At 46.1% G+C, this 72089-nt stretch overlaps 1 protein-coding gene across 1 annotated transcript; it reads right to left on the bottom strand.

The window, feature by feature from the left end:
* Positions 1-27028: 27028 nt before the first annotated feature.
* On the bottom strand, positions 27029-52560 carry LOC130119784 (meiosis-specific coiled-coil domain-containing protein MEIOC-like). Its single transcript, XM_056288382.1, has 6 exons — positions 51995-52560; positions 43045-43149; positions 31402-33133; positions 31157-31291; positions 27279-27459; positions 27029-27156 (listed from the first exon to the last, which is right to left on the bottom strand). The coding sequence occupies exons 1-6, from the start codon at positions 52558-52560 to the stop codon at positions 27029-27031; spliced, it is 2847 nt and encodes a 948-aa protein (XP_056144357.1).
* Between the last annotated feature and the right edge of the window lie 19529 nt (positions 52561-72089).

Genomic DNA, 72089 nt, shown 5'->3' on the forward strand with positions numbered 1-72089 from the left:
CAGTATTTTTGTCTTCTAAGTTGTTCTGAGAAATCACGCGTGATTTGGTGGGAGTGTAACTGCTTCATATCAGTTGAGCACAGCATTGGTTTTTGGTTCCTACCTTACCTCACATTTAGTAGGCTTTCACCGGGGCGGAACTAATCTTCATGACATGTGTTAGCAGGGGATTGATTAATGTAAACACACAGAGAAGTGCAAAAAACGAGGTCATATTTCAAGCGCAAATAAATATTAAGATATTTATTATTTCATGATCGAATTGTAAAGAAGAAAGAATAAGATAGCTTACAAGCAAAACAAGACCTACTAGCTCTTCTAGTGTCATAGGCAGCCTACGAGGTATGTTCATTGTTTACATTTGACAGTAATGTTGACTGTGTTAACTAGCTTAATAGCTAATGGTAGCTAGCGTTCGGCTGTATACTATTGTGTATAAACCACATGCTGTAACGTTATTCATTCAATCATTCATATCTTTTATTTTGTACGCAGTTTTTACGGGTTTGTCCAACCAAGACAATAAAGCCCAGTATTCTAAACCGAGAACTCATGCCTCATCGTGTTCATTGCTAGAGGAGCTACAATGTCCATTCACAAAATGCCCTGAAACAATGTGCTCACTCTCCACCTGTTGCGGGCCCATCCCGTATGGAAATGGACAAAAGATTCATAACAAAGCAGTCACATACAGAAGACATCGTGCAACCATCATTAGGTAACTTTAACACTGAATTTAAACCAGTCGATGCTGTATAGACTAATCCGCCGACCAACTTGTGTGTTCCGCCACCTAGCGACGCCGCCATTACAGCGGTGGCAAGTTACAGTGTTTGCTACTGCCTGCTAAATGACAGCAGCATGGGTAGTTGATTGACGACGTTAGACAGTGGCCCCCAGTTACTGATGAAGGTACCTTATGGATGGCGAGCTTAACGTTATTCAAATTGTACATATTAGTTAGACATCGGTTATGTCAATAGCCAGATAGAGAGGAAAAAAATGACCACATAACCATCCGCCGCATTTCAAGTGATGAAGTAACTAACGTTTGTGTAGCTAGCTAATATGCTAACGTGACTGTACTAGATAGCTAGTAAACATTCAAGGGTTGCATTTAATCACAGACCAGTTATATTAGTAAAACGTTTTAAAAATACGAATGTGTTTTTTGTAGGTATTCAATATTATTTCATTAATCGCCTGGCTTGTGATGAGCAACAAAATGCCAACTACGGGTCTCTAGTAGAGGGTCAAAAACGTTTTTATTTTCACGATAACGCCAGTTAGATGGTTGAGTTAATTTATCATGTGCAACCACCGCAGCCCACTAACGTTAGCTAACTTAACGTAAGCTAAGCAGTGTTAGCTTAAAGACGTGTTTCACCATGTTAGGCTAGGCAGCTGCATGCTAACGTTAGTCATTGTGAGCTGAATATCGATTGTCAACTGTTAACCAAAACCTACCGTGCTGTTTTTATTGGGAACAAAGTCCTTTCTGTTGGTATTCTTAATCCATTTCTGGCGACTATCTTGGTGCTCTGCACGGCCAGAGAATCTATGTAAACTGTATGGTCTCAGACAGGGGCAATCTTCATGAAGTCAAGGCTTGTGTATTTCGCATTCAGTCTTTTTCCAAACTTGGAGTTTGCCACTACTGTTGGAGTAGCCGAGAACTGCACAGCTTCTTCCCGACTTCCTAGACATCATTGTCAAATGTAACGTTGAATAATGTTAAAAAGATAAAAGTAGACATTTGTACCCGTCTTAGCACAGCTTGCATTCAAATGCGTGCATATTTTAGGGACGTGCCACCGCAGTAATGGCGACTTAACTTCCGGTACTTCGCCGGATTAAGCAATACTTACCTTCACCAAAAAAAAAAAACAAGTCAAGGCAGAAATCCAATGGCCAGAATCCAATTCCAGCAGAAACAGTCAACCATACTTACCTCAACACATGAACAAAAACTTTCAACCATACACTCCTGAACGAATTAACGTCCACACTCAGCTCTATATCCCGAAACAAGCTTCTCTAGCCTTCCAACACCTGTAGCGGAACCCTTGGTACAGTTCTTAGCCAGACGAGATCTCACAAACTCAGGCCTGTACCAATTTGATGACAAGCCCGAAAACTACCGCGCATGGTATGCCTCATTCACCAATACAAACAGTGGCATTAATTTCAGTGCAGCCCAGTAACTCGACCTCATGACAAGGTGGCTTGGCAAGGAGTCATGTGAATATGTAAAACGCATACACTCAGTGTATGTTGGCAATCCTAACGAGGCACTACACAAAGCTTGGGAACGTCTCCACGAGTGTAACGCCGCCCCAGAGGTTATGGAGAAGTCACTTTTTCAGAGGTTGGAGAATTTCACCACCAGAGAAGTTCACCACCTGAGACCATGTCAAGCTTCGCGAGCTCAGCGACTTGCTGACTGAAATCATTGGTGCCAAGGAAGATGGCTATCTGTATTTGGACACTTCACAAGGCATCTCGCCGATTTCAGAAAAACTACCTTTTGGACTTGAGGAGAAATGGTTGTTCGCTGGCTCGAGATACAAAGAAGAGAGCAATGGCCGGTCCCCTCCCTTTTGAGTATTTCGGCAGGTTCGTGTGTTATGAAGCTAAAAAAACAGAACGATCCCAGCTTCATGCACCAAGGGAGCACTGCAACCTCTCCCAAACCGGAGAGACTAGCTTTGAAGAAATTCAACAATGACAGAACTTTCTTGGTACACAAAACAGACGTCTCCACAATAAGAATAAAAAAAACAAAACAAATGATGACCCAACCAAGACCTGCCCAGTGCACAACAAATCACACTCACTCCAGGATAGTAGAGCATTCAGAAACAAACCAATTGACAAGAGAAAGGCCTTCCTTAAGGAGAAAGGTGTACAGGTGCATCTCAAAAAATTAGAATATTGTGGAAAATTTCATTATTTTCCTTAATTTATTTCGAAAAGTTAAACTTTCATATATTCTAGATTCATTACACATGAAGTGAAATATGTCAAGCCTTTTTTGTTTTACTCTTGATGATTACGGCTTACAGCTCATGAAAATCAAATATAAAGTATCTCAAAATATTAGAATATTACAGAATACCAATCAAAAAAAAAGATTTATAATACAAAAATGTCGACCTTCTGAAAAGTATGTTCATTTATGCACTCAATACTTGGTTGGGGCTCCTTTTGCACGAATTGCTGAATCAATGCGGCGTGGCATGGAGGCAATCAGCCTGTGGCACTGCTGAGGTGTTATGGAAGCCCAGGTTGCTTTGATAGCAGCCTTCAGCTTGTCTGCATTGTTGAGTCTGGTGTCTCTCATCTTTCTCTTGACAATACCCCATAAGCCACAGAAGGCCATTGCTGAAAGGGCTGGCTGTTCCCAGAGTGCTGTATCAAAGCATATCCATGAAAAGTTGACTGGAAGGGAAAAGTGTGGTACGAAAAGGTGCACAAGCAACAGGGATGACCGCAGCCTTGAGAGGATTGTCCAGCAAGGCCGATTCCAGAACTTGGGGGAGCTTTACAAGGAGTGGACTGAGTCAGTGCATCAAGAGCCACCACGCACAGATGTGCCCAGGAACTGGACTACAAGTATCGCATTCCTAGTGTCAAGCCACTCCTGAACCAGAGACAACGTCAGAAGCATCTTACCTGGGCTAAGGAGAAAAACAACTGGACTGTTGGTCAGTGGTCCAAAGTCCTCTTTTCAGATGAAAGTAAATGTTGCATTTCACTTGGAAATCAAGGTCCCAGAGTCTGGAGGAAGAGTGGAGAGGCACAGAATCCAAGTTGCTTGAAGTCCAGTGTGAAGTTTCCACAGTCGATGATAATTTGGGGTGCTATGTCATCTGATGGTGGTGGTCCACTGTGTTTCATCAAGCCCAGAGTCAATGCAGCCGTCTACCAAGAGATTTTAGAGCACTTCATGCTTTCCGTCTGCTGACAAGCTTTATGGAGATGCTGATTTCATTTTCCAGCAGGACTGGGCACCTGCCCACAGTGCCAAAACTACCATGGTATTACTATGCTTGATTGGCCAGCCAACTCACCTGACCTGAACCCCACAGAGAATCTATGGGGTATTGTCAAGAGGAAGATGAGACACACCAGACCCAACAATGCAGACAAGCTGAAGGCCGCTATCAAAGCAACCTGGGCTTCCATAACACCTCAGCAGTGCCACGGGCTGACTGCCTCCATGCCACGCCGCATTGATGCAGTAATTCATGCAAAAGGAGCCCTGACCAAGTATTGAGTGCATAAATGAACATACTTTTCAGAAGGTCGACATTTCTGTATTATAAATCCTTTTTTTGATTGGAGTTATGTAATATTCTAATATTTTGAGATACTGGATTTTTGATTTTCATGAGCTGTAAGCCGTAATCATCAAGATTAAAACAAAAAAGCTTGACATATTTCACTTTATGTGTAATGAATCTAGTATATGTAACCCGCACTTTGCGTTCGGCCGTCGTCTCCCTACACGCCCTGGGACTCTGCGTTGTGTCTGTTGTAGTATGATGTTTGCGTGGAAAAGGAAGGAGGCGGAGGCTTGGGATCGTGGCTGAGACCTGGACACTTAACTGGCACTCGCTTACACTTCACCTCTCATCAGTCAGCTGGCCGCTGGCCTCATCATACTCACAGCTTCCGGCAGACAAACAAAAAACATTTTTCTTTCAAAATAAAATTAAAATAAAAAGTGCAAATGTGCAAATAAACACATCTCATATCAAAATGCTACCTTACGGCAAAACCAAAGCAAATGTCATCCATTATAAATTAAATAAGGCACTTAGTACCCATAAAATTAAACAAAAAACCATGGATAATCTGCTCAAATAATACTGCATCCTGCGTTATATGCTATGCTAATGCTCAACAGGCTAGCCAACACTTTTTGTCACATTTCTCTTGCCAAATACAATGTTCGACATCAAACTTTAACTAGGTTATAAGCAAACTTGTCTATTAACACCACAGAATAAACAGTTAGACAATATGTGCGATATAAATCAATATTTTTATGATAATGCAGACCGCCAGTAACACTGCTCACCTTCCGGCAGACAAACAAAAAACATTTGATCAACGTAGCCTTTTGCCCGGGACAAGAACTAGGGGTACGGTGTTGCAAGAGGGACAAACATCGCCATTTGCGGCATTCCCAGGGGAACATACAGCGTAACAGTGCCACCCTGTGGCGGATTTACATTACTACCTTACATCTACCCCTTCTTTAATTGATGGCGTCCCAGCCATCAGACCAAACAAAACAAAACAAATAAAACTTATGAGCATAAACATTAAAACAGATCACACTGAAAGTGACGTATTAATACCATGAGTTGCATATGAAATGTAGATGTGTAAATGCAATCAAAGTAAATAAACCATTGATAAAACTTGTTTGTTTTTTTTCCGTGGATTATACGTGCCTTGCTACTCTCTCTGCTATGGCCCTCTGCCACAATGTCCAGCCCCTCTCTATCTTCTGCTGTTCCTCTTTTGATCTCACCACCTGTGACTCGTAAGACAGTTTCTTTGGGGGACGTCGAGTTCTCTGTGGGTTCCTCCTCAGGCTGGGGCCATCAAGTGCGTTGGTGTCACTGACATTTAAGTCCTCTTCCCCCCCTTGACTCACTTTTTCGGCTTCCTCCCCCATTACCTCCATGCCATCCACCTCCCAGTCCCCCATGTCAGACTCAACTCCTGCACTTGTTGCTGCACCAGCCCGCTCCACCGGAAGAAACATACACTGTGTAAGAAGGTTGCGGTGAACCACTCTCTCTTTTTCACCATCCTCTGTTCGGACCACATACACAGGTATACTGGGTTGTTTCTTCACCACAATGTATGGGCGTGACTCCCATCTGTATCCCAGTTTCTGCCGTCCCTCCACATGACATATTTTGACCAAGACTCTGTCCCCTGGGCTGAAACCTTGACTCTTTGCCTTTTGATCATAGTACCTTTTCTGCTGCTCTTTTGCATGTCGTGAGGCCTGGTTAGCCTGAGTATAAGCTTCCGACAGACAGTCATGCAGTGTCTGGACATATTCACTATACTCACATGGCTCTTTGGTGGTAGAAAGCCCAAAAATCAGGTCGACTGGGAGTCGTGGATGTCTACCAAACATTAGGTAATACGGTGTGTACCCAGTAGAGTCATGTTTGGTGCAGTTATACGCATGTGTCATTGCATCCACATACTCATGCCAGTGGGGTTTCAGGTGAGGCTCTAGTGTCCCCAGCATGTCCATGAGAGTCCGGTTGAACCTTTCGGTGGTGCCGTTACCCTGGGGGTGATAGGGGGTTGTGTGTGTCTTAGTGACACCAGTACACTTACACAGCTCTTTCACCACAGCACTTTCAAAATTACGCCCCTGGTCTGCATGTAGTTTTGCTGGGAATCCAAACCGACAGAAAAAGTTCTTCCACAGTACCTTCGCCACTGTACAGGCTTTTTGGTCTTTAGTGGGATAGGCCTGGGCGTACCGGGAGAAGTGGTCAGTGACAATAAGCACATTTTCTATGCCTCCCTTTGATTTCTCCAGAGTCAGAAAGTCTACACACACAAGTTCCATAGGAGCGCTGCTGTGAATACTGACCAGGGGAGCCCTGAGGCCTGCAGTCGGAGTCTTTCTGAGGCAGCACCTTTCACACTGCTCACACCAAGCCTTGATTTCCTGGAACATCGTAGGCCAGTAAAATCTCTCCCTTATCATCTGCAGCGTTCTCTCAAACCCTAAATGCCCTGAGTCATCATGAAGTGCAGTCTTGACGGATGTGTGAAATCTCTCTGGTAGTACCAGCTGCTCTACTACTCCCCTTTGACAGTCTTGGACCTGACGATACATTGTTCCATCCCTTACTAATAACCTCCGCCACTCTTTTAAGAGAAGGCAAACCTGCCTGCCACCACCAATCCTCTCGCTGCGGCTCGGTTTTTGGTTCACACTTTTAAAGTGCAAAACGGGACCGATTACAGCATCCTCTTTTTGCCCTGCACGAATCTCCTGTTTTGTCAATGCAGGTAGAGAGTCCATCCCCACATCTTGATAGGATTCACCGAGCGTGTGTGACAGAGGTTCTTGATGCTCAGGTCCCTCTGAAGCGGAGCTTTCCAGTTGTTGGGGAGATTGTTCCTCTACACACCTTTGTACTTTGGCTGATACAAGCTGAGGGCAGGTTTGCAGGACTTGGGTGACCTCCTGGTTAGACAGCCGGGAGAGGGCATCAGCGTTCGCATTATTCTGTCCCCTTCGATACTGCACATCAAAATCAAATGCTGACAGCCGAGACACCCACCGCTGACCTGTAGCATCCAATTTTGCAGACGACATGACATACTTGAGGGGGTTATTGTCTGTCTGGACTGAGAACTTGTGCCCATATAGATGGTCATAGAACTTGTCGGTCACTGCCCATTTCAGAGCGAGGAACTCTAGTTTGTGTGCAGAAATACCTCGTCTCTGCTGGGCTCAAGCCTCTGCTGCCATAAGCTATGACTCTCTCGACTCCGTCCTGAACTTGGGCTAATACAGCACCAAGCCCCTCCCCCGAGGCGTCAGTCTGGAGCAGAAAGGGTAGGCTGTAGTCTGGATAGCCTAACACCGGAGCAGTTGTCAATCTTTCTCTCAGTGACTGAAAAGCCTCCTCACACTCATCAGTCCAGACAAAGGGCGGGTCAGGCACTAACCTCTTCTTCCCCCCTCTCCGTTTCTTTCTAGGGTCACCAGCGGTAAGGCGGTACAGGGGCGCGGCCAAGGTAGAGTAACTGCACACAAACCGCCTGTAATATCCGGTGAATCCCAGGAACTGAAGCACCTCTTTACGATTCATGGGCCTCGCCCAGTCCTTGACTCTGCTGATCTTCTCTGGGTCTGTCCTGATGCCCTCCGCAGACACCAGGTGACCCAAGTAGTGCAACTCCTTTCTCACAAGCTGACATTTGGAAGGCTTCAACTTCAAGCCATGCTCCTTCAGTCGATCAAACACCAGCTGCAGCCTCTCCGGATGCTCATCAAAGGTTTTAGAGAATATGATCAGATCATCAAGGTAGATCAGGAGATGGGTGAAGTTCAGATCGCCAAAACAGCAGGTCATGAGTCTCTGGAAGGTGGACGGAGCGTTTTGAAGGCCGAAAGGCATTCTGTTGGCTTCAAACAGCCCCATGGGAGTACTGAATGCTGTTTTGTGTTTGTCCTGCTCCGCCACCTCTACCTGCCAGTATCCAGATGTGAGATCAAGTGTTGAGAAATACTTTGCTTGACCCAGAGCCTCCAGGGCCTCCTCTATTCTGGGCAGTGGAAATGCATCTCTTGTGCTGCAGGTGTTAAGCCTTCGGTAATCGATGCATAATCTTAGTGATCCGTCTTTCTTGGTAACAATCACTACTGGCGAAGCATATGGACTCTTACTAGGCCTGATAACCCCTGCTGTTTCCATTTCTGTCAGCAACTTCCTCACATCCTGCCACTGTGAAGGGGGAATCTTGCGGTACGGGAGTCGAAAGGGCTTTGAGTCGACCAGGGGGATTTCGTGCTGCACTGTTTTTGTGTGGCCGTAGTCCATTGAGTGCTGTGAGAACACCCCCATATTCCTCTCCACAAGCTCTTTTAGGAGGGCGCACTGGCGCTCATTCTCCACTGCTGCCTCACTTATGTCCACCCCACCACTGCTCACAACTTGGTGCAGACACCGGTATGTCTCTTTGTTCTCCTCATTTTGATGACAACCCTGTTCCGTGGCTGAAAAATCCACAACACTGTCCACCAGGAAGGCGCTGGCCAGCTGTGTGTGTGGTTTGATTGTGACAGTTTGTTGGGACAGGTTCATCACTCTGACAGGAGCACAGCCTTTCTTCACATCTGCAAGAACTTTGGCGACCATAAGGTCCTGAGGAAGCCGAATGGAGGCGTGGCCTTCAATTAGCGCTGTGTATGTCTTTCTTTGTGGGCCAGTTTTGATTTTGCACATTAAGTCCATCTCTTTCCCTCCCGGGATGCGTATTTTACGGCCAGTGTACACAGCAGGGCCCACCATGTCGTCTGCTCCTGTATATTCAGTGTCGCCAGTTTCCAGTAAAGCTGTGTACCACTCTGGATGGCTTTCCTTCACCCGCTGAAGATATTGCTCCCCATAGGTTGCTTGGAGGTGCCTCCTGGCGGCACGGACGACATTATTTCCCACAAGCAGTGGGACGGAGGAGCGATACTCGGAGTCAGGGACAACAAAAGCCGGCACTCTCTGGAACTCTTTCCCCAGCACTTTCAACTTAATACGCAGGACACCAGAGTAAGGCACATCCTGACCTGCTGCACCTGCTATGGGTATTTTAGAGGGCCGTAGTTTCTGTCCATGGAGGTCAGGGTGGTTGCACCAGTATCCGTGAGTAATACTGGTTACCTGAGAGCCGGAATCGATAAGAGCCCTGCACTTTAATCCATTGACTTCCACCTCACCCTCATTCCTGGGACCCACAATAGGAATGTCCTCTACTCCATCATCAGTATCGCTCACCTGCAGTGGGGGGTCTTGCTGCTTGCCCATGGTTGCCCCAGTTACCACAGGCTCTAGGCGTTTAAATGCTGCGTTGAGTGGGGTATGGTGCTCTCTGCGGAGGTCGCAGTCTGGGGTCGGTGAGTCCAGGGCAGACTGGGATCTGGGAGCACCGCTCGACATACTCGGGCTATATGCCCTTGCTTCCCACACCGGTAGCAAACAACACTGGAGCCCTGAGTAACTGTTCTGGGAGATGGTTGGGGCCTTAGTGGGGGTGCAGGGGCTGGTGCAGGGGTAGGTGCAGCAATTCTCAACTCAAGGTGAGCCAACTTGGTCACCTGTTCTTCTTGGCTAAGAGCTAATTTCTTGACCATATCTTTAAGCTCTGTCCACTCTGAAGTGTGTTTTGACCTCTCTGACCCCATATTGGTATCACATTCTGATGTGACCTGCACCTGGGTGAGCGCTTTCTTTGTCTTGTGTTGTGACTGGAACTTCTGAGTCTCTTTTTCAAGGTTTCTAAGCTCTGCTTGCAGCTCCCGGAAACTCCAAAGCCTGGGCTTCATTGGTGCGATCCTTGCATACACCATCTCATCCATAAGCCCTCTTAGAAACTGTCGAGTGAGTTTACTATCACGATCAGGAAATTGCCTGCCCCCTCTCTGACTTTCCTCTGCCGCTCTCAGTGTTGCCTCCGGAGCAATAGCATAAGAGCAGGCAGACTCTCCGGACCTCTGGCTGCGCTCATAGAAGTCGGCTAGTGGATCAAGTGAGCCTTGTGTGTCGCTGTATTCAGCCCTGAGCTCCTCATACGCCTTCTCTGGAGTCTGGTCGTGGGGGGGTAGGTTCAGGACTAGCTTCCTGGCCTCACCGCTCAGGTGTCGCACAACAGTCGAAAAGCGGAGGTGTGTGGGGAGCTCGATTGCCTCCAGAAGGTACTGCATATCACGAACCCAGTCTTCTACAAGTATTTTGCTGTCTGGATTGCCAGTGAAGATTTGGACATTTTTTACCTGATGAGTTTGCATGAACCCACCATATGCAGCTGGTGGAAGGGTTGTGTTGGCTGCGGCTCTGACGGCAGCATTCATTGGGGGCTCATACGGACGTGGGTGCATGTGCGGGGTGGTGGATGGGTGTTGTGGGAGTGTGTTGTGGTACATGACAGCTCGAGGGTCTGAGGCAGGGGCTGTGTGGTTAGGGGCTACATGTTGCACTGCTAGTGGGGTGGTCACCTCTTGGGGGTAGAGGGCAGCAGGCTGTGACATATGCAGCTGGGGGATTGATCCATGCTGCAAACTTTGAAGGGTCTGGCCAGTAGAAGAGAGGTAGCTCATAATGTTCATCATTGGTGGCATTTGAAAGCTTGGCATGAGGGCCTGGGGCACAGGGGGATTATATGCAGGACCAGTGTAGGCCTGGGGTTTAGGCTCGGCAGCAGGGCTTTGGTAAGGAGGGGTGTCTGGGTGAGTCATGGTCGGCCGCTGTACAGTTTGCATTTCCGTGGAGGTGGGGCACGAGAGGCTGTGAATGGGCAAAGGGTGTGTGTGCTGGTTCACACTGGCTTGGGCCGGGGGATTAGGTTCCACTAATATCTGTACAGCTGGAAGGGATGCACTGGGCAGGCTGTAGTCTGGCCTGCTGTTTTGGTGGATTGGTTTGGCAGCTGGGCTTCTGTCAAAACATAGTGAGGGTGCTTGCATTGGAGCTCTAGAGACTGGCAAGGTGGGTGCATGAGCTGGAGTGGAGTAGTGAATAGGGTAAGGTGACAGTATTGGGGGTGGTGGAGTGAGTGGTGCACTTAGTCCTGGGTATGGGGGCTGCTGACTGCTGTGGTGGTCTTGACGGAGGATCAGCTGTTGGGTGGTGGTGGGGCTAGTGAAGCATAGTCCTGGGTATGGGGGCTGCTGACTGCTGTGGTGGTCTTGAGGGAGGATCAGCTGTTGGGTGGTGGTGGGGCTAGTGAAGTAGTTGTTAAGCTTTGGCCTCACTGATTGCTGTTGATTTGCAGCACTGGTGGTTGTTACGCCCTTGCTTGAAAGGTGGGGTTGTGTCTGGGCTGGAGTGTCACAGTTGTGGCTGGCTGTGGGCATCGGGGGCAGTTGGGAACCCGGTGTGGCAGCAGAGGCACCTTCTTGCTTTGACTGATAATCTGCATAGTCACTGAACATTTTGATATATTTTTTTCTAAATCACTATGACTGGTGTAACTGTTGGTGTCAAAACAGATGACTATTAATGATTCACTGTGTTCACAGAATAAGTTTAGCTGTGTATGCAAAATCTCCCCTTTTTTTCCAGTAAATATATCAAAAAACAATAATCACTATCAACTCAAAACTCACATTAAACTTGAGTCAAAATCAGATGGTCAATACACAACCCTTAACCAAAACCAAAAAATTATGAATGATATATATCAGCTTAATGTTAAACACAGTGTGCCTATAGCAGGATCTCACATAGCACACTTTTACACAACTCAAATAACAGTTAAGTTTATCGAAATATCATAAAAAGTCTTCAAATGGGTATAGCAAGCTTTCAACAGTCTTTAAAGGATATTTGAAGAGGTGAGTATCTTGCCAATGCTGCAACGCCGATGACAGTAGTTCAGTCCACCACACTGTCCAGTCACTGAAGGTAACGCAGTTCAATGCAGCAGCAAAGGCGAGGACGCGAGTCTCTGTATCTCCTTGGATCTCGAAGCACCACGATCCGGGTCACGGCACCATGATGTAACCCGCACTTTGTGTTCAGCCGTCGTCTCCCTACACGCCCTGGGACTCTGCGTTGTGTTTGTTGTAGTATGATGTTTGCGTGGAAAAGGAAGGAGGCGGAGGCTTGGGATCGTGGCTGAGACCTGGACACTTTACTGGCACTCGCTTACACTTCACCTCTCATCAATCAGCTGGCCGCTGGCCTCATCATACTCACAGCTTCCGGCAGACAAACAAAAAACATTTTTCTTTCAAAATAAAATTAAAATAAAAAGTGCAAATGTGCAAATAAACACATCTCATATCAAAATGCTACCTTACGGCAAAACCAAAGCAAATGTCATCCATTATAAATTAAATAAGGCACTTAGTACCCATAAAATTAAACAAAAAACCATGGATAATCTGCTCAAATAATACTGCATCCTGCGTTATATGCTATGCTAATGCTCAACAGGCTAGCCAACACTTTTTGTCACATTTCTCTTGCCAAATACAATGTTCGACATCAAACTTTAACTAGGTTATAAGCAAACTTGTCTATTAACACCACAGAATAAACAGTTAGACAATATGTGCGATATAAATCAATATTTTTATGATAATGCAGACCGCCAGTAACACTGCTCACCTTCCGGCAGACAAACAAAAAACATTTGATCAACGTAGCCTTTTGCCCGGGACAAGAACTAGGGGTACGGTGTTGCAAGAGGGACAAACATCGCCATTTGCGGCATTCCCAGGGGAACATACAGCGTAACAGTGCCACCCTGTGGCGGATTTACATTACTACCTTACATATATATGAAAGTTTCACTTTAAATTAAATTACGGAAAATAATGAACTTTTCCACAATATTCTAATTTTTTGAGATGCACCTGTATGTTTCAGATGCTGTGCGTTCACCTCACACCTTGCCAAAGATTGCAAGTCATCAGTGAATTGCCTGGAATGTGACTGCACCTACCACAACACAGCCATGCATCCTGGCCCGCCACCTCAAATCCCAAAGGCTCCTTCACCATCCCAAGAGAACAGCTGGGAGGGAGCAGCTAATGCTAACCCGGCTGTCATTGGCTCAAGCTGCATAAAAGTTTGCAGTGCTTGCCAATGGAGCCGGTCTTGTGCAAAGATCTGCCTCACAAAGGTATATCCAAAGGATGCTAGGAACAATGCCTACGTGATAATGGAAGACCAGCGCAATCGTTCACTGGCCAAACCAGAGTTCTTCAACCTCTTCGGTGTAGAAGACAAACCATTCCCGTACGAGCTGAGAACCTGCTCTGGTTTAGTAGAAATGTCAGGGAGACGTCCCGAAGGATTCCAAGTCGAATCTCTAGATGGCCAAGCAATCATTTCTCTCCCACCACTCATTGAGTGTAGTGAGATCCTGAATAATTGTTCAGAGATTCCGACACCAAGAGCCGTGCTACACCAACCCCATCTCCAGCATATCGCCAAACACCTCCCGGAACTAGATCCGAATGCAGAAATTCTGTTGCTTCTTGGAAGAGACATTTTGAGAGTGCAGAAGGTGAGACAGCAGATTAACAGGCCACACAATGCTCCATTCGCACAACGCCTAGACCTTGGCTGGGTGGTAGTGGGAGAAGTGTGCCTGGGAATTGTTCATGAGCCAATGGTCAACAGCTTCAAGACCAATGTGCTGGAAGGCAGTCGTCATTCAATTTTTCAACCCTGCACAAGCTACATGTATGTCAAGGGAACACAGGATAGCTTCAACCGAGTAACCAAAGCTACAGAGGAGATGCTGGGAAAAACAGTGTTTAACAGAACAGAACATGACAACAGACCTGCTCCATCGATTGAGGATATGAGCTTCCTGGACAGGATGGAGGCTAACGTCTACAGAAAAGATGAGAATAGTTGGGTTGCCCCACTCTCTTTCAGGGAACCACGCCAGCATCTTCCCAACAACAGAGAGCAGGTCGTCAGCAGGTTCACGTCTCTGCAGAGAGTACTGAAAAGAAAACTAGAAATGAAAGAACAGTACTTTGCATTCATGGGTAAGAGCTTCCAAAACAGACATGCCAAGGTGGCGCCACCATTGAAGGATGGTGAGAAATGCTGGTATCGTCCTACGTTTGGTATATCATCCTCAGAAGCCCAACCAGATCAGGGTAGTCTTTGACTCCAGCGCTCAGTACTGTGGTGTCTCCCTCAATGATGTGTTGCTAACTGGTCCGGATTGGGGTTCTTCCCCGCTTCCGGAAAGAGAAGGTAGCAGTGTTGCAGACACCCAACAGATGTTCCACTGTTTTGGGGTGACTGGAGACCGCTGCAACTTTCTCTGTTTCTTGTGCCACCAGGACAATGACATTACCAATGAGGTCATTGAGTACCTGATGAAAGTCCTCTTTTTGGGCAACAGCCCTTCGCCCGCTGTGGCAATCTATGGTTTGAGAACAGCCGTTAGAGAAGGAGCACAGTAGCATGGCACTGACACCGCTGAATTCGTAGAAAGACACTTCAATGTCGATGATGGCTTGATATCAACTGACCATGAAGCAACCAACTTAATAAGGAGACTGCAGGCCTCTCTGGGGGAATCAAACCTTCGTCTCCATAAGTTCGTCTCAAATAGCCAAACCGTCTTGAAGGCCTTTCCCCCTGAGGACTGTGCAATGATCATCAAGGACCTAGACCACCCTGGAGAAATACTGCTCAACACAGCGTAGCTTGGGTCTCCTCTGGGAGATATCCACAGATACCTTCACTTTCCTTGTGTTGACAGAACGCAATGTCATTCACTCATCGCGGGGTTCTATCCACGGTAAACAACATCTTCGATCCCCGGGGTCTGTTGGCACCCTTCACTATTCAGGGAAGGGCTTTCTTAAGAGAGCTTACCTCTGAACTCTCAGACTGGGATACTCCTCTCCTGGAAGAAAAGCTTGACAAATGGGACACTTGGCAAGAATCGCTCCAAGATCTCAGGCAGCTTCATGTACCAAGTACTTACTTGAACACACCACTTTTCAAGGCAGAGCACACCGAGCTATGTGTGTTCTCGGACACCTCGATGAAAGCAATTGGAGCTGTCGCATACCTGAAGACAGTCCAAAAAGATAAACAAACTGAAGTTGGATTTGTCATGGGTAAGGCGAGGCTAGCACCCCAATCTGAAACTACCATCCCACGATGGAAATGTAGGCAGCTGTCTTAGCCGTTGAGATGGCAGCTCTCATTCAAGATGAGCTAGATGTCAAGCTTGATGCTATAAACTTCTATAGCGACAGTCAAGTAATTCTTGGTTGCATCCATAATATGACTAAGAGATTCTACGTCTATGTCCACAACAGGGTCCAATGTATACGCCAGTCATCAAAACCAGAGCAATGGCATTACGTTCACTCCGAGGACCACACGTCTAGGTCCCTACCTGCATCTCGCCTGGCACAGACCACCTAGTTATCTGGACCATCTTTCTTGAGATCACCACCCACCGAAAAAGCACAAATAAGTGAAAAATTCAACCTAATAGAACTGGAAAATGACACGGAAATCAGACCAGAGGTAAAGACTTACAATACTTACCTGAGCGAGGAGATACTCACCCCAGACCGCTTCCAACACTTTTCCAGTCTCCGCTCACTCCTCAGAGGCGTCACCTTCTTCACCCACATCGCCAGATCCTACAAACAGACGAACATAAACAGTGAGTGCAAAGGGTGGCACAGGTGTAAACATCCTTGCACCCCAGAGGAACTGGACCAAGCAATGCATGTTGTCCTTCAAGCATCACAAAGGTCAGCCTTCGCAAAGGAACATGGAGCTCTCCACGCGCAAAAACCGATTCCCAAAAACAGCTGTCTCCGAAAGCTCAGCCTGGTCATCGAGGACAACTTGATACATGCCGGAGGCCAGCTACGAAACTCTAACCTGGAGACTGGTGAAAGGCATCCTATAATTTTGCCTAAAGACAGCCATGTAATCCCTATTGCTGACACGCCACCATCATAAACAAGTGAAGCACCAGGGTCGTCACATTACAGAGGGCGCAGTAAGGGCAGCAGGACTATGGGTCTAGGGAGGCAAAATACTGACAACTGTGTGACATGCAGGAATCTCAGAGGAAAGGTCCAGGAACAACACATGGCAGACTTACCTTCCGAACACCTTCAGGTTTGCCCTCCATTTGCCATTTACATATGTGGGATTAGACATTTTTGGTCCTAAGCCAGTTGCAGCTAGATGGACCCAAGGAGGACAGGCAGGAGGCAATGGGCCATCACGTTCAGATGTATGAGTTCAAGAGCAGTTCGTGTTGAGCTGATACAGTCCATGGAAGCATCAAGTTGCATAAATGCACTCAGGTGTTTCTTTGCCATTAGAGGCCCGGTTAAGCAGTTGAGGTCCGACTAGGGAACTAACTTCATCAGCGCAAGCAAGGAACTCGGGATTGGCAGAAGCCAGCTGGACCCAAATATTCAAGGATATCTTAGTGAGCAGGGATGTGTCTAGGAATTCAACCCACCACACGCTTCCCATATGGGGGGCTGTTGGGAGAATGGAAGGCACTGTGAGAAGAATCTTGGATTCTATGTTGCTCCAACTAAACACTTGCCTCCTCACCCATGAAGTGCTCTCTACATTAATGGCGGAAGTCACTGCCATTATGAATGCCCGACCACTTGTATCAGTATCCACAGACCCGGACAACCCCCTGATACTCTCTCCAATAATGCCCCTAACGCAAAAGACCGGAGTCCCACCCCCCCCCCCGGTAACTTCTCGGAGAAGGCTATGTACACGAAACAGTGGAGACAAGTCCTAGCTCTCCCAAACCAATTTTGGACACGCTGGCGACAAGAGTACTTACCTTGTTTACAACACAGACAGAAGTGGACAGCGCTTTGCAGAAACCTACAAGTCGGGGATGTGGTCCTGCTCAGAGACAAGCAGGCCGAACGCAACTCTTGGCCTATGGCTAGGATCACTGCCACATTTCCTGGGAAAGACGGACACGACAAAAGGTCGAGGTTAAAACAGCCGACCAAGATACTGTAAAGACATTTTTCAAATCAATTGCGGAAGTTGTCTTACTTCTCCCAGAAGACAGGTAGAAAACCTGATTTGAACTCCTTGTAAACTAGGTTTAGTGACCAGACTGAGGTCAAGTGGGGAGTGTGATGTCTACAAGACATGTTGTTATTTTGTAATGTTAATTACTGCTTTCTCATGCTTTGTATTGAATTTTACTGTCTGTTAAAAAATGTTTACAAAGTTAGTTCAAACACATCACTTCCTGTTAGCAGCACACCACTTCCTGTCAGTCAGACCAGGAAATGCTGGAAATGCAGGGAAAGCCACGTGTGTTAGTCAGTACATGGATCCATTCGTATCTACACACAAGGACTGATCAATGTTGTAAGTTGTTGTATTTCCTTATTTACACGTTAAAGTTCATACATTAAGGGTTATTTGATGAAAATATGTTTAATAAGTTAAGATTTAAAAACGTTGAATTTACAAGTGTATATAAGGTAGTTCATACCTTTGTACTACTAATTCCAGTGCAATTCTAAGTTTGTAAAAAACAGCACAAGACTGAGTGCATTTTCCTTTTCTGTATTTTTACTATCCTGCAGTTTTCACTCCGTGTCATTGTGAAGGAGTTACCAGTAAATGTTTTTGCAACTACGACGATGACTCTTTCTTCATTTTGAGTGGAGATAAGCTTCGTGTTTAGTCTGCGGTTCTTAACACCCTTACGAGAACACTAAAGTCACGACTGTCTCCATTTCATATACGAGTAACTAATCCCTTTGAGTATTTTTCACTTGCTTCCTTGACATAACCAATGAAAATGAAGAGGAAGAGATAAAAAACGGAGCTCATTTTTGCGGAGGTGAAAAATGTATCCTTTCTAAGTTATGCTCTTTAAGAAATCAAAGGCTTTTTGTAACCAGAATAAGAATCAGATACACTTCATGTCATTTCATTTCAAGCACTTGTGCACATGAAAGGAAACGAAACATAATTTCTCCCAGCCCACATCAGTGCAACACAAAGACAAAAACACATCCACAAACTACAAGAACTTCAGAACACATATATCCAAACGAACACATATAGCTAAACTAAAAAAAATTTTAAAAAAAAAACACTGTCCAGGAGAACAAACGCCAGCCAGGATGACTGTCGGAACTGCCGGTCTGCATGGGCTAGCAGTTAGCTTAGCCTGCCCCACTTCCTCATCCTGTCAGACCGCCCTCGGTGCTACGTTTTCGGGCACAGCTCCAGGCAGGGCCAAGGTCTCTGGGTCCACAGTGTAACAATAGGAACTATTGTTAGGAACCATTGTTTAGTTCCTTGTTTACACAGGGGTCGTTTAGGTTGTTGCACCTGGAATAACGGACCGAGCATGATGCATAACCTTACGTGCCGAAGTTATTATTAAAGTTTATAGCCCCGTGGGGTTGAAACGAGTTGTAACGTCTCATTAGTAGAAGGTAACAACACACTTTAACATGGTGGCAGCGGCGGACGACTCGGTTTGAAGTTTGGTGCGGAAAAGTTTCTAGGAGCGGGAGAGTGGTTAGTGTTCCTAAGCAACGTTTAGTATATGTTAGCATTAGCTGCTAGCGTGAGACTGCCGTGTGACATGGATGGGCTAAAACCACCGCAAACGTTATGTCTGGACTCAAGCAACCTTTCGAGGACATGGAAGACCTGGAGGGACGAGTTTGCTCTGTATGTGGATTTAGCCATGGCTGACGCCGATGACAAACAGAGGGTGAAACTGTTCAGCTATCTTGTCGGGGAGAGCGGCAGGGAACTTATGGACACGTTACTGGGCGACACACCGAAGGATGCATGGACGTTAGATGACGTTATCGAGAAGTTTGATGATCACTGCGACCCCAGCGTTAACGAGACTGTGGAACGTTATCGTTTTTTTACAAAAAACCAGGGCACCAGTGAAAATATAGACCATTATGTCATGGAACTGAGAGTGTTGGCAAGAACATGCAACTTTGGGACAGTGAGAGACTCGCTCATTCGGGATCGGATTGTGTGTTGAGGTAACAACACAATCGTAAGAGAAAGACTGCTCCGAGAGAAAAACTTGACACTGGACACATGTTTGCAGCTGTGCAGAGCCGCTGAGCTCTCAAAAGACAATGTGAAAACCATCTCGGGATCGATGGTGGAAGAGGTACATGCAGTGCAAGGAGCACAGTATCGGAAACAGACGAGCAACACTGTGGAGTGCAGATATTGTGGAAAAACGCATGAGAAAAGTAAACAAAAGTGCCCAGCGTTTGGGAAGAAGTGCACAAAGTGTGGAAGAGAGAACCACTTTGCAGCAAAATGCAGAGTAAAACCGGAACTAAGGAAAAAGAAATATGTGAGTAAAATAACAACTGAATCTGAGAGTGATGAATATGAAGATATTATCACCTGTGTAAAAGAAACTGAGAAAATGAAGAAAACTCAGCTTCTCTATGCTGGCATGCTTCTAGGCAAGGACATGATCAAATTCCAAATAGACTGTGGTGCCAGTTGCAATATAATCCCAATTAACCTGCTGAATCCAGATGCCAAATTAGAACACACGAAGAGTGTACTAGTAATGTACAATAAAACCAAATTAAAACCACTGGGAAAATGTAAAGTGAAAATAAGAAACCCGAGAAACAACAAGCTATATCGCTTAGAGTTCCAGGTGGTGAATGCAGCTGGTACAGTGCCTCTGCTGGGTAGGAGAGCCAGTGAGGCCAGGAAATTGATAAAAGTGCAATATGAAAACATCATGACAATAGACAGTATTGTCACAACAGAAACAACAACAGGACAGTGGATAATGGGACAATTTAAAGATGAGTATGCTGATGTGTTCATTGGCGATGGCTGCCTCGAGGGAAAATACAAAATAGAGGTGGACAGCACAGTGAAACCAGTACAGCTGCCAAAGAGGCGGGTCCCAGTCGCCATGATGAAACCACTGAAGGACGAGCTACAAGACCAATACAAAGAGGGATCATAACACCTGTGGAATGCAGTACAGATTGGATCAGTGCAATGGTGGTGGTACAGAAACCAAGTGGGAAACCAAGAGTGTGTATCGATCCCAAGCCTTTGAACAAAGCTCTAAAGCGCAGTCACTTCCCACTGCCAACCATTGAGGACATTTTACCGGACTTGTCAAAAGCAAAAGTGTTCACAGTGTGTGATGTCAAGAGTGGATTCTGGCATGTGCAGCTGGAGGAGGAGTCCAGCTATTTAACAACATTTGCCACTCCATTCGGACGTTACAGGTGGCTGAGGATGCCAATGGGGATAAGTCCGGCCCCAGAAATCTTTCAGAGAAAGCTCACACAAGCGCTGGACGGTGTACCGGGCTTGTACATTATAGCTGACGATGTACTGATCACAGGCCAAGGGGAAACACAGGAGGAAGCTGAGCGTGACCATGATGGAAAACTGAGACTGTTTCTTGAAAGATGCAGACAAAAGAACATCAAGCTGAACAAAGACAAATTCAAGCTGAGACAAAAGGAGACCACATACATTGGACACCGCCTGACGGCTGATGGACTCAGGGCGGATCCAGAGAAAGTGCTTGCCGTTGAGAAGATGCCGGCACCGACTGATGTGAAAGGAGTGCAAAGGCTGCTAGGTATGGTAAATTAACTAGCCAAGTTTTGTCCCCACCTCTCAGACCAGTGCATAGTGTTGAGAGATTTGACACACAAAAACAGGGAGTGGAACTGGACAGCACAGCATGAGGAGGCTTTCCTCAAATTGAAAGAGACTATAGCAAAGGTCCCAGTACTGAAATATTACAACCCAGATGAGGAACTCACAGTGCAGTGTGACGCTTCAGACACAGGTTTAGGCGCAGCGCTCATGCAGATGGGTAAGCCAATAGCATTTGCAAGCAAAGCACTCACTCAAACAGAGCGTGGGTATGCACAAATAGAAAAGGAGTTCTTAGCAATGGTTTTTAGCATGGAAAGATTTCACCAGTACACATACGGCCGAAAAGTGACGGTGCAAAGTGATCACAAGCCGTTGGAAACAATAGTGAGAAAACCTCTACTAAGTGCACCCAAAAGACTGCAGGGAATGATGCTGCGCATACAAAAGTATGATCTAGATGTAGTATATGTGCCAGGTAGAGACATGCTGCTAGCAGACACTCTGAGCAGAGCTTATCTTCCTGAGAGTGCACCGGATGCAGAACTAGACTGTCAACATGGCACAACACTTACCTATCGCAGCAGACAGGCTACATGATATACGATCTGCCACAAAAGAGGATGAAACACTGCAGCTTCTCATCAAAATGATGCAGCAAGGATGGCCTGACGATAAGTCAAAAACACCAAGGGAAATCAAGCCCTACTTCTCATTCCAAGAGGAGTTAAGCCACCAAGATGGAATAGTGTTCAGGAGTGAGCGCGCTGTCATCCCTGATGCATTGAGGAAAGACATCACTTGCCGCCTACACGCATCACATCTGGGTGTGGAAGGATGCCTACGGAGGGCTAGGGAGTGTGTCTATTGGCAGGGCATGAACGACCAAATAAAATCAAAGTGTGACATCTGCAGATCAATGGACATTAAACAACAAAAAGAAACACTAATGTCACATGATGTGCCAAGCAGGCCGTGGGCAAAGGTGGGCACGGATCTGTTCATGTTTGAAAACAAAGATTACCTCATAATTGTTGATTTTTTCTCAAATTTTTGGGAAATAGATTACCTGGCAGATACCAAGTCAACCACAGTGATACGGAAGCTGAAAGCTCATTTTGCCCGCCAAGGTATCCCAGATATTGTAATCTCGGACAATGGCCCACAGTATTCGTCACAAGAATTCCAGAAGTTCAGTCGACTGTGGGGATTTCAACATAAAACCTCATCACCAGGTTACCTGCAAAGCAACGGCAAAGCTGAGTCAGCTGTTAAGACAGCAAAAAGACTCTTGCTCAAAGCCAAGGCTGCTGGACGGGATCCTTATCTCGCCCTTCTGGACCACCGCAACACACCATCACAGGGTACTGATACCACACCAGCACAGCGGCTGCTCAGTCGCCGTACCAAAACACTACTGCCAACCAAGGCAAGCCTGTTACAGCCGAACGTTGTGCAGGTGAAACAGGATTTACAAAATAACCAACAACGGCAGAGGGCATACTACGACAGGTCGGCTAAAGACTTGGACACGCTTGCCCCAGGTGAATGTGTGAGAGTTCAGCCTCTCGCACCCCACACTGGCTGGAGAGTGGGCAAGGTGCTGAGGCCGGTCGATAGGAGATCCTATGAGGTCCAGCTGCACACGGGTGGTGTCATCAGGAGAAATCGCAGACACCTCAGGCATGCACCAGGGGCAATCTTCACTGACACTATGGACATGGAGATCAGCAGCCCCAGTCAGCCAGAGAGTGTTGAACCCGGACATTCAGAGAGTGTTCCTTCTCGCAGTGTCTTCGCAGGAAACAAAACCAAGGACACTGGTGACAGGGCCAACCCTGTTACCACCAGATCAGGCCGCTCTGTTGTGCAGCCGCAGCGATACAAAGACTTTGTGACCTCACATAGATGAATGGATCTGTAGCTCTAATGGACTTTGGGGGGGGGCATGAATGAAAAAGAAAAAAAAGTGAATCACAAATGTTGTGCAAATGTATTAAAGGTTCTAAAAAAAAAAAGAAGAAACTGAAAAGAGAAAGGATGTAACAATAGGAACTATTGTTAGGAACCATTGTTTAGTTCCTTGTTTACACAGGGGTCGTTTAGGTTGTTGCACCTGGAATAACGGACCGAGCATGATGCATAACCTTACGTGCCGAAGTTATTATTAAAGTTTATAGCCCCGTGGGGTTGAAACGAGTTGTAACGTCTCATTAGTAGAAGGTAACAACACACTTTAACACACAGGACACAGCAGACCAAGCTCTCCCAGCCGATCCAGCGCCAGCTCTCCCAGCCATCAAACGAAAGACAAACTCAGATGCAGACATGAACAAAGACACTGCATGGACGGAACTGGGTGAGGGTGCTGCAAACGGGAATTCGCACCGTCATCTTCCCTCCCCAGTACTGGGCGAGGTCGCTGCAAACGTGAATTTGCGCCGCCATCTTTCCACACCGGAAGCGGAAAGCCTGATGGTGGCACGATCACTGGCCAGAGGATCAGCAGCCAACAGGTGACATTTTCCTATCTGCCCGCAATCAGCCAGTATGAGTGGCACCTGCGTACTGGTTGGCCTGCGATTAGGTGTACCCGTGCCGAGGACTATTTGACTGGGTACTTTGCAGACATTCCGGGTCGAGCCTTGGAAAAGCTTCACGTTGGTCTGCGGAAGCCCGTGTCTCCTGAACCCTCGTCTGCCTCCTCTGTGTGAGAGTGTTTCCTTTGTTTGGTATTTTATGTTTACTCTGGTTGCATTTTTGCCTGCCCTGATTGACAGTGTTTTTTTGGTGTGCGTTTTGCTGAAATCCAGTAAAGCAACTTTTGTACTTAACCAACTTCCTCTGCCTCTTCTCTGCAATTGGGTCCAAACACACTGCGTTACAGATGGAAACTGTTACTTTTGTAAATAATTATTGACTGTCATATACTGTTGTTTTTACAATATAAATTACATACCCTTGGCTGGTTACATAAGAAAATAAGACTTTTTTTAATATTGGGTGCTGGTTGAATCTGTGTGCTTATCACTGACTGTCCTTGACTAAAAGTAGTAGCCTTGTTCAAGAACACGAATGTAGAGATGGTTCTCAATAGACAAAAGCAAAAGTGGGAACAGTCTTGTGAAGACGCTCAAAGAAGAGGGAGACCAACAAGATGCAGCGGGAGAAGGACAAACTAGCCAAGCAGGAGAGGAAAGACAATGAGAAGAAGCGCACACAGAAAGGTGAACATAACAGATAAATCTGAAAGAGAGGGAGAAAGGACACTGGACACGAAAGCTTTTGTTGCAGGTCAAATTAGAAAGAAACAAAAATTGATGCCTCTTTTTCCATGAATATGACTGCACCTGAGCAATTTTGTCATCCTTGGGAATCAGGAGCAATTTATGTCATTTCATCTTATGTACTATGTACACAAAAGAAACAAAATTCCGTTTCCTCCAGCCCACAGCAGTAAGACACAAAGGACAAAAACACAAACCCAAAAACACCACCAAAAACATACAAAAACAGAGAACAAAGCAAAAAAAAACAACAGCCAACAACACAGTCCACCCAGTGCAACACAGTCCAAAAACTCCACCGTCCAGAGAATAAACACCAGCCAATATCACTGTCGGAAATGCTGGTCTGGAATGGCTAGCAGTTAGCCTAGCCTGTCCAGCCTCCGCATCCTGTCAGACTGCCCTCGGTGTTTCCCCATCACGTGCAGCTCCAAGTAGGGCTGTGGTCCCTAGGCCCATTGGTTGCAGAAGACCAGGCTCCCCCAGCCGATCCAACGCCAGTTGTCCTGCCAGACACCCTCGACACACCTACCCCGCAATCCATACGACGACACAAACACAAGACGCAGACAAAAACACTGCACAGTCGACATTAGGCGAGGCCGCTGCCTGACCGCCTCAGTGTTTCCGCTCGGACAGGGCCATGGGCTAGTAGCTAGCTTAGCCTGCCCCGCTTCCTCATCCTGTCAGACCGCCCTCAGTGTTTCCTCTTCAGGCCCACAGGACACAGCAGACCAAGGTCTCTCAGCCGATCCAGCGCCAGCTCTACCAGCCAAGTGAAATCGACGATCAAAATAAATACTTCACACGATGACACAAACTTAGACGTGGACAATGACACTGCATAATTGGTACTGGGTGAGGCTGCTGCAAATGCGAGTCCGCACCGCCATCTTCCCACACCGGAAGCGGTGATCCTGGACTCGAGTATGCATAGAGAATAGCCTATCAACTGTTGTGTAGCTCTAAAGCACAGGCCACTTGTGTTCTCGTCATCTAGATTTTTAACTGAGACTGGAACGCTTTTCTACAGGGACAAAACAACCAGTCAGTACAGTACATACCCTCACCTGGAATCAGTCAAGTCTTCAGTTGCACTTGTTCAGAACTCTTTAATGTACTAGTTTCACTATGAATGAAACCAGGCCAATGTGGCGATAATCCAATTGAAATGTAGAATAACACTGCATGCTTTGCCCAAGTCTTGAAGTAAATACCCCTGAAAGGCTCAAAGTAAACTACATTTCTAAAATGAATCAATCATTGAAGGAATTACTAAACAAAATGCTCATGGGATTGTGAATTTTTCATGAAATATGTGATGCTTTTGTTGCTTTACACTGTCCATCCATCCACCCATCAATTATCCGAACCGCTTATCCTGCTCTGAAGGTCGCGGGGATGCTGGAGCCTATCCCAGCAGTCATTGGGTGGCAGGCAGGGGGACACCCTGGACAGGCCGCCAGGCCGTCAATATATTGAAAATGTCCCCTTTCTCTCATCAGCTCCACCTCTGAGTGAAGACTTATGCTCATGTCAGTTTTGTACACATACTTTGATTTAGTCCCTGTGCTTCTCCTTTTACTGTCTATGCACATTTGGATGAGACAAAGAAAAACAGTGGTCACCACATCGCTGTATAAATCAAATACACCCCAGACCATGATGGAATGTTTGAAATCAAATTTATTTCAACATCTTCAAACTAATAATTGCATTTAGAACATGAGCTTTTTTGTCTTTTTATTTATTTATTTTTTTTTATTGTGCACTGATAACAAAACTTGAAATGACAAAACAGGAACATTGAAAATACAGGGATTGGAACAACAGTACTCATTAACGAATCATACTCGTGTGTTTGGTCTAGAACCTAAAATATTAAGATTATCGGTCCTACATCTTCACTCCTAAACTTTGCTGTTTTATGAACAAAGGTCCTGGTCTTTGTTCACATATGATACCATATTTCAATACCAGTGTAAAAAAACGTCAATCCTAGATGATATTAATCTGAAAGCAATGTGATTAAGTCAGATTTTGGGTTGAAAAATCCCAACCAAAATCATAATTTTTACATAACCACTAATTTGTGTTCCAGTCAAATTTATGATCAAACAAATCATAATCCCAGACTGATTCAAGTGTTTGTTAAGAGGGAAAACCCAGGTTTAAAATGTTGATTAATTCCTGTTGAATGATTTGCCTTTGAATAAAGGTCAGTAAAAGCAAGATCCATATTAATTTCGTTCTAACACTTATTAATCAGTCATAAAATGAAGGTGGGATATGGCAGGATAAATTGAATTTAATGCCATTCCCCCTTAACAACAGCTAGCCAGCTAGCTAACTAAAGCTCTGGATGCTAAAGAACGCAACCGCCACAGAGCCTCAGAGCGCTAATGTCATGGTAATCTTGGATGTTGTTATTTAATGATTACCACATGGATAAAATTTAAAATGGACCTTCAGTAGTCCTGTAGGCCAGTAATAAACACAAATTGGGTAAATGGCTGGGCATGTTGCAGTCAGGGTCGACAGCTACAGTACAATACAATTGAACTGAGCATTCAAATAAACGACAAATTATTCGGACATTATTTGCATATTCAACACTCAATGTATAAGATTTAATTAAGGCTTTCAAATCAGTAAAAATTGAATTCAGTTTAAAAATGGATATTCATAGACTCAAGATTTGATGAAGCTGAAATATCATTATCACACATAATAGGATGTATCTGTGGACTACTAAATCACTGCAATTTTAAACTATAGGAATCATTTCTCTGAGACGCTGATTTCAAACAGCCTCACTTGTCAACGTGGTCTTCTGGCCTCCTCCTCAGTTATGGGTGTGGCCATCTGGAGGGCACACCACAGGACTGTACGGGTCTCCCTTGTGGTCACACATAAGTCCTTCAACGCAGTGGCCAGCAGAAGGATGTCTGTCAAATAAAAGGATGTAATTACTTGAGACAAAGATGCTTACTCTTAGCATTATGCTGCTGGTTACCTTTGTTCTTCCTGAAATGAGCCGCTCCACTGTAAGCATTACGCTGCTGGTTACCTTTGTTCTTCTTGAAATGAGCCGCTCCTTGCCTCTGGCGGTTAGACATAGTGACAAACTCCCTCTCACACCTGGCCTGGGCAACACGGATAGCCTCATTATGCCTGTCAAGAGCTGACTTGATATTGGCATGGAGAGTAAAGCTGAACAGAGTCTCCATTCTAACCAGAAGGCTCACCACCTGCGTCACATGAACACAATACACAATCAAACCTGACAATTCTCTCTTTGCCTTATTTGGAATAAATTATTTGAAGCAATATTCCACTTTACTAGAACATTAGCACTTTTAGCACATACATGTGATACACTTGCACGTACACACAGTATTCGCACATATGTCTTGTCTTATGCTAATGGGCAAATGTGCATGTTTGTCTGTGTGTGAGCCATGGCAATTTTCAGTGCACCCGGAAATTCATGTAAGGACCTGTAAAATATGATTAATGCACACTATATATGTATTTTTTCTCCTGTATGTCCATGCACTATGCCTGCCATTACACCCATAGTCAGTTTTTGAGTACTAGACTATGTTTGTTGTTTTGTTTGTTTGATTTTGTTTCATTGGTTTGTTTCATCTTATTACGTATGTGACCCAGCATGGGGCATGCTGTATATTTGGGGGGGGGGGGTGTAAGGACCTGTAAAATATGATTAATGCACACTATATATGTATTTTTCTCCTGTATGTCCTGTATTTTTTTTCTCCAGTTACTATATTTACCAGGATGCTTTGTAGTGTAAAGATTCCCGCTGATTTAACGTGTTCTTATTTATATTTTGTAAAGAGCCAATCATAATTTCAAAATGCACTGTAGCTGCGAAATCACGGAGAAATCTGGGAGTCCAGGTTGACAGTTTTTTTTTTTTTTTTTTTGGAGACCAAGTAAAACGTATCTTTGTGTACATAGGCCCAAAAGTGTAAAACACATGTGAGCCTATGTACACAAAGATCATCCTTCCTCCTCATGCGTTTTTCTTGTTCTGTGATTTTGAGTTTCGCAGTGTTTATTCAAGTAACGCTATTTAGCTAGCTATTGGTGTTAGCTAACTGGCTAGCAGACACTACAAGTTAGCACTGTGGGACACTGACAAGCTTGCTAACTGCTGTTTCCCTTTAGAGGGATCTTCTGAGTTCGTGAGGAGGAGCGGACTGTGGCGGGCTTGATCGCCTCCTTGGTGGCGGTGCTCACTGGACTTGCTTCGACTGCTAGCCAGGAGGCAGCTGGAGGGTGACGGTTCCCAGGTTCGTGGACTGAATGGAGGCGCTTGTGAGTGGCCTACACTTGCACTGACGGACGCACACACGGTTTGCACCCTAAGCTATGGGAATTGAGGTAAAACCATCAGCTCAGGGAGCTGGCATCAGTAGCAAGCGAGCGGTTGAAGTTGCCTCAGTGCACCAACGGGCCCTAACGGCAAGCGCTTGGTTTATAATATTGACAGTACTTTGTGGTTTTGCTGAAAGGAGTTGTTTGTTTTCCTTTGTTTTATTTCGGTTTATTTTATATCACTTTAAGATAGAGAGAGCCACTTTGCCACCTGGGGGTGAACTTTGGTTTCACCCTCTGCTCTCAAATATATATCATGGTTTGATTTACAAACCTCAATTCCAATGAAGTTGGGGCGTTGTAGAAAACGTGATTAAAAACAGAATACAATGATTTGCAAATCCTTTTCCACCTATATTCAATTGAATACACTACAAAGACAAGATATTTAATGTTCAAACTGATAAACTTTATTGTTTTTTGCAAATATTCACTCATTTTGAATTTGATGCCTGCAACACGTTCCAAGGAAGCTGGGACAGAGGCAACAAAAGACTGGGAAAGTTGAGGAATGCTCAAAAAACACCTGTTTGGAACATTCCACAGGTGAACACGTTAATTGGAAACAGGTGAGTGTCATGATTGGGTATAAAAGGAGAATCCCCGAAAAGCTCAGTCGTTCACAGCAAGGATGGGGCAAGGGTCACCATTTGTGAACAACTGCGTGAGCAAATAGTCCAACAGTTTAAGAACAATGTTTCTCAATGTACAATTGCAAGGAATTTAGGGATTTCATCATCTACAGTCCATAATATCATCAAAAGACTCAGAGAATCCGGAGAAATCTCTGCACGTAAGCGGCAAGGCCGAAAACCAATACTGAATGTCCGTGACCTTCGAGCTCTCAGGCGGCACTGCATTAAAAATCGACGTCATTCTGTAAAGGATATTACCACGTGGGCTCAGGAACACTTCGGAAAACAATTGTCAGTTAACATAGTTCGTCATTACATCTACAAGTGCAAGTGAAAACTCTACCATGCAAAGCGAAAGCCATATATCAACAACACTCAGAAATGCAGCTGGCTTCTCTGGGCCCGAGCTCATCTGAGATGGACTGACGCAAAGTGGAAAAGTGTGCTGTGGTCTGACGAGTCCACATTTCAAATTGTTTTTGGAAATCATGGACGTCGTATCCTCTGGGCTAAAGAGGAAAAGGACCATCCAGATTGTTATCAGCGCAAAGTCCAAAAGCCAGCATCTGTGATGGTATGGGGGTGTGTTAGTGCCCATGGCATTGGTAGCTTGCACATCTGTGAAGGCACCATTAATGCCGAAAGGTACATACAGGTTTTGGAGCAACATATGCTGCCATCCAAGCGACGTCTTTTTCAGGGAAGTCCCTGCTTATTTCACCAAGACAATGCCAAGCCACATTCTGCACATGTTATAACAGTGTGGCTTCGTAGTGAAAGAGTGCAGGTACTAGACTGGCCTGCCTGCAGTCCAGACCTGTCTCCTATTGAAAATGTGTGGCCCATTATGAAGCGCAAAATACGACAACGGAGACCCCAGACTGTTGAGCAACTGAAGTCGTACATCAAGCAAGAATGGGAAAGAATTCCACCTACAAAGCTTCAACAATTAGTGTCCTCAGTTCCCAAACGCTTATTGAGTGTTGTTAAAAGGAAAAGTGATGTAACACAGGGGTAAACATGCCCGTCCCAGCTTTTTTAGAACATGTTGCAGGCATCAAATTCAAAATGAGTGAATATTTGCAAAAAAAAAAAAAAAACAATAAAGTTTATCAGTTTGAACATTAAATATCTTGTCTTTGTAGTGTATTCAATTAAATATAGGTCGAAAAGGATTTGCAAATCATTGTATTCTATTTTTATTTACATTTTACACAATGTCCCAACTTCATTGGAATTGGGGTTTATATTTTGTTTATTTCATTTTATTTTATTATTATCAATTAATAAATAATCTACTATTCTCTTTAATTATATCTTGGGTGTATTGGCTGCTCGTTTTAACTGGGTAAGTGCTGGGTCAATGTGTTCAGTAATATAGAACACCACTGGTGCATTACACCTTTTATTACATGCATCACAGGCTTGATCAGAAATTGCACACACACCTATAGGATAATAGGTATCCATTACCGGTGTTAGAATATTTCTAACTTAAATTCTGGGGAAATACATAATATACTACCTTAATTGTGGGTTTTGAATTTTTGCAGTGGGGTCACCGCGCTACTAAATGTGTTATATTTCCATTCAAGTTTTTCTTGTTATACTTTTCAGTTACATGTAGTAGTTACCTATTTTAAAAATAACACTAACCAAGTGACATTCAGGGGTAGGCAGGAATTTCAGCCATTTCCCCATCGACCGCTGAAAACCTAGGATTCTGTTTTTTGTTTAATATAAGAGTGTGACTCCTGTGTGCATTACAACACCAGGTAAAAAGGGGTTACATTCAGTACAATGAGGAAGGCAGTTTTGGAAATGTGCATTTCAGATGTATGCGCAAGCACATTGTTCATGCACAAGTGTTTCAATGTTTACATCCTAGGCAGCCACCTATAAGTCTCACCTTTGCTTGCTCACATATCTGGTCAACAACGAGACAGTCGACCGTCGTTGGGTTTGGTGGCATTTTGGGCAGGGCACTATTGTTTACTAATCGAAGCAATGTCCCAGGAAATAACATGGAGACAGTGACTTCCATCTACAATAAAACACATGCAATTATTTACCAACAAGAGAACATGACAAATGGAATTACAACAAGTAATTGAAAAAATCTGTCATTTATTCAACTCAAACCTAAATTTGTACCTTTTTTCTCTCTTTCTTCAAGCATCTCAACTGCTCATAGCACTTCTCCAGGTAAAAGTGAAGCTGGTTCTTGGATTCTTCCTCAATCTTCGTTTTCAAGACAGAACCCATGCCCGGATCAATGTTCTTTCTGCTGCACCCACTCAGATCACTAAAGTAGGGACTTGAAGTTGTCAAATTAGCTGGCAACATGTCACCACAGTCCATAGGAGGAGTACTGTTTCCACTAGCCAGAGAGGATCTGGAGATAGCGGAGTTACAAGAGACCTGCCAAGAATTTTGCCTGGGTTCACGTGGAGGACACATGTAAGGTAGGAACTGTGGGGTCTTCCCTACATTGACTGCTGCATTTTGTCCCTCAAATCTCTCAGAGTTGTACATGCTCCCCATGAAATCACATAGGGGGCTTTGTGGGGGATCCTCATTCTTGGCTACATTGCTAATGACAGTTCTCTTCTGGGGTGTCGTGTTGCAATCCAAGTGCCGTATGGACCTTTCCTCCAAAAAGTCTCCCATATAGGCGCTGCTCCTTTCCAGCTGCATTGAGTCACCACGGCCCTTCCTAATACTGTTTACATCGGTTCTCACCTGGGCCTGTCCTGGCCAACAGTTGATATGTGTCCCATCCAAAAGACTGTAGTCTTGAGGGCACATTGGGGCTCTTTGCATGGCATGAGGATACTGAGGTGGTAACTCCGACGCAGATTGAAACATCATTTTGGTTGGGTTAGAGGGCACCCAGGGGTCCCTGGGTAACCTGAGCTGGTTATGCAGCTGGCTTGGCAGGCTATGATACTGAGAAGACTGACTGGTGGTGATGCTCATGGGGAGACAGGTGTCCTCTCTATTTGTTAACTCATTATTCTGGTATGGTTTTAGGTAATTAAAAGATGCAGACAGGGGTTGCGGCTGGTGGAAATATTCTGTGTTTTGAGGGATGAAGCGTGATTGAGCTTGAGAATCAAAATCTACCTGAAAAGTATGTTTTCTAACCCCTTCATCTTGATCCATCTTCATGGCTCCAAACTGTCCTACCAGCTCATTTTGTATCTGTACTGTAGGAGTAGTGTGTGTTGACATAGCAGGACGGGTAAATTTCTCTTGTTCAACTATGTTGTCTTCATAGTACCGCCTGTTCGTGTTGTGGTACTCTCTGCCATGTAAGTGATCCTGCTCACCAGTTATGAAAGCTTGAACATTGCTTACTAGTTTGTTGTCTTCTTCAGGTAAATGCCGCCTGTTTCTAATGGGGCTCACACTGCTTTGGCAGGAGTTGTCTTGATAATATGGATCGAACAATAGGCTGCTCATCTTGCTCTGAGGTGCTGAGGCACCATTCAAGTCAGACAAATCGGAGAACTCATACTTCCCTCTGTCTTTATTAGTGGGACTAACGTCTTCAGATTGTCTCATCTTTGACAGCTGGAAGTTTTCAACAGTGGGAACTGGTAGACCTGGTGGCAAGGGCGGTTGTACAAAGTGGGAGTAGGTGTCCATGTCTCCACTGCAGGGAGTAAAACTCTCATTGGTATCAAAGCCAATGAATTGCTGACGAACATTTTTACGATTGACAGCTGTGTTCTGGCCTGGTGCTTTACCGAGTGATCTGGGGTATGTGTGGTTGAGTAGAAAGACAGGATTTGGTTTTGTGTTTGACTCTGACTGAATGTAGTGCAGATCATCTTCTCTTGTTGTCTTCGGAGACCAGATTGTCTCGAGTTTAGATAAGTTCCTAAAAAGACAATTTAGGACTTACTTTAACCTCAATATTTGCAAAAGTAATTAAAAAACTGCATCAACAGCTGTTTTTAATGGAAATAAATACATATATACATTTTGGAAAGCTCTGATAGAGTAGCACTACATTACACCTTTAACTTCTAAAATGTTTCTTAAAGTCCCATTCCAGTCCAATTTATTTATACGTAATTGTAAGATGAACAAGACACACTTTTCAGCTGTATTTCCACCGAATAACTGAATACATAGAATTTTATTCACCAATGATACCATGAGTTGGCAAGTCTATTTTGTCACAACAGATGTTTGATTGATATACTACATGGCCAAAAGTATATGGACACCCAAACATCACACCCATATGTGCTTGTTGAAGAGCTTAATCTAAGGGTGAATCCCAATTCCTTTCTTAACCCTCAATCTTAACCCTCAAGCTCAACCCTCAGTCTTACTAGCCCTCAAAACCAAGTGTTAAGGGTTATCTTGCGACTTAGAAATGGGACGCCCCTTAAATGCAGTTACATCATCAAAAGTCGTCCATTACCGTCGACATAAAATGACGCGGTGTTTTGACAAAGCAACAGAACCAGCAACAATGCCGTCTGCAGCTGAAGTGATTTCTTTTGCGTGGGCTTAAATCATAAATCATTTTCATATCCAAACAGTATTTTGTGTTTTCTTCTAGATCATGGTAATGTTTCTACTAGCTATGTGAGAATCTAGTGTGATTACATAAGAACACTCACAATCTGTTACACTCAAACTTTTTATTAAAAATAGAACATTTATCAAAAAATACTATATATAAAATTGAATAAACAATGTAAACAAACATTTATATATTAAAAAAAAAACTGGCAAAAAATGGTTGAGAAAATGTAATTGGTCCTCTAGAAACTTCTCCTCATTGGAGGCCCTGAAATTAATCAGGGCCCGCGTTGCCTCTGTAGTCCCTGAAATGAAACAGGGATAACATCAGAGTTTCTTTAGGGTTTTTTGGTCACTGTTAAGACTGCCAATGTAATCATAACCCACAAAAGCAGCTATTGTGGCAGGAATGAGGAAAAACACAGGAGACCAAGGCGAGTTTGATGTTTATTCCTCAACTCCAAAAACCAACTGCAGCAGGAACAACCCTGCACCGGCGAGTCCGGGAACGTAAACCACGCCCCCAGCTCACAGTCCTGCTGGGTGAGAGGCATAGCCCCTAGTGTCCGCCTGGAAAGAAAATTAGTGTCTCACTGGAGGCTTAAGCAGCCTGCCATAACGGCTGCGCCGTCCCTCAGCCGAACCCATAGGTGAAACACAGTCCAAAGCAGGCTGAGAAGCAGCAGGCTGAACTCGTGAAGACACTGCCGGGGTCCTGGAAGGAGGACGACCCCGACGGGGAACCTGGGCCGGAAACACAACTTCGCCTGCCACCCTGTGCGCCGGTTTAAGCCTATCAAGCGTGACACGCTCCCTACGCCCACCCATATCTAGCACAAAACCCTTAGGACCCGTCTCAAGAACCCGAAATGGGCCATCGCATGGGGGTTGGAGGGGTGAGCAGTGAGCATCATGCCGTACAAAAACAAAACGAGCCGACATGAGCTCCGCAGGCACGAACGACCGCGGAAAATGAACGGGGCCTGGAACCCGAGTGCTGTCGGACAAAAAAGGATAAACGGCCGGACAGGGTCGAGGAGCGGAACTCCCAGGCAAAAATTCCCCAGGGACGCGGAGCGGCTGACCGAGCACCAGCTCAGCGGGTGACGCGTCGAGGTCCTCCTTAGGAGCCGAACGCAACCTGAGCATAACCCAAGGTAAACGCTCCACCCAGTTACCATGTGAGAGCGCAGCACCGCCTTGAGCAACCGGTGAAAACGTTCACACAAGCTGTTAGCCTGAGGGTGATATGCGGTAGTCCGGTGTACCTGCACACCCAAGGATCGCGCAAGTGCCGACCAGAGCTCTGACATGAACTGGGGGCCCCTGTATGAGGTGATATCTAACGGAGCGCCGAAACGGGCGACCCAGGAGGAAAGAAAAGCGCGTGCAACATCCGAGGATGTTGTGGAGGACAGAGGGACAGCCTCTGGCCACCTGGTGGTCCGATCCACCATTGTGAGCACGTGCGTAAAACCCTGTGAAGAAGGTAGAGGGCCCACCAGGTCCACATGCACGTGGTCGAAACGTCTGGCCGGGATCGGAAACGGTTCGAGGGGCGACTTAGAGTGCTGGTGGACCTTAGCGCGCTGGCACGCTACACATGCAGCGGCCCACCCCTTTACGTCGTTGCGGAGGCCGGGCCAGACGAACTTGGAACCGACCAACTTCACCGACGCCCGAACTCCAGGGTGCGAGAGGGAGTGAATCGAATCGAAAACTCAACGGCGCCAGGCCACTGGAAAATCGGGGCGGGGACGGCCGGTGGAGACATTGCAGAGGAGGGCAGGACTGCCTTCCTGCATCACAGCGTCCTCTAACTTGAGACCGGTACGCGTTGACCTAAGGGCAAGGACGTCCGGGTCGCTGGGTTGGCAGCCATAGCAGAGAAATCCACACTGAGGTGCACAGGACACACAAGCACACGCGACAGACAATCAACAACAGGGTTGGACTTCCAGGCCACATGCTGAATGTCCGTTGTGAACTCGGAGATCGCCGCTAGGTGGCGCTGTTGACGAGCAGACCACGGCTCAGTCACCTTGGACATGGCAAAAGTCAGCGGCTTATGATCCACATAAGCCATGAATGGGCGACCCTCCAGCAGGAAGCGGAAATGCCGGGTTGCAAGGTGCAGTGCCAGCAACTCCCGGTCAAAAACGCTGTACTTGCGCTCGCTATCCCGCAGTTTGCAGCTAAAAAATGCGAGTGGCTGCCACGCATTCGCCACACGCTGTTCAACCACAGCCCCCGCGGCTATGTCAGACGCATCAGTTGTTAAAGCTATGGACGCCGTGGGTGTGGGATGGGCGAGGAGGGCAGCGTTAGCCAGGGAGCACTTAGCTCCGTCAAAGGCCTGGACCTGTTCGGGAGTCCAGTCGACAGGGTCGTTAGCTTTCTTAAGCCGCAGGGCTTCGTAAAGTGGCTGAAGGAGGTGGGCAGCGCGAGGGAGGAAACGGTTATAGAAATTCACTATGCCCAAGAATTCCTGCAACGCCTTAACAGAGACTGGGCGGGGAAATTCCGCCACCACTTGCACCTTAGAAGGCAACGGGACCGTGCCTTGCGGCGAAATGCGGTGACCCAAGAAGTCAATCACCGGCAGTCCAAACTGACACTTGGCCGGGTTGACTATCAGGCCGTGTTCGTCCAGACGACGGAAAACCTGTTTCAGGTGCGCCAGCTGCTCTTCAGCTGACGGACTGGCCACTAATATGTCGTCGAGATAAACGAACACGAAAGCAAGGTCACGCAACACCGAGTCCATCAGCCTCTGAAAGGTTTGCGCTGACCCCTTCAAGCCAAAAGGCATGCGCATGAACTCAAAAAGCCTCAACGGGGTGATCACTGCGGTCTTGGGCACGTCCTCTGCGTGCACGGGAACCTGATGATAGCCGCGCACCAGGTCCACCTTAGAGAAAATAGTGGTACCTGCCAGGCGTATGGAAAAGTCCTGTATGTGTGGGATGGGATAGCGGTCATTGGCGGTGACGTTGTTCAGGCGGCGAAAATTGCCGCAAGGCCGCCACGACCCATCCGCCTTGGGCACCATGTGAAGCGGTGAGGCCCAGGGGCTGTTGGAACGCCTCACTATACCAAGACGCTCCATGATGGCGAACTCCTCCTTAGCTTTCGCCAATTTTATCTTGTTGAGGCGCCGCGCGCGCGCAAAAACTGGCGGTCCCACCGTGAGAATGAAGTGTTCTACCCCGTGTTTAGTAACCGCGGTGGAAAAGGCAGGCGTAGTCACCGATGGAAAATCCGCCAGCAAACACTGATAAACATCCCCTAATGCCAAAAAGTTAGCGTGTGTTAACGGCCCAGCTCCCCGTCTCACACGGAACAGTGGCGAAAGACACAAATGGCGGTTTGCAACATCAACTAGCAGACCATTAGCACACAGAAAATCCGCGCCGATAATAGGCACAGTAATGGCGGCCACTACAAAGTCCCACTCAAAATGGCGTCCGTGGAAGCAAACAGTCACCAACCTTGTGCCAAACGTCGCAATGGACGAACCTTTAGCTGCACTTAACTGTGGGCCGCCGCCTTCGGCCAACCTGTCTGTCTTAGCAGGAGGGAGTAGGCTCTTTTGCGAGCCTGAGTCCGCCAGAAACCGTCTTCCTGACATCGTGTCCTTAATGAAGAGCAGCTCACTACGTCCGCCAGCGCCCACAGCTGCTACTGAGCGCTGGCCCTGGAGTTTCCCGCTGCCTCAAACGTGCACGGAGGGACGCAGCGCCTCGCCTTGCCGCCGAACCGCTGGTGGAAGAAACAGAGGCCTCTCCCGTGCCGTCTCCGGGCAGTCACTTCAGCCACCACTGCCGGGTCCGCGTCCTCCGACGTCGGCTGCAGAGGCTTCGATGCCACACTCTGCACAGAGAACCGTCTGGTAGCCAGCAGGACCCGATCGGCCTCCTCAGCCAAACCTCGGCAGTCACCAGCAGCCAGACACGGGGAGTTAGCCAAAGCCGCGCGCACATGAGACGGGAGCTGGCGCAGGAAAACATGCGGGAAAAGGAACCCACCTTCGTCTGAGCCTAGCAGCGACAGCATATTGTCCATGAGATCCACAGCCTTCCCGTCGCCCAAACCGGATAGGGAAAGGATTCTATCTACCCTCTCTGCTGTAGATAGACTGTACCTCCGGAGCAGAAGATGTTTGAGGGCGACGTATTTATCGTGTTGCGGAGGGGCGCGCAACAGCTGCATGGCCCGGCGTGTGGACTGCTGGTCCAGCGCAGCGACGACCAAATAGTATCTGGAGTCGTCCGTGGAGATTCCATCCAGGTGGAACAGCGCCTTGACATGCTGGAACCACGAGGCCGGGTCGCTCTGCCAGAACTCTGGGAGTTTCACAGCCGCGGCGAGAGCGGCCGGCTGTGAGAGTTGGGGCGGTGTGGCCGAAGTGGATTCACACTCATCTTCTACTCCAAACATGTTCAATTCGGGGTCACCAATGTGGCAGGAATGAGGAAAAACACAGGAGACCAAGGCGAGTTTGATGTTTATTCCTCAACTCCAAAAACCAACTGCAGCAGGAACAACCCTGCACCGGTGAGTCCGGGAACGTAAACCACGCCCCCAGCTCACAGTCCTGCTGGGTGAGAGGCATAGCCCCTAGTGTCCGCCACACTATCATCGATTCTACATTATTGATGCATGGGTTCAAAAGTTTATGAAATTGTTGTGGGCTACCTGTAATGTATTAGTTACATTATTAGTTTTTTTCTGTAGCTTATAAGTTCGTTGAGTTCGTTATGGGTTGATATTCAACCAAATAACCTGTATAAATACCACAATATTCAGCGGAAAGTCACCGCATAACACGGCCTTTTGTTAACGTTAAAGCGAAACAACAGCTGTAACTATCGTTAGATATCAATCTCTATGGCTACAGGAGACGACGCTAGTTCGGTCATCTTACAAAAATGTCGGTGCAAACATTTCATGTAGGCTGTATCTTGATAAAACAACTTCATAACTACATTAACACCGAGAAAAATGACTTCTGTAACATGAGGATAACAATATATCGCGTCCGCACCCGGCAATGATATCGTAAAAATAAAAATAAATGTTATGCTACACAGAGGTATATAATCCATAAAATGACATTAAACTAAGATAATACAGAGGCTTTCGTAATTTTTAGATCTCTATTAACAAAGAAAATACTTACATTTATAGCTCGCCTTCTTGCCGGTGTTCGCCGCCATCTTGCTTTGAATGTTGATACGCAAGGCATTGTGAGATAGCACTTACTGCCGAGGGAGGTGCTGGAAAATCTTAAAACTGAGGGCTATACAGCCCTCAATCTTGTCCCTCAACTTAACACACTGAGAATTGGGACAGCACTAGCACTTCGTGGGAGCGCGCATTTTTGAGACTGAGGGTTAAGACTGAGGGTTAAAATAGGAATTGGGATTCACCCCAAAACTATCGGCATTAATATGGAGATGGTCCCCCTTTTGCTTCCATAACAGCCTTCATTCTTCTGGGAAAGGTTTCCCCTAGATTTTGGAACATGGCTGCAAGGGATTCGCTCCCATTCAGCCACAAGAGTATTAGTGAAGTTGGGCACTGATGTTGGGGAGAAGGCCTGGCTTGCAGTTGGTGTTCCAATTCACCCCAAAGTTGTTCGATGGGGTTGAGGTCAGGGCTCTGTGCAGGCCAAACTCAGCAAACCATGTCTTTATAGACCACGCTTTGTGCAACGGGGCACTGTCATGCCGAAACAGAAAAGGGCCTTCCTGTAACTGTTTCCACAAAGTTGGAAGGACACAACTGTCTAGAATGTCATTGTATGCTGTATCATTAAGATTTCCCTTCACTGGAACTAAGCAACCTAACGCAAAACATGAATAACAGCCCCAGACCATTAACCCTCTACAAATTTTTACAGATGGCACAATGCATTCTGGCAGGTAGCATTCTCCTGGCATCCACCAAATCTAGATTGGTGCATTAGACTGCCAGATAGTGAAGCGTGATTTATCACTCCAGAGAACATGTTTGAAATGCTCCAGAGTCTAATGGCAGTGTGTTTTACATCACTCACTCACTATGCTTGGCATTGCCCATGGTGATCTTAGGCTTATTTGTGGCTGCTTGGCCATAGAACCCATTTCATGAAGCTACCAATGAACGGTTCTTGTGCTGACATTGCTTCCAGAGGCAGTTTGGAATTCGGTAGTGAGGGTTGCTACTGAGGAAAGATGATTTTTGTGTGTTGTGAACTTCTGCACTTGGTGGTCCCGTTCTGTGGTCTTGCATGACCTACCACTTGGTGGCTGAGCTGTTGCTCCAAAACGTTTCCATGTCACTTTAGCAGACTTACAGTTGACCAGGGCAGATCTAGTAGGGCAGAAATTTGATGAACTGACTTGTTGAAAAGTTGGCATCATAGGACAGTGCCACAATATAAGTCACTGAGCTCTTCAGTACGACCAATTCTGCTGCCAATGTTTGTCATCAGAGACCACATGGCTGTGTGCTTGAGTTTATGCATCTACCAGCAATGGATGTGGCTGAAATAGCCAAACCCACATTAGAAGGGGTGTCCACCTCTCATAACATGGAAAACTATTATAAAAGAATATAAATTAGGGGGAGATATTGTTATTCTTAAATGGTGTACATATGACTCAGATTTTACACCAAATAAGCTAGATACTAGATTTAAGGACTGGACAGCTAAAGGAATAACAGTTCTATGCAATATAATGAAAGAAGGAACATTGCTGTGTTTTGAAATGCTTAAAAAGAAACACTTATTTGAAAAACAAGACTTTTATCTGTATCTGCAGATGTGATATTATGTTAATATGAAGATGAAAAATGTAACCGAGGCAAGTACTTGTCTGATAGAACTGTTTAGAAAAGCATATAATTCAGATACTGATAGTAGAATCATTTCATGCATATATAAAGGTCTGTTAAATCTTAAAATAATTCGACTTTATACATTAAAACAAATTGGGAGAAGGAAAGAGGGACAGTTATATCTGAGGAAGAATGGACAACAATATGGAGGTATCAATGGAAGTGTACTAGTTCGCAGAAATGGAGGGAGTTTGGTTGGAAAAACCTGATAAGGTATTTTATTACACCCTCTCAGAAATGACACTATGACAGTAACCTCCCTGTTTGCTGGAGAGACTGTGGAAACCAAAATGCAAACCACTACCATATTTTCTGGGATTGCCCTGTTATCAAAGACTATTGGAGAGCGATACACAATGCCCTACAAGACATTTTTAAATGTGAAATACTCCTACATAGTAAGACCATATATTTTGGGTATATACCCCAAGAATGGTTGAAAGGAGATAAATATTTAATGAATATACTGCTAGTGGCTAGTAAAAAGACTCTTACCAGGAAATGGTTATCGCAGGAGAGCCCAACTTTAAACACATGGAAGGAAATTACAATGGACATTTATAAAATGGAGAGGATAACAGTATCTGTCAATCACGAATTGGAACAATTAGCCTTATACTGGAAAAAATGGTTTGACTACGTAGCACCCCTATAGGCCTGATTTTATTTTCACAAATCAATGATTATGTTGTAGAGGGAGAAAAAAATCACTCCCTACCTGTACATATTTTTTCCCTGTGTTTTTTCTTTCTTTTCCATAAGTGGATAAAAAAAATAAATTATAAATATAAAAAAGCACCAACATATAAAGAAAAGATGTTCCCAAAAATGATTTCCTGGTAAATAATATTCACATCTATTTAATCTGTCAAGACCAGCCTGATTAAGGTATATCGTGGAATCTTGGTGGATGCATTGTTGCCCCAAAGCAAAACACCAAAATATGAAAGTCATTCTGGATGTTTAGCTGTTTGTACCAAGATTATTCATTTAGGGACGTCTCTTTGGTTTCCAGGTTTGAGCTGTAGAATGGGTCACTTGCTGACTCCTTCAGGACTGATGATGTGCTGACGGGCTGTACAATCATTAATGTCGCAAATGCTGCGGAGACAACGCTGTGTTTTTGTTCATTTGTTGCTGTTTTAGTTCTTGTTTGTTTTTTTGTTTTTCTCTTTCTTCTTTTTTTTGTGGCCTTTTGTACTTTATCATTTGTATTTATGTTCCTTAAAGAAACTCAATAAAAACTTAAATTAAAAAAAAAGAAAGAAGGGGTGTCCACATATACTTTTGGCCATACAGTGTAAGTTGAATACAAACTAAACATGGAGTTCCTTGGAGCTTGATTAGGAGTGTTTAGCTGTCTGTATAGCTGAGTATACATTCATGAGGACAACGCTTAGCGACGACAGAATAACTATATAGCAATATTATATTAATTTGAATGTGCATCTCGATGTGGTGGGTTTCTACAACCACAAAAAAAAAGCAAAGTAGAAAATATTCAGCTTTTATGGCCCCGCAGTCCATGTCATCTAGCAACTGAATTGTTTATCTGCCAGTGACTCTATGCTACTGCTTGTTCATTAAATGAACACAGTATAGGCTAGGTTTTCAAGTTTGAGTTAAGTCAGACTGACTGACCAAAGTATTGCCCTCTCTTTATTGGTCATTATCATTGAAGTCAATTGGAGGAATGTTATCTTGTGTCTGTTTCACATACTTTGTGAATCACAAGTAATACAAAGGAAATGGGCACTTCATGAAAATGTGATATCCGGTTAAAAAACAAGTCCTGTGTTTTCTAATGAAAGGTATCCATGGTTGTCATAAACTTTCCTGTTTCGAAGTTTTCTGTAAACTCACCCTCAAGAGAAGTTGACACCCAGGTATTGTACAAAAATGGACATCAACAATCTCAACTAGCTAGTGTGAGCAAATGACATATTGAGAACAACTAGCTAATAGCACACCACAGAGTAGCAAATGGCTAACAATAGTTCATGGAGGGATGCAAGCAGGCTGCAACTGTGCTGCAACTATAAAAGGTACGACAGAATAATTTTTTAAAAAATTATTATGTATAACAAAATGAGCTTTTCCCATTGCAAACACAACACAAATCTTACGTTTGTCATTGATTTTAACTTAATATTAAAAATTCTGATACCCCAATTTTTGGTTTTTATCACACAAATATACACACTGACTGCCCGCTTTACTCACAAATAGCTGAAAAATCATGCTTTTCTATTTTTTTTTGGAATGAGCCTTTAAAACCAATTAACTGGCCCTTTGTTCATTCTTATGGTATTGTTACAATGCAGTTTTAAAATGTCCTAATCAGATGACTGTAAAACTTGAAAAACATACTGCTCGGCATGGTAGCTGTCCAGAGGATCTGCATCATCCAAAATATTTGACACCAGACCACATAAATCAGTCTCCACCTCACACGCCATTCCATCATTGAGATTCCTTAAAGATTGAAAAACAAATTCAAAGGCATGAATTTTTGCAGTTTTCGTCTTGACAAAGCAACTCACTCCGCCATGGGACCTACACAATGTGCATTAAAATATCCTCTGATCTTAACTTTTGGCAAGATACAGTAAAAATTATGCAACCCTACTGTTCATTTTATGCTGCACTTCAACATGACATTGCACTAATCTCCGTGCATTGTTACGACCCTTTGTCCTGTCTGCCTGTGGCTTAGTGTCTCTCTGCAGGTACTTGAGGTGGGTGTTGCAGTATAATCAGCAACACTGGCAACACCTGGGGCCCTGTGTGCCAGTGCTCCTTCCAAAGCCTCTCGGAGCTCAGTTGCTGTGGTGCTCTCATATCTGAGACACCCTTTGGTTGATGTTTGACTTGTGTTTCTGCATCTACACACTACTGTTCTTACTGATTATGCATGCCACTGTTAATTTATGTTTTCTTCTTAGGTTTTTCTTTCAATAGAATGGTAGCTAATTGGCTTGGTTATGTGTGTCTCCCTCTTTTGTCAAGGCCATGCAGCCCGGTTTGTGACACTGTGTACATTAACTACAATGCAAAGAGTGTAAAAGAAATCAAGATATTTTTGCCCTTAAAAGTGGATCAAGGCTCCATACCTTATCTTTATATTGTTCTGCATGCAGTGAGCTGGTTCAAAGACATCATCAACACCAAGAGACCAAGGTATGTAGGAAGCAGTGTCCTGTTCTGACAGTATGAAGTCAGGGATGGGGACGAAGGGCTGTGCCAGACACGCATTATTTTCAGCATCTCCATTTCCAATGTCCTGTAAAGGAAATAAAGGTACTTACCAAGTTTTACTGCATGCTAAATTGCAGCTTATAAAGATGCAAATTAATTCTGTTAACTACAATATTTTCCAACACACGAGTGTTCCTTGTCCAGGTATATATTGATCTGCCCTGCACACATGTAACTATAGTGAATGCACATTCTAGGATTTATCAAACCAACTAGCCACCAAATAATTCATCTGATAAAGCTTTTTGAAATCGAAATTCCTTTAGAACAATGGTGACATAATTATCCCAAAATCTTCTCATTTTGATATTGTTGGAGAATTGATTATGAAGTCAACTGGGATGCTTCCAAAAACTGTTTAAGGCAAAGGTCATTTTCTGTATATATCCTAGAATAGCACTAGCAACGTTCTAATTGTTGTTGACAAGCTATTGTGTGAAAACGGCAGCGCTTTGCAATTCTTTTTTTACCACGAGTTTGAACGTGGGAAAGATAGAATTTCATGCAGATGCGCTGATATTAAATGCCGTTCTGATTTCCCTTAAACTTTTTTTTTACCCTTTAGGCAGTGGTTCCCAATCTGAGGTCCATGCACCCCTGGGGGGGGGGGGGCTGAGAGCCCAAGGGGTGCATGAGGCTTTGTCTGCTCGGGGGGGGGGGGGGGGGGGCACACCAAAGATCACAGGGTGCGCGAGGCTTTTCTGCTCTGAGGTTGTCAAAGCGCACATGTTAAATAAAAGCATAATAACGCACTTACTGAATAATTTATTTTATACAAAAGTCTGTACAAAAAATATTTAAAAAGATGCATTTTGGTCAACCCCCCTTCTATAATGTAGTTGGGCTACACCTAGTAACCACACCTCTGTGACCCGTCAATCTGCGCTATCAAACTGTGAGCGGGTAGTGTTGTCAGGTAGCTACTCAGCTAGCAGCTCATGTTAGCTCATCTTCCATTTTTTTTCCCTCTGCAGTCAGCAGCAGCACTTTATGAAATGAAACAACATGGCTGAGAAACGTAAAAGTGCGGATGACTCAATGTCAAGAAAGAAAGTAAAGCTTTATTTCGAGAGCAACCTTAACTTTGGTTTTATGGAAGGACAGGACAAGTCTCGGCCAAAATGTGTCATGTGTGGTGAGAAACTAGCCAATGACAGCATGAAGCCAAACAAAATGAAACGACACGAAGATGTCAGATTACGACAGTACTAATATGTTGTTTCAATGAGCCTGAGTCAGATGATAACAGTACAGATGTTTCAGTGATCCCGAGTGAGATGTCAACAGGCCTACTCTGTTGGATTGTAAAATGACAACAGTATTAATAATTTGATGTTTAAATGAGCCTGAATCCGATGACAACAGGCCTACTCTGTTGGGTTGTTAAAAGTAAAAAAAAATAAAAAAATGTTACGCTTGTACAAGACAACAGACATTTAAACATGTCCTGATGATAGAAACGAGAAATGTATTGAAGATAAAGGTGGAAACATATAATTTTGCAAATATTTGAAATGAGTCACTTTTCTCGGTGTGTTTGGGGGGGGCAAGGGGGGGCTCATCTTTTCTTAGAAACAAGTGGGGGTTGCTCCAAGGGAAAAAATGTTGGGAACCAAATTTACGGCACTAGCGATCTCGAAAACGACACCAATGATTTATTGTTAAAAATCTGGTACGCATCACAGAACTTAACGTTCGACAATACAGAAGCTAACGGTTAAATGTTGCCTTGGCTAATGGCTCAAATTGCTCCAAAATGATCATTCTTCACAGGATTGTATGTCATAATTTGGCCGGCCAGCGCCGCAAGCTAGCTGGTGTTAGCTTAGCTCATTTAGTTTAACTAGTTATGGCCAATTTAACGTCGCTTGCTCGCTAGGTTAGAGCAAGCTCTCATAAATTAAAGCTAGCCATCTGACAATTGGGCAACTTACCTCCATGACTAAAACGAGAGAAAACTTCTGGAGATAAATAATTCAAATGTTGAGGTTTTTTTTTTCCACAGACAACGCAGATTTCAGGTCGAGCTCGACGCGTGTACTTCTTCCTAACTTCGCGAGTTTACCCGTGATTCATAGCGGAAGCCGGTTTTGCTCTTCCGGTTGAACACTTGTTGACGTTTGCGTAGCTTTTTTTTGGGAAATATTTTCTTAACATTTCAATTTGACAAAAAGCAGAACAGGAAGAAGGCCAGGGTAATGTGTTCCATGCCAGAGATGTACAAACAAAATAAAACAAGATAAAAAAAACAAAACAAAAGAAAAACAACATATGGACCCACACAAGAGGTTTACTTAATCGGGTATAATCCTGAAGAGTTTGCATACATTGATGGTTTTGGTTAATTTCTTATTACAGGTTTTTAAATGTAGTAGAGTTTGAAGATATATATGCTTAGATCTGTTTGTTCAAACGTTATTTAAGATGGTAATGTAAACTACTAATAAGACACGTTAGCCCCTAGCTAGCGGGTCTAACCCTTTAGCCGAGCGGTTAGTGACGTCGCCTTGTGGTGCAGTACACCTCGTATCGAATCCCGCACTGGGCAAGAAAATAACCGGTTACATTGGTGGAAGCGGTGCGATCCGGAAGGCGATATTATGAACCCTACATAGGCCTCGCCAAAATCCCGTTTCTGGCTTTGTCACGTGTGCGCCACCGTAGCAACGCGAAAATATGTTGTTATGGGGTTAGCGCTCATCAAGGAAACGCTGTACACCCACAATTTAACCTGTCTAAGTTATCCACAATCAACATTAATATAATACCAATAACGTATCCAAGGAGCAGAGGCAGACCTTGTAACCTAAAATTGTTAGGTTAGTCAACTTAAGGCTATTCTTTCCCTCACAATCATAATTTCAACCCCATGGTTCACTTTTTAGACGATTCATAAGTTATGTAACTTAATATTTTGATTATTTTTAATCAAAACCAAAAATAATCTAGACTTCCTGCTTAATTTCGTTTTCAGGGCAAACACTTAAATCATAAGACAAACATCCTAGTCATGTCTTTCACTTCATTTACCAGAAAGTTTACATTTTCTACTATTAGCCTAGGCCTATAGTGTATAGTGCACAGTGTTGTATAAAGAAGGCCTGCTGAAAAGCTATAGGCTACTTGGGTAAAAGTAATGAAGTATCAGACATCGAAACTACTCAAGTTTCAATGAGCAATGAGGATCATGAACAGAGGAGAGCACATAAGACTGCCATTTTAATTATTATTTTGCCACTAGGGGGAGAAATTTACTAACTTTGGCGACCAAAATTGAAGGTAGCTAACGTTAGCTTTGCTTCGCACCGAGTTGATAGTTGATTGTTTCCTTAGCAACGCAGCGGAAATCCGGCGTCCGTTCGCGAGATTTGGGACAGGGTACGGGATTTTGGCGAGGGCTATGTAGGGTTCATAATATCGCATCCGGAAGTGTGCAAATCCTCAGAAGTCTCTTCGGAGCGCGGGAATAACAAAGCGCGAGGGCGCGCTTCCGGGAGAGGGTGACGACTGTAAACTACTAATAAGACACGTTAGCCCCTAGTTAACGGGTCTTTTTTTTTCTTACTTTATTGATACTTCAAATACATTCAAACAGAGCAAAATAGACACACGAGACACCACAAAAACAATAGATTGAAGATAAAAAAAACAAAGACACAAAAGAGAAAGTAAATTATAAAAAATAAATAACAGAAAAAAATAAGTAAATAAAGGTGAGATCATATTTTATGTAAACAGATTCAGAGATTTGCAAATGTTGATAGTTTTTAAAGCCTTTGTGTTTTTTGAAGTAGAGATTGTCCTTATATATTGTTCAACTTCTTTTTTAAGTGCAAAGAGTTGAGGCTTTCTGTTGGAGAATTTACATTTATGTATATGAAACTTGGCTAAAAATAAAAGCATATTTATAAAAAAGAACGCATCACCATCTTTGTGATTAAAATTATGAAAACCAAAAATAACATTCTTATAGTAAAGGTGAAAATCAGAAAAGACAAAATCGGCGATAAACTTGTGGAAGTCTCTCCAGAATTTAAAAGTGAACTGACATGACCAGAATAAGTGGACACATGTTTCAGGATGCATTTGGCAAAAAGAACATTCAACATCTATATTATTTTTAAACTTTGATAAATATTGTTTTGCAGGGTAGAATTTGTGTAGCAATTTAAATGAAATTTCTTTGACTTTGTTTGTTAAAAAAAATCTTTGTGGTAACGACCAAACTTTCTTCCATTCAACATCATTCACAAAGTTGTTCCAAAAAATGTTGCTGGTGGGACGGAAACTAGGCTATCCTGAAACATGGCTCTTATTCTGGAGTTCAGAAGTTTACATGATGAGAAGCAGACAGTACCGAGAGGAGACTGTGACACATCAGGAGGGTTGAATGATATGAGAGGAGAGCTGCCAGAGGACCTGAATAACATGCACAAACCAGAAGGGATAGCATCAAATACCACCGAAAATTCTCTAGGCGTTACTGGTACATTATATCTCATTAGAAATTCAGAGTAATTATATAGCAGCCCATATTTTTTGAACAATTGACCAACTAAAACAAGACCATTGTTAAACCATCTGTCCAAAAACAATGTTTTGTTCTTATAAACAATATTACAGTTGTTCCAGATGAAACAATTCTGTGGAGAGAAATTGTGTTTGTATATCAATGCCCACGCTAAAAGGACCTGTTGGTGGAAGTGAGAAAGTTTCAGAGGTATTTTTGGAATGCTATAATTACATAGCAGCAGGAAATTAAGGCCGCCTAAGTTTGAGAACACATGATGTGAAATGAAATTCCAGATAGATGTGGGATTTTTCAAATATTTTTTTATCCAGTTTATCTTGAAGGTATTGTTGAGTGCACCAAAATCAATAAAATTCAAACCACCTTTGTCATATGCGCTTAAAGTAACAGATTTTCGTAAATAGTGGGTTTTGTTTTTCCATAAAAATTGTTTAACATTTTATCAATTGATTTGCAGATTGTGTTATCGACATGTAAGGACTGAGCAGCATAGGTTAGACGAGAGATTCCCTCTGTCTTCTGCCGAAAGCAGAACTCTACCCCTTAGAGACAAGTCTCTCTGCAGCCAGTGATTGAAGATTTTTTGGGACTTTTCTATAATGGGGCTGAAGTTTACAGAGCTTCTGGATTGCCTATCTTCAGTGATTTGAATACCGAGGTATGTTACAGAGTCTTTCACAGGAATCCCACGAATTGAGGTCGCCAAACAGTCTTTAACAGGCAAAAGTTCACATTTATTAAGATTAAGGAAAAGTCCAGAGGCTTTCGAGAAGGATTGGATACTGTTGATAGCGACAGAAACTTGCGAGGCATCTCTGAGAAAGAGAGCCGTGTCATCTGCCAGTTGACTTATAAATATTTCTCTGTCAGCTACGACCATACCCTTTAATGAACTGAGTTTAATATGTAAATTAAGGAGTTGTACAGAAAGAAGAAACAGATACACTGAAAGGGGGCACCCCTGCCTCACTCCACGTTTCAAAGAAAATCTTGGGGAAGTACCACTAACAAGTTTTATGGAACTATTACTATTGAAATATAAAGTATGAACTGCATTGCAAAAGGATTGACCAAAACCAAATTTCTTCAAAGCAGTAATAATAAAATCATGTTCTAAGGAGTCAAAGGCCTTATAAAAATCCAAAAGAAGAATAAAACTCTCATCCTGCACAAATTCTGGGTAGTCGATTATATCTAAGATTAGTCTTATGTTATTTGAAATATGACGATTCTGCATAAAGCCGGACTGACACTCATCAATAACAGTATCTAAAACAGGTTTACTCTATTTGCAAGAATCAGCGCTAGTATCTTGTAATCGTTGTTCAATAAGGAAATTGGTCGCCAATTATCTAAGAATAAGGGGTCCTTTCTAGGTTTGGGAATCAGGGTGATTAGGCCTTGAGATAAAGTGGGAGGGAGCGCACCCCTATCAATACTTTCCTTAAAGACTTCCACAAGAAATGGGGCTAAGCTGTCAGAGAACTGCTTATAAAGTTCGGCAGTAAGGCCATCTGTACCAGGAGACTTATTAACTTTTAGACACTTTATAGCATCTGCGACCTCATTCAGAGAAATTGACCTATCACAGAGTTCACTGTCAGCCTCACTCAGCTGAGTAATATTATCTATGGAGTTAAAAAAATCAGAAGCAGCTTGAGGGCAATAACTGGAAGAGTATAGTTTACTATAAAAATCAGCACAATACTTTGCTATGGTATTCTTATCGTTAGAAATTGTCCCATTAATATTTAGTTGTAGAATAGAGTTAATGCTGGATTGGTGTTTCTCGAGTCTGAAAAAATATGCAGAGTTTTGCTCTCCTTCTTCAAGCCACTTTTTGCGAGACCTAACAAATGCTCCTTCAGCTTTGCGCTTATAAATCTCATCCAACCTATGCTGCAAGTCAATTAGTTCTGCCTTATCATAGTCGTTGAGAGCCTCTTTTGGTTTGGATGTTAAAGATGTAATCTTATGTATTGTTTCATTCTCGTCAGCCCTTCTTTTCTTTGCCAAACAAATGCTATATTTGAAAAAATATTAAAAAAAATTATATAAAAATTTGCCAAGTTCATATTTCAAAAGCTCCCAGTTGTTACAAAACATATTTTCAGCCCGAGCTTTGCTCCAGTGAAGCCTTATTAAACTATGAACTTCAGTAACTACTTCCTTATGCTCAAGGATAGTATTGTTAAGCTTCCAATATGACGCTTTAGCATCAGAAGACGATGACAAAGAGATATTTAAGTGAATTGTTTTGTGATCTGAAAGCGGCGTAGGAAAAATGTCAGTTTTAACTTCTTTCAAGTCTTTTGAAATAAGCCAATAATCAATCCGTGAGTGACTGGTTTGTGTCTTATTGCACCATGTGTATGCTCTTTGAGCTGGATGAGAATCCCTCCATGAATCTAATAAATCAAATCTTTGTGCAAACAACTTTACATGTGAGTTAGAGAAGTCTAAACCCCTAGAAGGCCACCTATCCATGCAATTATCAAATACAACATTAAAGTCTCCACCAAATATTATAAAAGAACCTGGATATTTGGACAGCCAGTGCAGTAAACGCTCTTCCAACCTGTCAAAATAAAGATTATTCTCTGTTTGACTGTTAAATCCATACACATTGACTAAAATATAGATAGAGTGTGCAACCTCAAGTATCAAAATAATATAATGACCGTCTTTATCACAGTCAGAGATTACGATTTTTCCATTAAATCTGTTTTTCAGTATACAAACACCAGCAGAACGCTCTGTACCATGGGACAACCACAAATCATTTCCCCACTGCGACCGCCAGAAACACTTGTCTTGCTCAATTGCGTGGGACTCTTGTATAAAGCAAAAATCTGTGCCAAACTGCTTACAATATAAAATTATGGCTTTACGTTTCACATTGCTTCTTAAACCTCTCGCATTTAAAGAGATAATAGACAACGACATAAGGATAGAGCAAGGAAAGAAAAAAAGAAAAAAGGACAAATAAGTGAAAGCTTAGACCAAATAAGTGAAGAAGTGGTTAAATTGAGAACTTGTGGTCACTTAAGAGAGTACTGTTAAAGGTGAGAACTGCAAACCCTGGATGAAGGACCAGTGAACTTGAGCCATAACAAAACGTATTTATAATAAAATACAGCCAAAGTAACATATAGCTCACCTCATGTGAGTGTGTGAGTTTTGAAGGCAAAAAGTGAAATCTCTCACTCGTTTTAAATAGTCCAACAAAAATAGCTGCTGTTCAACTCACACAATACTCAATGTATGCATGAGTGCTTAAAATAAAGTGCATATTCAAATTATAAATAACTGAGAAATATATGGCAGCTTAAACCTGGTTAGCTTTTGAGTGCAATTACACCTAATATCAAGTAACAAGAAGAAAGAGCAGTCAATGTAAGAGATGAATAGAAGGCAGTTGAACCGTGTATTACTTCAGTTTGTACCTTGTGCTACCTCAGAAAACGTCATTGAGGTGGAAATATTTCTTTCCCATTCACGAACGCGCGTCCCCCGGCGAAAAACGCTAACTTATTGTCCTTGCGTGCTTTATCCACGGCGGGCCACAGTCGGTTTCTCCGGTCGCGGTCATCAGCTGACAGATCCTCTGCCAGCTTTAAGTTGTTGTCCTTCAGAAAGGCTGACTTCTTTGCGGCCCGCCAGACAGCATCACGGTGGACCCTGGATGTGAACTGCATGATGACGCCTCTGGGATGGTTGTTGCTGGGTTTCTTAGGACCGAGGCGGTGCACCGTATCCACCACGTCTGGTAGTTTATCCTTCGCGTCCGGTAAAACAGACTGGCACACCTGGATAACCTCTTGCCGCAAGTCTTGCTTCGCCTTCTCGGCCAAGCCGTATAGTTTTAAATTCCAACGGCGTGAATAGCTCTCCAGGTGAGAGATCCGCTTCTCCTGTGTTTCAGCGTATGCCTTGTATTTTTCAAGCTGTGATTCAACGTTGACAACTCTGTCCTTCATATCATTTATCTCAGCACATACAGCATCAAATGACTCTTTCACGGCTGTGATTTGTTTAGTGTTCTCTTGAACTGCCATTTTCACCTCGGAGATCACTGTGGTGTTGCCACTGACCATTTTTTCCAGCGTATCCGACCTCGAGTTAATCAGGCTAGTAAGAGACGAGAGCTGGGAGAGAACAGTAGTTGTCTCCGCGTCCCCAACTTTTCTTAGCTTACCGGCAGGAGAGCAACATGGTGTGAGAGGAAGCTAAGGAAAGTCTTCTTCCACCAGGGCAAATTGTGGTGGTTGGGGTACCGCTTCGAGATAGTCATGCATGGAGTCGAGAAAAGTATTTTTACCGTCAGCAGGCTTATCAGGTGTCGAAGTTGACTTCTTGGGTTGGCTAACGTTAGCAGGCTTGCTAGCGGGGCTGATGTTAGCTGTAGACTTCCTAGGTTCGTTCTTTCTTTTCTCAAGTTTGCTCATTTTGGTTTGTTGGTGTCAGCAAAAGTTGCGGGTGAGTAGTAATTGTCCAATAGGCACAAATAAAGTCCTTGTTCACCGTATTTAGTTAAAAAAAAACAATTAGGTCTGCAGAGCTCACGAAAACGTCACCGCTCAGAGCGCGATCTTGTCCATCCTCCCCGTTGATAATGGGTCTGGCCCTTTAGCCGAGCGGTTAGTGACGTCGCCTTTTGGTGCAATACACATGAATCGAATCCCGCACCGGGCAAGAAAATAACCGGATACAGTAACTTATTCAAAATTTTGATTTTATGAATATAGAATTTGTCTAAAAATAATGAGCAAATTAATGACATTTTTCATTGCTGGAGAAATTAGGATTGTTGAATATCAATAACAAATCATGTTTTTTGAGTGAAATGTCATTATCAAAATATGTTTTAAAATCCACCTGGAAATCAGCCCAAAAATTGTCACATATACACATTGAATAAAAACATGTTCTAGAGTTTCCACAATATAATTACAAAAAGAGCATTTTTCTTCTATATTAGGAATACATTTACAAATAATGGAATTGACAGGGTAATATCTATGTATGACTTTAAACAAAAATTATTTGATTTTGTCAGTAACATCTGTAGGGGAGAGTAAATATGGTGTTCCATGTTCTACCACCAAGAGCTTGGTCTGTCCATTTATATTTAACAGGTATTATTGTTCTTGGAGTAAATGAGACTCTGATGAAGTTGTTATTGATTATTTTTTTGGTCAAAGATGGAAATTCCGTCAACAGTAATCTTATAATTGGTTAAAGTAACAGTGTCATGTATGTTACAATTGCAACGTAATACTCTTATAATGCCAGTTGACAGTGCATTAATAACAGTACTATACTCCTTTTGTGAGACAGGAACACTGTATTTCTCTATAAAATCCTCATATGAATACAGAAGCCCTTCACAGTTAAATAACTGTTTTAAAAGTAGAATGTCATTGTTAAACCAAATTTTCAAAAAATAACGATTTTTCCCCTGTACGTGACATTGACATTGTTCTATTAAAAAAATTTGTGAGGAGAATAGTTCTGTTTATATAGAAGGGACCAACACAGAAGAGCTTGCTTGTGAAAGTTGGAGAGTTTGATAGGAAGTTTACCAACAGCATATGGGCACATTAATAAAAAAAAAAAGACTACCTATCTTTTCAAACAGAAAGTTTGGGATGACATTCCACATGCTATCAGGGGCTTTTAGAAATATTTTGATCCAGTTAATTTTGATAATATGGTTAAATGATGAAAAACCCAACACATTAAGACCACCCTCTGTTAGAGACATAGACATAACCTCCCTTTTAACCCTGTGTGGCTTATTTTTCCAAAGTTAAAAAGAAGCCTGTCTAAACAAAAGGTTTTACGTTTTGTGACCTCAAGGGAGGAAAAGACATAAGAGGCTCTTGAAAAGTCTTCTGCCTTGCTTAATAGTACTTTACCATAGAGAAACAAATTACTGTATCTTTTACTGGGATACATCATATCTCTGAGTTTGCAATGTATTTTAAAGCGAGTACTTAACACTTGTTTAAATTAAGATTTAAACCATATATCAGAAAAGTTTTTGATGACAGATGAGGCTTGGGAGACTTCAGTTTTACTTTTTAAAAATAAAAGTAGTATCATCAGCTAGTTGTGATATTTTTATTTCCCTACCATAAAATGTAATACCTTTAAAGGGATGTTGAGTTATTGATAAATTAAGAATTTGGCCTACCAGTAAAAAAAAAAAGGGTAAGGAGAGATGGGACAGCCCAGACGAATTCCTGTCTTTACATCAAATATATGTGATGTACCATAAGGGAGTTTGACGGAGCTGTTGTTACCACTGTATAAGATTTTGATTGCCTTAATAAAAAAGCTACCAAATTTGAAAAAATTTTGACTATTAAAAATAAATTTGTGGGACACTGGATCAAATGCTTTTTGAAAATCCAAAAATAAAATGAACTGACTCCCATAAAGTAAATCTTTACAATTAACTAAGACAATAACTAGACGAATATTATTTGAGATACGACGGACACTTGTGAATCCATATTGGGATTCATTAATTATTTCATTTAGGCCAGTCTTTAGACACTTTGCTAATATAGAGGCAATAATTTTATTGTGGTGGACACGTATTGGGGACAGAATTCACCCCAGGAACTAAGGGTTAAGTCAGGGTTGCCCTGGCAGGTTAACGCAGGGTTAAGTTATGGTTGTTCAGCCAGTTTTCTGATTATTCTTGCCGCCTCCGCTCAGTCGAGCTGTGGTTTTGTTGTCTCTCTGATTTACCGTGGATTAAAGAAAGTTGCCTACACGGCTAAAGTGTGAACCTACGGTCTTCTCCGTTCCTTCGGCTCTACACTGGTGACCCCGACGTCGGTTTTCGGATAAGTTTTCTGAAACCACACACATTATGGCTACGAACGCCGTTGCAATTAAACTGCCGGAGTTTTGGGAGTCTTCCGCGGCTACATGGTTCGCGCAGGCTGAGGCACAGTTCGCGCTCAGAGACATAACAGCAGACGAGACCAGGTACTACTACGTAGTGGCGGCGCTGGGGTGCGCTACGGCTTCCAGGATAAGCGGTTTCATAACCAACCCACCGGCCGATGGTAAATACGCCGCACTTAAAAATCTCCTCCTTGAAACTTTTGAACTGTCAACAACGGAGAGAGCACGTCGCCTCTTCGCAATTCAGGGCTTGGGAGATGGCAAACCATCGGAGCTAATGAGCAGGATGTTAATCCTACTGGGTCAAGAAAAGCCATGTTTCCTGTTTATGGAGCTGTTTCTGCGCAACATACCGCCCCACGTCCAGACTGCGCTCGCTAACTCCACCATCACTGATCCCCGTGAGCTGGCAAAGGAGGCTGACCGATTCTTCGTCGCTACACAACGTTCCTCCCATGCCAGGGTGCTGGCTCCTACCTTCACTGGCCCCCCGCCGACATCGCGGGCGTGGCCCGACGGTGGCGCCACAGCGTCAGACCGCTACAAGCCCTCTGGACTCTGTATGTACCACGCTCGATTTGGTGCGAAAGCTAAACGGTGCCATTCCCCCTGCAACTACAGGCCGACGGGAAACGAGAGGGCCAACACTCAGTAGTGGCCATGAGTGTTGGCGATACGAGCAGGCTACTCTTCATCCTCGACACCATCTCCGGTCGGCGATTTCTCTGTGACACGGGCGCACAGAGAAGCGTGCTCCCTGCTACTGACATCGACATCATGGGCGGGGAGCGGGGCCCCCAGTTGGCGACGGCTGACGGCAGCCCTATCCACACCTACGGCGTGCGGTCTGTAGAACTGTGTTTTGGTGGACAACGTTTCACGTGGGAGTTCGTCATGGCCAATGTAACACTTCCCCTCCTCGGAGCTGATTTTTTTGTGCGCTTACGGTTTGCTAGTGGACATTCAGAACAGCCGTCTGGTCGACGCCTTAACCTTCTCTTCCTTCGCATGTAGCGGAGGTAAGCGGCCTATGCAGGTCTAGCCAACTCTCTCTCAGAGGCAGACAAGTTCAACCGCCTCCTCGCTGAGTTCCCTGACTTCACCCAGCCTACCTTCTCTGCACCCACCGCTAAGCATGGGGTGGAGCATCACATTGCTACGAAGGGGCCCCCGGTCTACGCCAGAGCCAGGCGTCTCGACCCCGCCAAACTCGCCACTGCCAAGTCTGAGTTCGAGCACCTGGAACGCATGGGGATCATCCGCCGCTCTGACAGCCCGTGGGCGTCCCCACTCCACATCGTCGCTAAGCCTGATGGAGGTTGGCGCCGATGCGGGGACTACCGCCGACTAAATGACGCCACCACGCCCGACCGCTATCCTGTCCCGCATATCCAGGACTTTTCTGCAAACCTGTCTGGCAAACGCGTCTTCTCAAAAGTCGACCTGGTCCGTGGTTATCATCAAGTTCCCGTGCACCCCTCGGATATCCCCAAGACAGCGGTGACTACCCCATTCGGCCTATTTGAATTCCTACGAATGCCATTTGGATTAAAAAAACGCGGCCCAGTCCTTTCAGCGGCTGATGGATTCAGGGCTTCGTGGCCTTCCTTTCATCTTCGTCTATTTGGACGACATACTCATCGCCAGCGCCTCCGAGGAAGAACACCTGTCCCATCTTCACGCCCTCTTCACACGCCTCAGTCAGCATGGGCTGATCGTCAACCCGGCGAAGTGCCGGTTCGGGCTGACGGCCATTGATTTCCTCGGGCACCGCATCACTGGGGACGGGGCGGCCCCCCTGCCCTCAAAGGTGGAAGCGGTGGCGGCCTTTCCGCGCCCCCAAACAGCTCGTGCGCTCAGGGAGTTCATCGGGATGGTGACATTCTACCACCGCTTCATTCCCCGAGCCGCCTTTATCATCCGGCCACTGTACGAGGCGCTGAAAGGCATGTCCCCCAACCAGGCGGTCGACTGGACAGCAGAGCGGGACCGTGCGTTCACCGAGACTAAAGCTGCGCTCTCCCAGGCTACCCTGCTAGCGCATCCTTCACCTACAGCGCCTATTTCCATAACCACGGATGCATCGGACTATGCTGTTGGTGCGGTTCACGAGCAGTGGGTGGGGGGGGCTTGGCAGCCTTTGGCCTTTTTCAGTCGCCAGCTTACAGCCCGAGAGCGCAAGTATAGTACTTTTGACAGGGAACTCCTCGGTCTCTGGCTCGCCGTCCGGCATTTCCGTTTCCTGCTAGAGGGCCGCGAGTTTACTGCGTACGTGGACCACAAGCCCCTCACGTTTGCCATGTCCAAGACGGCCGAGCCATGGTCCGCTCGCCAGCAGCGACAACTCTCCTACATTTCGGAATTCACTACCGACATCCAGCACGTCGCTAGTAAGTCTAACCAGGTAGCTGACTGCCTCTCTAGGGCAGTGATTGGAGCGGTCCACCTAGGCCTGGACTATGCACAGATGGCCGCTGACCAGGCCACGGACCCGAGCATCCTCAGTCTCCGGACCTCCGACACGGGGCTCCGCCTGCAGGACGTTCCTTTCAGCGACACAGGTGTCACCCTCCTGTGTGACGTCTCCACAGGACAGCCCAGGCCCATCGTCCCGGACAGCTGGAGACGCCCCGTGTTTGAAGCTGTGCACGGCCTCTCTCATCCAGGCGGTAAGCCATCCGTGCGCCTGACCTCTGCTAAGTTTGTGTGGGAGGGACTTAAGAGAGACGTGAAAGCGTGGGCCGACTCGTGTGTTGCCTGTCAGCGGGCTAAGATACACCGCCACATTAAGGCGCCCCTGGAACGCTTCGCAGTGCCGGAGAGACGATTTGACCATGTCCACGTCGACCTGGTTGGTCCCCTACCCCCCTCCCATGGGTTCACCTACCTCTTCACTGTGGTGGACAGGACTACGCGCTGGCCTGAAGCTGTTCCCCTGGCATCCACAACGTCTGCTGATGTGGCCCGGGCTTTTATTGGGTCGTGGGTCTCACGTTTCGGTACGCCTTCCGACCTTTCATCTGACCGCGGGCCACAGTTTACCTCAGAGCTATGGAATGCTGTGGGTGAGGCTCTGGGCGTCAAGCTTCATCGCACTACCGCCTACCACCCTCAGGCGAACGGCCTATGTGAGCGCTTCCACCGGTCCATGAAGGCTGCGCTTCGGGCTACTCTCAAGGACTGCAACTGGGTCGACAAGCTCCCATGGGTCATGCTGGGCCTGCGGACCGCCCCGAAGGAAGACCTACAAGCCTCCTCTGCGGAGCTGGTGTACGGCACGCCGCTGCGAGTCCCAGCCGATTTCATGCCCAACGCAACGCGTCCCTGGTCAGCTGTGGACCAACGAGCCTCCTTGCTGGACGGGGTCAGAGCTTTCACACCCGTCCCTACCGCCCAACACGGCGCTCCAGTGTCCCAGGTGCCCCCAGGTCTGCAGTCAGTGGACTACGTGTTCATCCGTCACGACGCACACCGCCCCCCTCTGCAACCCCCTTATGACGGCCCCTTCCGCGTCCTGGAACGGGGAACTAAGCACCTGGTGGTGGATTTTGGGGGCACGGCCGAGCATGTTTCAGTGGACCGAGTTAAACCCGCACACCTGGACGTGACGCAGCCGTTGGAGTTAGCCCAACCTCCTCGTCGCGGTCGTCCCCCGGCTCCGCCTCCTCCCCCCGTGGAGGCCCGCGCTGCCTCTTCTGCTCCTCAGGCCGACCTCCACAGGCCCGCGTCAATGCCTCCCAGAGACACTCCGGCCCCTGTTACCCGGAGCCGCCGCGGACGGCCTGTCGTCCCCCCGCGCCTGCCTGACTTCGATTACTAGGGCGAATTCTGGGGGGGCTCATGTGGTGGACACGTATTGGGGACAGAATTCACCCCAGGAACTAAGGGTTAAGTCAGGGTTGCCCTGGCAGGTTAGCGCAGGGTTAAGTTATGGTTGTTCAGCCAGTTTTCTGATTATTCTTGCCGCCTCCGCTCAGTCGAGCTGTGGTTTTGTTGTCTCTCTGATTTACTGTGGATTAAAGAAAGTTGCCTACACGGCTAAAGTGTGAACCTACGGTCTTCTCCGTTCCTTCGGCTCTACATTATAATCATTGTTAACAAGTGGAATTGGTCTCCAGTTATCAATGAGCAAGGGATCTTCCGAGTGAGAAGTCCTTGCTTTAACGACGGGGGTAATTCTTCTTTCCAGATAGCCTCTTTATAAACAGCGAGTAAAATTTTTGCAATTTGGTTGGCTCCTGTTCATTCCTATGAGAATTGCCCACCAGGCGCATACCCGAAAAAGTTTCTGGCTTCCGTTTTACGTCCGGGTACATGAGGCCCACTGAATATGCGCAGTAGTGTTACTCCGAGAGCAAGCGAGCCGCGTTCAGATCCGGCGCTGCGCGTTCATGAACGCTATGCTAGCGGACTTCATGGATGCATAATAAGACTACTACGGGACTTGGGACTTGAAACCGTGGATGTATTTATACAAACGGCAAAAAAAAAAACGTTCAAAACAAAGTCTAACAAGTGACCAATAACGCAAAACTACAAACTCAAAATATCTTGAAAGAGAAGGCTCAGCTTTGTGCTATTTATTCACCTTTACCTTTGGTTTTTGTTCATCAGAACAGCGTTTGTTTAACCTAGCAAATGTCCTTGTTCCAGAAACACATGACCGGACGTAGAGTGCTCGTACACAGCCGTGACGTCATGCATAAAAAAACGTCGGGGCTTTTTCACGTATCAGGAAAGAACCCAAAAGCAGACGGGACAACCAGGTAAGGGAAGAATCAAGTCTTTATTGAAGTAACCGATCTTAGGGGTAGAGCAGGAGTTGGCTCCGTGGCAGGTAGGCAGGCAGGCAGAAGTCCATGAAAGGCGACGTTCCAGTGAAGACTGGACCACAGTGGAGGCTTTTTAAGGGTGATGATCGCTTTGATGTCAAGGGTGAGAGGCTGTGAGTGACGGGGGGGGGGGGTGTCAGCAGGTGTCAGGGGCGATCGCTTTGATGTCAAGGGCGAGAGGCTGATTGCTTTGAAGTCAAGGGAGAGAGGCTGTGACGGGGTGGGGTCAAGGGCGATCGCTTTGATGTCAAGGGCGAGAGGCTGTGACAGTACCCCCCCTCCGAGGGGCGCCACCGGGCGACCTACCAGACCCGTCAGGGTGCGTCCTGTGGAAGTCCCGGATGAGGTTCACGTCCAGGACCAGGTGACGAGGGACCCAACACCTCTCCTCCGGGCCATATCCCTCCCAGTCCATGAGATACTGCAGACCACGACCGCGGCGCCGAGAGTCCAGGAGACGACGAACGATGTAAGCCGGATGATCGTTGATCATACAAGGAGGTTGGGGCGGGGGGGGGGGGGCGGAGGAACTAGAGGGCTGGTAGAGACAGGTTTGAGGCAGGACACATGGAAGGAAGGGTGAACCCGGAGAGTGTGGGGCAGCTTCAGACGGACCACAGAGGGGTTAATGACTTTGACAATGGGAAAGGGACCAATATACCTGGGGGACAGTTTTTTAGCATCCGATCTCAAGGGTAGATCCTTGGTAGAGAGCCATACCTGGTCACCGGGGGAGTAGTCCGGAGCAGGGGCGCGATGACGATCCGCCAAGCGCTGGTAACGGCCCGAGGCCCTGAGCAGTGCAGCATGGGCTCACCGCCAGGTCCGACGGCACCGACGGACATGGGCCTGGACAGACGGAACCAGAATGTCTACCTCTTGAGAAGGAAAAAGGGGGGGCTGATAGCCGTAAAGGCATTGAAAAGGGGACAACCCAGTAGCAGACGATGGCAAGGTGTTATGGGCATATTCTACCCAGGGAAGTTGTGAGGACCAAGAGGATGGGTTGGCAGACACCAGACAGCGGAGGACAGTCTCCAATGCCTGGTTGGCCCTCTCGGCCTGGCCGTTGGTCTGAGGATGGAACCCCGATGACAGGCTGACGGTGGCACTGATGGCAGAGCAGAAAGCCTTCCAGACAGCAGAAGTGAACTGGGGGCCACGGTCAGACACTATATCACGGGGAAGACCGTTTGTAGCACACTTGGTAAGAATGACACTTACAAGGGCTGGTGTTTTTGTTGTTTTACTCCATCTGTCAAATAGACATTACGGAGGACACGTTTTCAGAGCATGGCTCACTATACGAACGGCAACACTCATCTCCAATTTATACACAATAAGAGCACCAAATATATTCTTCCATAAATTCACATTAGTCTAGCCTACCGCTAGCAAAGCTAAACAGTATATAACGTTACGGAACATGGGGGGATCAAAATAGCAACACACATAGGCCTACCTTCATATTTACAGTGTGGAGACACTAAACATAGTAAAGGGAGACTAATCACACATACAGACAATGTCAAAGCCAAGCTACAGAACAATGGGTTCAGACCGCGGGAGCTATGGCTATGCTAACGTTAGCAACTCGCTAGCAATCTAGCTAACGTTAGCCAGTGATATGACGTTATCAAAATAAATATGAAAGTCCCTTCGTGGGTATTTCTAATGGGCATCCATATCCCACCTACATATCATATTTAATCACCATCCTAATTCCATATGTCTAACTGCTTACCTGTCAAATAGACATTACAGAGGACACGTTTTCAGAGCATGGCTCACTATACGAACGGCAACACTCATCTGACGACTCTACCCGAATGTCCCAGAGTGCACCGCGAGAGCCAGCACTACGTCACACAGGCTAGAAGCAATTAACCTGCAGTGCCCTCCTGTGGCGAGAACCGGCTATCACAACAACACAGCAGACAATTCCCTCTTTACTAGTAGTGAGTGGTCAATGAAGGTAAGTATATAAAATAAAAAATAGATGGGGGGCTACTAAATCCCAAGTACCCCACACTCTCCCCTCAAAAAGATAATGGCGTCCCGACATAACAAATCTACCAGTCCACATTGCATAACTTTTCATTGAAAAGATAGGTTATTACTAAGCAGGAGTCAATCTGGATACTGTACTGTAATCAGTCATAACATATAACACACATCTCCTATTAATGGTATATGTTTGCAGTAAATAATGTGCACTTGAATCCACTGCTTCGTCCGTCTTGAGGCCGGGGAGCTATAGTATCTGACTAAAAGCAAATAACTTTGTAATAGTAATATCCCTGGTGGTAACAGGTGTGTTCTAAAACACCAATGCTACAGTAACTCTATGTCTGGTGATCACAGGACAACTAAAATCACATAGCTATAACAATTGTAACATGTCAAAAGTTTTTTGGGTTTTTTTTTTTCATTTTTTTTTTCATTTATTTATTTATACTGACTTGTCTGATTTGCTTATCTACCAGACACACTAGGCTGCCCTAGTCTGTGATAAGTAAACACTGGTGTAGGTTTTCTATTTCTCAAAGGATATGCTTTTTCTCTGGCAGGCTGCACAGCTTCCCCTGGAGGAGGCTGCAAGGCATCTTCTGGTGGAGGCTGCAAGGCATCTTCCGGGCTCTTGTCGTCATCGGGCTCATCCTCTTCTTCAGCTCCAGATGTCTCGCCATTCTCTGACACTGTCCCATTGTCCTCTATTGTTGCAGGCTGCTCCGCAAAATCCTCTTCATCTTGACCGTCTCTTTCCTCCGGATAGAACTCCAAGGCGTCTGGGCTCAGCTGACTCTGGATCCGCTCACTGGCTCTGACTGTTGGTCGTCCCACGATGCATCTCCAGTTATCCTCATCATCTGAGTCACTGTCCTGTTCCTGGTTCCACTGCATTTGTCTGTCTGTCTTCTTTCTCTCCCGTCTAGGTTTCACAGGTAAGTCCTCTTCTCTTGGTTCCACCGGCAGGAAGTCGCATGGCAGAAGAAGGTTCCTATGCATGATTCTGGTTCGTCCTTTTCCATTCTCCGGCTTCAGCTCATACACAGGGCTGTCAGCGTGCTTCCTCTGTGTTACTACATGCACCTGGTCCTCCCAGAATGGTCTTAATTTCCCCGGTCCTCCTTTCTCGTTCAGGTTGCGGATGAGAACTCTGCATCCGGGATACAGCTCTGTCCTGTGGGCCTTTTTGTCGTATAGTGTTTTGTTTCTGGCCCCCTCCTTCCGTGCTGTCTCTGATGCTAGGCGATAGGCGTCATTCATGCGGGCCTTCCACTTCTCTGCATATTCTTGATGGGATAGTGCCTGGTCCTTTGCTCTAAGGCCAAACATCAGGTCAATGGGAAGTCTTGGATTTCTGCCGAACAACAGATAGTAAGGTGCAAATCCGGTCGCTTCATTTCGGGTGCAGTTGTATGCATGTATCACCTTTGGGAGTGACGCTTTCCAATCCGTTTTCGCAACCGCTGGCAGGTTTCTCAGCATCGCCAGAACCGTTCTGTTGAAACGCTCGACCTGACCATTTCCTTGCGGGTGATACGGTGTTGTGTGAGAACCCCTGACTCCACTGTACTCCTGCAGCTTGGCGAAGAGCTTATTGTCAAACTCCTTCCCTTGGTCATGGTGCAGCGTCGCCGGGAAACCAAATCTCAGCACAAAGTCCCCGAATACCTTCTCTGCGGCGGTCTTGGCAGCTTTGTTTCTGCATGCATAGGCTTGAACAAAACGGGTAAAGTGGTCCATAACCACCAGTATATACTCGTACCCTCCCTTACACTTCTCTAAGTGTAAGAAGTCAATGGAGACCATCTCAAATGGGTGTGTGGTCACGATGTTGGTGAGAGGGGCTCTGGTTGGTTTGTTGGGGCGCTTGGTCTCCAGACAGCTACACACCTGTGTGATGTAATGTTCCACATCTTTCTGCATGTGAGGCCAATAGAAACGGTCCCTAAACAGGTGCAACACCCTCTCCACGCCTAGATGGCCCAGGTCTCTGTGCAGTTCTTTATACACCAGCTCATGGAACTTTTTCGGCAGGACTAGCTGAGTTCGGGTAGCTGTTTTCCGGCGCAGGATGCCATCATCATCAAGGCACAGCCGATGCTTCTCTCTCATGAGTGTCGCAACACCCCTGCTCGCACACTGTGTTTTTCCCCGAGGCCACTGATTGGAGGTTATGTACTTCAGCACCTCACCAATGACAGCATCCTCCCTCTGGGCGTCTCTCACCGTCTGACTGGGTATCTCTGCCACAGGTGATGTATGTTCCTTCTCAAACTCGGCTAGTGCTGTGGCTATGGTTACCGGACACATCCAAGGCTCAGCTCTCTCCAGCTGTACTGACAGCGCCTGGGTCACACTGTTCATGACCTCGGGGTGTACTTCTTGTGAACAGGTCTGCATGTACTGCTCCATCGGCATGCGTGAGAGGCCATCTGCGTCCCCATTGGCTCGTCCAGGCCGGTACTTGATAGAGAACTGGAAATCGGCTAACTCTGCTACCCACCTGTGGGTGGTCGCATTCAGTTTGGCTGTCGTGAGCACATAGGTGAGGGGATTATTGTCTGTGTAGACAGTGAATGATGGAGCGTGGTAGAGGTAATCTCTAAATCTCTCACATATGGCCCATTTCATCGCGAGGAACTCCAACTTCCCTGAGTGGAGATGGTAGTTCTTCTCAGGAGTTGTCAGTGTCCTAGACCCGTACGCGATGACTGCCAGCCCACCCTGTGACTGTCTTTGATACAATACTGCCCCGAGGCCCTCTCGTGACGCGTCGCAGTGCAGGATAAAGGGCTGTTCGAAGTCTGGGTAGCCCAACACTGGTGGCTGGATGAGGAATTCAATCAACTGACAGAGGACCTGTTGGTGTTCAGCTGTCCACTTAACTGGGTGAGAGGAAGGCAGATGGTCTCGGGAGCCCTTCCTCCCCTTGTCCTTTCTCTTTTGTTTGAGCTTCCCCGCTGCTGTCTTCTCTGGGGTGAGGAGGTCATAGAGAGGCCTTGCGATTCGGGAGAAGTTAGGTATGTAGGGCCGGTAACACGAGATGAATTCCAGCATCTTCCTGAGCTCTCCGATGGTCGTAGGTTCTCTCTCCTTCAGTGCCTGGACCGGGGCCACATCAGCGGGGTCCATTGTGTATCCATCCTTGGTCACAAGCCTTCCCAGGAACCTTACTTGGTTTTTGAAGAGTTCACATTTTCTTGCCGTCAGCTTGATTCCATGGCTTCTGTAACGGTGCAGTACTCTTCTCAGGTGCTGGAGGTGTTCGTCGAATGTGGTTGAGTGGACCAGGTTGTCATCTAAATACGGCTGACAAATGTCGTCCCTCAGCCCAATCAAACATTCCTCCATGGACCTCTGGAACTCTGCTGGTGCTGAGGACAGTCCGAAGGGAATTCTCACCCATTCATATAATCCCCACGGGGTGATGAATGCAGTCAGTGGGCGGCTGGACTCCTCAAGAAACCCCTGGTGATATGCCTTCCCCTGATCCAAGACAGAAAACCAGGCACTCCCCTTCAGGCTGTCGAGCATATCCTGGATGCGTGGTATTGGATGGCGGTCTGGGATGGACCTCTTGTTCAACTCACGGTAGTCACAGCAGAGGCGGAGGCTCCCATCCTTTTTCCGCACACACACGATTGGGCTTGAGTAGGGTGATTTTGACTTAGTTATCCAGCCTCTGTTCAGTAAATCCTCGAGGTATTCCTTCACTTCTTTATGAAGAGGCTTTGGGACTGATGTGTATGTCCGCTTCACCGGTGTGGTGTCACTCAGGCGGATCTTGAGCTGGAGTGATGGAATAGTCCCCACATCATGGTCATCGCGTGCGAACACACTACTCTCCTCCCGCAGTAGCTCTCTCACCTGCAGTTGTTGTTCAGGTGTCAGGTGGTTCAGAGGGACAGGCGGGTCCCATAGATCTTCCTCCTGCTGTTCCGTCTTGACATCACCTGGCCCTTTCAGCTTTGTTGTGTCTCTAATCACAGGTCTTCGTTCTGTACCTGTTGTGGAGGTCCCTGGGATGACTGGGTTCACTGTACTAGTCCCATCCACATCCAACGGCTTCACGGCGGCAGGGTAGATGGCTCTAGTTCTTTGGGTCTGCCCCAGGGGAGTCCGTGGCGGCAGTGTGATGTCATGAGCTGTGACGTTAGTCACTGGGACAGCGATGCGTGACCAGGTTCCCTTCTGTAAACATACAATGTTTTCATCCACCTTCAGGCCCTCTGGCCACTTTGGGTTCACATTAGGCTCAAAGAGGACGTTCTGGTCTGCTTGGAGGGGCCCTGCTCTAACCCCACACTTAACAGTCTTTGTCTGGCCCGCCGGAATAGTCATGCTTTCTCGGCCCACTTTAACCATCCCCTCACCTTCCATATCATCTCGGCTCTTTATCAGCTTCACGAGGACTTCAGCCTTCTTGTAGTCAACCGCGAACGCAATGCTTAGTGCCTTTGTGATTACACTTGATGGCTGTCAAGCTCCAGACTCTAACAGGTGTTCAATTACATTGTAACCGATGATCGGTTCTTCTGCGGTGCCCTGGTGTGTGGTTACTAGTATTGGCACAGTGAGTTCCATTGGTGGGGTCTGAGTGGTGCTATTCGGTGCTAACTGGACAGTCACTTCCACCCATCCAGAGAAAGGAATGGTTGTCTGGTTTGCTGCTTTACCAGTCAGGGTGCCAGGGCCAAGGATCTCTTCTGTGCTTCTCACCTTGGTGTGTGGGAGATGTTTTCTCCTCCATTCTTCACTGATTAGGCAGACCTGCGACCCGGTATCCCACAATGCCTGTGTGGCTACACCATCAATGTAACAGTTTATCATGTATTTCTTTCCAATTAGGTTCAGCAGCTGTGACTGGCGTTTTGAGGAGATATGACTCACTGTGGGTGCTTGCTGTTCCCGCCCTGCCTCGTCTCACTGTCGGGCAGACACTCTGGCTTCTAGTAGCTGAATACTGTCGTCGATGAGCTTGCTGGTGACAGTACAGCTAGATGTGTCTACCTGCTCCGATTTTTCAGGCCTCTGAGCTCTACACCCTCTTGAAAGATGGCCACTCTGTCCGCATTTGAAACAGTGGTTGCACTGGTCGCCCCTTTCACTGTCTTGACAGGCTTTGCATCCGCGCTTCCTCACAGGCTGCTGCTGACGAGAAGGTCTTTGGCCAGAGGAGTGCTTCATGGCTTTTCTCATCTGTTCCATTTCTCCTTTCAGCTGTTGGATTATCTCGTAGAACGCAGACTCCTTTTGGTTCCCTGCCTGTGTCTTAAGGGCTTTCACACTCGCGGATGTTGATGGCGACGACTCCTGACCCCCGACCACTGCAGCTTCCGCTCCTAGATACTGATGTGCCTCAGCTCGCACTTCCCGCACTCTGGTTTCCTTACTGTGGGAGCTCTTCTTGAATTTCCGCTGTCTCTCTGACTCAAAACTTGCGGCCTCTATCATCTTAACAATGAGAACATCATCAGTAGTTGCTTGATCATCGAGATAGCTCTTGAGCTGATATTTTACCTGGTCACTCACTAGCCCAGTTCCCACAGCTCTTAGGAACTTCTTCTGTATCAGTTCAGGGCTGTATTGCTCATCAGAGCCAGGCTCTCTCGCTGCTGCTAAGAGTCTCTCTTTACATGCTATGGCTCGGAACAGGAAGTTCTGTGGTGACTCCTGACTGTCCTGTGTGATGTTGATTAGTCGGTGATATAGGTCCACAGAGCTATCCTCTTTGAAATGGCCTTTCAGAATGGTCCTCAGCTGAGGGAGGGTGAGTTCGGTTTTGATCTCTAACAAGTCACGGAGAGTCAGCCCAGGGCTGATGGCTCGGATTACAGCCTCTATTATCTCCAACTCGCTGTGGCCTTTTCTCACCCCCATATCAATCTGATGCGTAAGATTTATATAAGACAACTTGTCTATCTGCCCCCGTTCTCCTATTTGGCCATTTATCTTAAAGTCTCTGCGTATGGTCACTTCACGGGGTTGGATTACTGACGGGATTGGGTTTGAAGGTTGACTAGGTCTACTGGGTTCTTTAAGACTTAGTTTCTCACTGAGGCGTGATATCTCTTCCTCAAGCGCTTTTGTGGATGCAGTAAAGCTGGACTGTAAGGCCTGATATTGTTCATGTAAGCTTGCCAATTCAGCAGCATCCTTGTTAGTACTGTCTGCACCTGCACCAGTATGTGACTCCGCCCCTCTCTGCTTCATTTCACTAGAGAGGTCCACTAGTCTGGACAGAAACTGACGTGCTACCTCTTCATCCTCCTTCTCAATTGCTTCATGTGGACCCGGAAAACCTCCCTGACCAGCAGATCCGCAGTCTCTCGGGCCGAAGGCAGTTTAGACAAGGGCAAAAAGTGCGCGAATTTACTGAAGCGATCAACAACAGTCAGTACAACGGTGTTACCATCGGAGGCGGGCAGACTAGAGACGAAATCCAAGGACAGATGTGACCAGGGACGGTGTGGAACAGGCAGGGGGCGCAGCAGACCGGCACTCGCCCAAGTGGAGGGCTTATTCTGGGCACAAACAGGACAGGCAGAAACAAAAGACCCAGTATCCTCCGTCATGGAAGGCCCCCAGAACCACCTGCGGAGGAAGGCTAGGGTACGGGTTACTCCAGGATGGCAGGTAAGTTTGGAAGAGTGAGCCCACTTCAACACACTAGATTTAACAGCATCTGGAACAAACAAGCGCCCGGGGGGACCGTTACCTGGGTCAGGCTGAGTCTGTTGTGCCGCCATGACCTCCCTTTCAATGTTCCAGGTGACAGCCGCAGCTGCAACCACACAGGTAGAGGGAACAATGGTGTCAGGTTGGAGCTTGGGCTCAGACTCCTCCCCATGCACACGAGACAGAGCATCGGGCTCGGCATTCCTGGAGCCAGGTCTGTACATCAAAGAAAAATTAAAACGACCAAAAAAGAGCACCCACCTGGCTTGGCGCGCGGTGAGTCGCTTTGCTGACTGGATGTATTCCAGGTTCTTATGGTCAGTCCACACTATAAAAGGAAGCTCAGACCCCTCCAGAAAATGTTGCCATTCCTCCAGTGCCAATTTCACCGCCAGGAGCTCACGATTCCCCACATCATAGTTCCTTTCAGCTGGGGAGAGACGGCGAGACAGGAAGGCACAGGGGTGTGTCTTGCCATCCTCACTGGAGTGCTGAGAAAGGACCGCCCCCACCCCAATCTCAGAGGTGTCCACTTCTACAACGAACTGCTTGGTTGGGTCTGGCTGGATGAGGATAGGAGCTGTGGTGAAGCGGTGCTTGAAGGCTTGGAAAGCTGCCTCTGCTACAGGGGTCCACAGGAACGGTCTGGAGGTGGAGGTAAGAGCGGTTAGTGGGGCCGCAACGCGGCTGTAGTTGCGGATGAACCGTCTGTAGAAGTTGGCAAACCCGAGGAACCTCTGAAGCTGCTTACGGCTGGTCGGGCTTGGCCCCTCAAGAACCGCTCTGACCTTGGCGGGGTCCATTCTCACCTACCCATCGGCCACGATGTAGCCCAGGAAGGTGACTGAAGGGGCATGGAATTCGCACTTCTCTGCTTTTACGAAAAGGCGGTTCTCCAGAAGCCTTTGAAGGACTTGGCGGATGTGCATGACATGCTCTGACAGGTCTCTGGAAAAAATCAGAATATCATCCAGGTAAACAAAAACGAAACGATCAAACATGTCACGTAGGACGTCATTGTCCTGACTCTGGAAGACAGCTGGGGCATTAGTGAGACCAAACGGCATCACCAGATATTCAAAATGCCCCAGGGGGGTGTTGAAGGCAGTCTTCCATTCATCTCCGTCTCGAACCCGGACCAGGTGGTAAGCATTGCGGAGGTCTAGTTTAGTGAACACTGTGGCTCCCTGGAGAGAATCAAAAGCGGAAGTCATGAGGGGCAGAGGGTACTTGTTCTTGACTGGGATGTTATTTAGGCCTCTATAGTCAATACACGGCCGGAGGGCCTTGTCCTTCTTGGCCACAAAAAAGAACCCCGCACCAAGGGGTGATGATGACGGGCGAATAAGACCAGCAGCCAAGGAGTCCTTGATGTACCTCTCCATGGACTCCCGCTCAGGCTTGGAGAGGCTATATAGGCGGCTGCTGGCGAGGGGAGCGCCCGGCAGCAGGTCAATAGCGCAATCATAGGGGCGATGAGGAGGCAAGGAGAGAGCTTGCTGCTTGTTGAACACGGCTTGGAGGTCATGGTACTCTGGAGGCACCAGTGACAGGTCAGAGGTCTCAGAGCTTGACACCTGACAGGGGACTGAGGCAGAGCAGACTGGAGGCATATGGCATGACAGACGGGACTCCAACTTGAAATTCTGGCCGATGACCAATCAATATGGGGACTATGCTTAACCAGCCAGGGATGACCAAGTATAATGGGAACAAATGGAGAATTAATAACGAAAAAACTTAACTCCTCTTGATGGTTTCCCGACAACAGGAGGCGCACAGGCTCGGTCTTAGAGGTTATCCGGGCCAGGAGACATCCATCCAGGGCATTAGCTTCAAGAGGCTGGTCCAGACTCACAGTGGCAAGACCTAGCTGCTTCACAACACTCGCATCCAAAAAGCTTTCATCAGCTCCAGAGTCAATTAAAGCCAAAAGTTTAGTGGACTGACCCTTAAAACTGATAGTAGCTTGCAACTGGGTACGTGGACGAGGAGACAGAGGGCAGACAGTTGGGCTCACGAGGATCCTCCCCCTCCCTCGTGAGCCTGCTAGTTTTGACGGACGGTGAGGGCAGGAGGCGAGAAAGTGACCAGGCTGACCACAATACAAGCAGCTGTTCTCGGTGATGCGGCGTTGACGCTCCTCCGGGTTGAGCCGGAAGCGGCCGAGTTGCATCGGCTCCGAAGCTGGGGAAGAGTCACGCCTCGGGCTTTCTCGGAGGACGGCAACCTCAGTCGAGCGAGCTCGGCCCCCAGAGTTTGGAGGTGTGGCCCGTGGTAAGTTGTTGTGACCAGGAAAGCGGTGCGTCCTCTCTCGCCTCCGCTACCGGAGACAGTTGTCCACACGAATGGCCAGGGTAACCAATTCCTTCAACCCTCCAGGCTCGGGGTAGGAAACCAATTCGTCCATTATGGATTCGCTTAGCCCGTTGGAAAAGCCGGCCTGGAGGGACTCGTTGTTCCATCCGCTCTCCGCTGATAGCGTACGGAACTCAACTGAGTAGTCAGCGACGCTGCGGGAACCCTGGCGGAGAGAGATCAGTCTTTTTGACGCGTCCCTTCCCCGCACGGGATGATCAAAAACCTGGCGAAAAGCAGTGGTGAACTCAGCATAGGATGAGGAAGTGGAGGCCCGCATCTCCCACACCGCTGTAGCCCAATCCAGAGCGCTTCCCCGGAGAAGACCCATGATGTAAGCGACTTTGGCTCCATCCGTGGAATATGACTGGGGCTGCTGGTTGAACACAATCTCACACTGCATCAAAAAAAGGGCGACAAAGCCCAGAATCTCCATCATACTTATCGGGCGGGGCAACCCATGGTTCCTTAGCCGAAGTTGATGGCGCTGGGGGTGGCGGAGCTGGAGGGGCGGATCCCGGGCTAGTGGAGGCCCTAAGTTGGGTCTGGATTCCGGAGATCTTTGAACTGAGCCCACGGAGGGCGTCAGCCATCCCCTGTAGCACCTGGCTGTGCTGGCCGAGGACCGATTCCTGGTTGGCTACAGCCTGGCAGACCGTGGCCAGGTCTGTGGTGGAATGGTCTGCTGGGTCCATAGTGGCTGGAACGTACTGTCACGTATCAGGAAAGAACCCAAAAGCAGACGGGACAACCAGGTAAGGGAAGAATCAAGTCTTTATTGAAGTGACCGATCTCAGGGGTCGAGCAGGAGTTGGCTCCGTGGC

The sequence above is a fragment of the Lampris incognitus genome, chromosome 10 (assembly GCF_029633865.1).
Source record: "Lampris incognitus isolate fLamInc1 chromosome 10, fLamInc1.hap2, whole genome shotgun sequence".
Classification (NCBI taxonomy): Eukaryota; Metazoa; Chordata; class Actinopteri; order Lampriformes; family Lampridae; genus Lampris; species Lampris incognitus.

Bases quoted from the DNA above. Each gene is read 5' to 3' on its own strand.
- LOC130119784 (XM_056288382.1), bottom strand. From the start codon at position 52,560: ATGGTCAGTGGCAACACCACAGTGATCTCCGAGGTGAAAATGGCAGTT. The intron at 31,292-31,401 runs GTACAAATTTAG...GTTTTATTGTAG, and splicing joins TGAAGAAAGAGAGAAAAAAG to ATGGAAGTCACTGTCTCCAT. The intron at 27,460-31,156 runs GTGAGACTTATA...CATGTGACGCAG, and splicing joins AGATATGTGAGCAAGCAAAG to GTGGTGAGCCTTCTGGTTAG.